The 53,294-nt window shown below is 40.5% G+C and overlaps 1 protein-coding gene across 2 annotated transcripts; it reads left to right on the top strand.

Moving 5' to 3' along the window:
• The first annotated feature begins 20,704 nt into the window (after positions 1 to 20,704).
• On the top strand, positions 20,705 to 47,414 carry ALDH3A1 (aldehyde dehydrogenase 3 family member A1). Of its 2 annotated transcripts, XM_074189243.1 has the most exons (12): positions 20,705 to 20,919; positions 22,169 to 22,302; positions 28,027 to 28,193; positions 30,375 to 30,603; positions 31,628 to 31,713; positions 35,363 to 35,571; positions 36,651 to 36,768; positions 39,319 to 39,460; positions 43,158 to 43,324; positions 45,740 to 45,839; positions 46,537 to 46,667; positions 46,978 to 47,414. In XM_074189243.1, the coding sequence occupies exons 3-12, from the start codon at positions 28,032 to 28,034 to the stop codon at positions 46,990 to 46,992; spliced, it is 1,359 nt and encodes a 452-aa protein (XP_074045344.1). In that variant the 5' UTR covers positions 20,705 to 20,919; positions 22,169 to 22,302; positions 28,027 to 28,031; the 3' UTR covers positions 46,993 to 47,414. The 2 variants fall into 2 exon arrangements, with proteins under 2 accessions (XP_074045344.1, XP_074045343.1); XM_074189242.1 differs by lacking the exon at positions 22,169 to 22,302 and having other exon boundaries at positions 20,706 to 20,919.
• The last annotated feature ends 5,880 nt before the right edge of the window (positions 47,415 to 53,294 follow it).

Raw genomic sequence — 53,294 nt, forward strand, 5'->3', positions numbered from 1 at the left:
GTCCCTCCTGGCCCTACATTTTTGATTTTTAATTCTAATCCCTGTTTGATTTCCACAATATCCTGGTTTCCTTCCTGAGAGGGAAATCTGGGAAGCCTGTTGGGAGCAGGAGCAGAGAAATTGGCCAGAGAGACTCTGGACAGGCTGCAGATGTGGCAGCCTCCTGACTGGAGGGCAGTCAGGATCAGAGGTTCCAGATGTTTCCTGTACTTCTGAGTCTGTTAATCCCTGCCAGATGTACTGGGGGGGTTGAATGGGAGCCCAGATCTAAACATGATTTCTACAAGAAGAATAGGCAACATAGATTGGAACAAAACTTTTTTTTTTCTGAGCACAGTTAACATAGTCTAAGCGCGTCTTGTTTTTCAGCTATCTCATCATTCTGTTGGTTTGTTTTGAGCTTGCAATCCACTAAAATTCCAGAAATTTTCTTGGTTGTTGTTGGTTTTAGGTGACGAATATATTTTCACCCAAATGATCCATTAAAATGCATTTAATTGATTACTTTTTTTTAATAGCACTAACATTTCTATTTTTAAAAAGCAACAGCAATAACAAAAACCAAACACACCATTAACAAAAACAGTGAAGAAAAATGCCTCCTACAGTCACATCTAATAATTGACATATAACATTATTTCCAAGTGGTACCCCATTTCTCTGTATAAAGGCATATCTCATTATCAATTTTTTTTGATGGTTCTTGTCTAATCACATCCTCCCCTCCCTATACATATGTAGTTTATCTCTTTGTCCCTGATGCAGGACTTTGCATTTGGCCCTTTTATTTTTATCTACTCAGAAAAGTAAACAGTGTGAGATTGGGTAGAGAGACAGAAAGGTCTGAGATGTTGGGAGCCAGGGTCTCTAAGCTGTTTGACACAGTCGCAGCAAGAAGACTCAAGGCAGTCACACTGCCTGATGGAACAACATTTCCTTCTTCAATATGTATATATATATATATATATATATATATATGGATTTCGTGCATACCAATATTTATAGGTTTATTATTGATTACAATATTTACTCATCCTAATACTGGAATGACTATAAAGGAAGGATTTCAGAAAAATTCCTTGAATAAAACAGATTGTCAACTCTGTCCAAATTTAACAGGACTGCCTCTCCCTGAGGCATAGAAAAGGCTTCAACATTATGAAATCTCTGGAAAACCCAACACTGGGAATTCCAAGGAGATGCCAGAATATATACAGGGAAAACAGATACAAGATGGGTCAGATAGAATTCCAGGGAAATTAATAGTTTTTCTCCCCTTACCATACATAGGAATATATGAAAAAGATGGTGAGAAAATAGTTAGTACAGGTGACTGATATGAGCCTTAGTTTCATGGGAAAGAATAAAAAAAGTCACAGAAACTGTGGCTTCTACAAGGCCAGAAAGAAAAATTGGTTATTGTAAGAGTTAACGGATGGGGTGGACAAGCATAAAGACCCTCACTACAGATTGTTAAGGAAGTGTATCGAAAAACATTACCTACACAAAATATATAAAAAACTTTCCATTAAAAGAATTGCTTAATTAATTACTTTAAATGAATGAACAATTATACAATGTAGTAATAAATATGGTAACAGGTTATGGTCATCATGGTCTGAGTAGGGATAAGAAATCAATTAACTATATGATTATTACTTAAACTTGTAATCACATGATTAAAACTTGTAACCATATGAACTATATGATTGTTGATGACAATTGTACACTCTTGTAACCAAGGAAATGATCTCAGCTTGCTTGCTCGAAACATACATGATTCTGAAACTATAAAAATAAATTCAAGCAGCTGACAGTCTGTCAACCTGCTCCTGCCTTTACCCCTTTGTTGACTCAACTCATTTCGCCAACTTTATCCCTCCTGTCAGGTTCCAAGAACCCCTCGGAGTCTGGACCCCTGCACTGAGATGTCTATGATGTTTGTCCTTCATTCTTGAAGAAGACCATGGCATCAGGGAGGCAATGCCATGACAAGTTCATGAATTGGATTTGAGTGAGGGGAGGCTGTGCAAATCATCAGCCTTGCTTTCTCCTCCAGAGTCCTATGGATCCAGAGGCCAGATGTGAGTCAGCATGACTGGCAATGGCCCTGGAGATAATCAGAGTTAAATGACTTACCCAAGGTCACCACAGCTAGTAAGTGAGATGTCTATGTGGAAATGGTGAAGAGTCTAACTTGGCTGTGCTATAGTCACATAGGCTTGTCTGAGATGAATTTATCCACTTAAATAAAATTTGGAGATTTCCCAAGGTATGAAGAGAAAAGTTTTATTTAAAACAAGGAGAGTGAGGTACCAGGGCAAGGAATCCAAAATCTATTTATCCTAAAGCAATCCCCTCCCCCACACTGACCCATCCTCATTAGTGAGGAATGTGGTCTTCACAATCTAGAGGAGTAAATTAATCTAAAGAAAAAGCATATAATGAACTGATGCAGAGGTGAGCGAGATGAGCAGAACCAGAAGAACACTGTACACCCTAACAACAAGCTGGGGGTGATGATCAACCTTGATGGATTTGCTCATTCCATCAGTGCAACAACTAGGCACAATTTGGGGCTATATGTGATGGAGAATACCATCTGTATCCAGAGAAAGAATTATGGACTTTTAACAAAGACCAAAGACTATTACTTTCAAATTAGGAAAAAAAACCCGTTATCTTATATAATTTTACTATCTCATACTTTATTTTTCTTCCTTATGGATATGATTTTTCTGTCATCACATTCAACTGAGATCAATGTATAACATGGAACCAATGTAAAGACTAACAATGCCTTCTGTGAGGGTTGGGGAGAGGGAAGCAAGAATGGGGGAAAAATTGTAAAACTTGAAATAAATAAAATCTTTAAAAAAAAAAGGATTTAATTCAAACAGAGACAGGTTCTCCCCCTCCAGGACAAGGAATGTAGAAACATCTGGACTTCAAAAGGGTCCAACCTCAGGCCATACTGAAAAGCTGCCCCTTTGGCTGCACATCCCTGTCACCTGATATCTTGGCTTCCCTGGCTACAAGAACATGACATTTACCCAGTAGCATTTCCTTTTTCTGACCATCCTGGTATCTGATATAAAAAGAAAATTGATTAAAATTCCCATGATCTAAATTAGTTGTTTTACCTAATTAGATCTCCAAATGAATCTACTTCACAACCTAGATGGGGGGGGGGGTTTACAAAAATTCAGCTCCCTTCCCTACACATATATCACATATATCTACTCTGAGTGTCCCTGTCTTTCAGAATACATTAAATGGGGTTACTTTCTAAACATTCAAAAAACAGTCAGGTTCTCCCAGTATCTGAGTATTCCTTGAGAGAGCTTAGCTGTAAAGGTAGGGCCATTGTCTGACCTGATTCCTAGCAGGAGGTCAAATCCAGGAGGGGCTCAGTCAGAATTTTTTTTTAAACTACTTCCAAGGCTGTTTTGTTTGCTTCTACCCATCCTAAAAATGTGTCAACAAAAACCAAGAGATATTCAAAACCTGTTGCTGGTGGCTTTGTGTGGGTGTTTATACTGTTTCTCTTTCTATTGTTTCTGAGATAAAAATTTTTCTGCCAATTCTCCACCATCCTCCTGCTGCCTTCTTCTCCCCTTTTGATTCAGTGAAGGAATTTTCTGAGGAGAAACAGAGGGGACCTGGTGACTTTTGGGGGGGCTGGGGTTTGGGAATTTAGGGACTGAGATCTCTAAATTTAACAAAACAATAAGTGTAACACATTAAGAACTATATTTCACAAAATAATCTTTCCATTATTACATTTATACCTGGACCTACAGATCTCGAGCAAGGTCCAACATATCATTTGAAATTTCAGGGAACCCAGAGGGTCATGACCTTTGATAATTTCCTTCATTAAAGCAATCAATCATTAATTCCAGCTTTGACATCATTACAGTAAAATAGTTTATATTTCCAAAAGTAGATCACATGTTTGACAACATTCTTCATCATCTTATTCCTTGATAAGTCATCTAATTAGGGTTACATAATTTTAATTGAAGGAAGAAATGTGCAATTTTACTTCTTTAAAATTTAAACATTAAATTCTTAACCTGCATGAAACATATGGTTTTCATGCTGACATCTCATTCTCTTAAAGCAACATAAAACAACAGGTTCTCTTAAAGTTAATCTTATATTATCTTTTATACACAAATTTCTTCTGAAGTTTTGCTTCATAAGCTTAGTTTATCTCTTCTTCCAAATATACTTCTATTCTCAAAGAAAATAAGATCCTCTATCAATGTTAGTTATGCACAATAATTTCAAAAGCCCAATGTACTCTTATTACCCATGACAGTGTTACAGCTATATGTATAATTTCCTCTTTTTAACAGATAATAAATAAGCCACATTGATCTCACAGATCAATATTCTTTTTCGTGAACATGAGGTGAAAAACAAAGCTTTTCACAAATTCTCTGGGACAAAAATGACCTTGAGAGATATAACCCATTGACAAGGTATTCTCTAGGGGTTTTGGGTTTTTTTTTTTTCCATAACAAATCTTTACAAATGTGATAGATGAAACTTCAATTCATTCACAGTTTGTTATTACAAAACAATTTTAAAGTCTAGCTTAAACTGTTCTTATACAAAGTTTACTGATTATACACAGCATATTTCAATTGCATGTATGTTTTTCTTTATTCCCTAAAATTTTACAATACAAAGAATTCTTTTTTTTTTTGCAAGGCAATAGGGTTAAGTGGCTTGCCCAAGGCCACACAGCTAGGTAATTATTAAGTGTCTGAGGCTGGATTTGAATTCAGGTACTCCTGACTCCAGGGTTGGTGCTCTATCCATTGCACCACCTAGCCACCCCCATATACAAAGAATTCTTAAGACCAATTGTTGCTAAAAAAAAAATCCCTTTCTATAACTACAAGATTTTCTTTATACTTCTCTTAAATTCCAAAAGTCATATTCAAATTAGCTTTAAATCATTTTCTTTTCAAAGCCTAAAACGTTTGCAAAGTCTTATCTTTATCACTGCAATTTTAACTTCTCAATGTTCTGATTTATAAGAGCTTTCTATCCTCACTGACCAACATTTCTTAATATTAGAACACTGTGTTCTGGGAATTGGAGATTCCCCACAATTTGAGATATCAAAGTAATATGTACTAATTCTTTACCTGTACTGTTTATCATTACTCACTCACTCCAGATTTTTCCCAAATACATGAAATATTACCTTCCCTTGTTTAGTCATTCTCAAGTTTGATTAAGAACCCATAACTCACAAGTCTGTCCTGACTCCCATGACTCTGGAGGGGCCATAAAACATCAGAATTAAAACCCCAACATTTTTTTGCAAACCCCTTAATTCAATTTACATGTAACTTTAGATTAGCACATTATAGAATCAATAATAACATAATAAAATTAGCATTTACCTAGCAATTGCTTTCATATCAAAATTTTCACTTTATGGGGTTTATTTTTTCCAATCATTTCACTGCCAAACGTTGCAAAAAGTGACAGTTTAATGCAATTTTTTAAAATCACCCCAATCTCATATAAACACATATCTCCCTATAGATTTATAGCTCCATACTTTCTTTTTTTTTCTTACAATGATTTGTAAACCATTTTCCAAAGTTCCCCAAATCCACCTTTTGTATACAAAGTCAAACCTGCTCAAACCTTCTGTTGACATGCTTTTACCAATTTCTATACTTAACAAATGGTTCAGAAAACCCCAATTGTCTCTATGTCTGGATTTTCTTTCCAGTTCTTTCCAAACCTCTGACCCAGACTATACAGCTAACAATTTCCCTCAATATACTATTCTACCATTCCTTTTCATTAGCTCTTCTTGACTTTAATTCATACTATTCTGAACTAGTCACACAGCTTATACAGCTATATAAACCACAGATATGATTCCACTTTTCACAATGCAATTTCCATTCCAAAGTTTTAATATTTAACATTTCTTGATTATAACTACTAAAACCCTAGAGAAGGAAAACAGTCATTCAAAAATCCCTTATCCTAATTAGAATATTCTCTGCCCCCTTCTTCAAATAGAGTAAACTGAATAACTTATAGAGAGATAGTCCTAGATCCTTTCTGGGCGGGGTTGATCTTCTATTCTTAAATCCTTACGTGTCCCATACTTTTCTGTAATAACTAACATTATCAGAATCTGTATTGATGAACTCCTGAAGCTCTAATGATGCCATATCATTCTGGAAAAAGATTAACTATTTAGTTTCCCCTATACGGGTATATCTTGGTAATCACATTATATACTTTAGGATTAACCTGACTCTCTTGTCTTTCTGAAATTTGTTTTCCCCACAACTTTTTCGAATTAAAAAAGCATTTCTTTCTATGATTTCTTTATTTAACATATTTGGTAATATTCACTCTCTCTTTCCTGTTTCTTTAACTTCAAAATAAGGTCCCTTTTAACACTTATCTTACTAATTCTTCCTGAAGTAACTCTCTTTCAGTTCTTTTTCTAAAAGGGGAAAGGGGGGAACACATTCTGACAGCACAGAATCACAAAGAACAGGGAAGAGAAGGGAACATAAACAAGGAATGGGGGCCCCCTTCTCATAATGGTAGAATAACAGGGTGAGTAGTTTGTCCTCAGTCATTTTAACACCATAATCCATTCCTTTTTAAAATAAAAATAAAAAATCCCTCTTGGAAGTGCTCAAGAGACAACACAGAGTGGGGGAGGGAGGGAATCACATCACCCATCGTAACACAGGCAGAAAGCAGGCTTAAGGGGAGAGCCAGTAAGGCCATTAGATGAATACTGCCTAAAAATAAAGAGCAGCAATTTAAATGAGGCAACCCAAGGAAATTTATAGGGGAACTGTTCCCCCCACCCCCATTTAACAAATCAGTAGAGGAACCAAACACAGGTAAATAGACAATCTAATCACATAAAGACAGACAAGGCACAAACAGGAATCACACAAATGCAATAGAATTTTCCAAACTGACAATTTCAACATATATCAACAAACACAGGCCAATGGCAAATTCCTGACGTCTCAAGAATGCCTTGAGGTGAGATTTCAGCGTCATGTCTGACCATCTCTCTCTCCTAAAGGCAGAACAAATATGCTCCTTCTTCTATATCTTTATTTCCCCACACAAGACAACAATACTTAATCATTCTCTTCTTACTTTTCCCTCTATATTTTAGTCTTATTTACCTTATTTACAGCGGGAGAAGACTAGGACTGAGCTCTTCCCATTTTAAATATTGACAGAGACCTCTCAGGATCAAGTGCCTTTAGATCCAAGTGTCTTACACCCAATACGGTGGGGTCACCTCCATCCCTCAGCCACCCAAATAGTCCTGACCCTCTAGGAATCTAGCAGATTCCAAGGTCTTACCTTCTTTCTGGTCCTTGTACACAGAAGTTGCAGAATACTCTTCCCACTGATGGGTCAGTTTTTGCCACGGATCTGCTTTTCTCTTCCTATGGAGTCTTTCCTCTTTGGGTCACTTGCATAGAGGGGAAATCAAGACTCCCAGAAAATGGCAAACTGCCGAATTTGGGCAGGGGTGCCTTTTTTGCCAAGTCCTGAGAGGGCAATGGCCCCCAATGGGCATGTAATCCTGTATGAGCCCCCAACAGTCTGAGATGAATTTACCCACTTAAATAAAATTTGGAGATTTCTCAAGGGATGAAGAGAAAAGTTTTATTCAATTCTCGAGAATCAGACCCCACTCTGCCTTAAAACAAGGACAGAGAGTAAGGTACCAGAGTAAGGAATCCAAAAATCTATTTATCCTAAAGCGATCCTCCCCCCAACTGACCCATCCTCATTAAGAAATCTCAGACTTTGTCTCAATCAGGATGGACTTGTGGAAAGTACTCCAGTGGGATAAGGATAAAAAGACTGGATGGAACCTGTGTGAAATTCAAATTCTGATTTGGTATTTTATATTCAATTCTGTAAATCTATTTTATATTTGATATAAAATTTTGAGTGTTTTGTCTTTGAGTTAAGAAGCTCAGTTTTTTTAGATGCCCAAAAGTTTAATTTCCTAATCGATCATTTTTGATGAAAGATAACTGAGCTAAGATTAAAGGTTCAATACTCTCAAGAAATATTTTGATTCTAAGGGAATTACTGTCTCAACACCAGCTGCAAATGGCTTTGTGCCAAAAAAACTTGTCCCTCATTATCTCAGCTCCTGAGAAACTCTACAACATTTATGTGTTGTCCTTGAGAACTGAAAAACTGACCTTGTCCCATCTTAGCCTTGCCAATTAAAAAGGTAGTCTTATCTCATTCCCAGAATCCTGTGTGTCTGCTACCCTTGATTTACTGCCAGACATGTCAGGATTCATCTGAGTTCCAAAAATCCACATAGCATTCCTCAAAGACAAAGAACGGTGGTCCTGATTCCACCTGTGTGGGATCCCATGCTTCCTGATCCCTTGCCCCTATTAGGCTGCTGTTCCATAAATCAATGATATGATTTCCTCACCTACTCTGTTCTGTTTTTTTGTTCTATGTTTATAAAAATAAATTACATCAAATTCTTTGAATTTTGACTAATGAGGCAATCATAGTCTATTTATCAGTCTATTTATCTTTAGAATGAAGGGCAGACATCATCTGAGCTGGATTAGAACTTGGATCCTTTTGATTCCTTGACTAGTGCTGCATCTACTATTTTACCTAGCTGCCTCAGGAATCTCAGAATTTTGATGTTAGAAGGGACCTAGGATAACCATACTTGTACTAGGATTTATCTCTCCAATATCTCCCACAAGCAGTCATCCATCCTCTTTTTGAAGTCTTCCAGTGAGAGAGAAATGTATTACCCTTAGAGACACTCCCCCTTGTGTCTTCTGAGGCCAAGGACATTTCTAACTTCTCTTCAATATCTTCAGATCATTATTCTAGAGTAAGTCAAGATCTTCCTAGTTTCTATTCTGTCAACTAAAATTTTAGCCATTCTCCCAAACTTCACAATCCTTTATAAATTTGAAAAGCATACTATTTACAAATCCATTCATCACTGATAAAAATATAAAACAGAAGATGGGCAAGGATTGCCACTACACATTTATCCAGGACTTCCCTCCAATCTTCTAATAATCATTAGTGACTTTGGCATGGTAGAAAAAATGGAAACAATCAGTGCTAGAGAGGCTGTGGGAAAACAGACTCACTAACACACTGTTAGATTGGTACAGCCATCTGAAGAAAAAATTGGAATCATACATGAAAAGTCACTAATTAGTTCATACCCCTTGAGCTGGAGATTTTTCAGCTAGACAAAAAACTCATAGAAGTCAAAGCTGAAGAGCACATGTTCAAAAGTCAGAGACTAGGGGCAGCTAGGTGGCACAGTGGATAGAACACTGGCCCTGAAGTCAGGAGGACCTGAGTTCAAATCCGGACTCAGACACTTAATAATTACCTAGCTGTGTGGCCTTGGACAAGTCACTTAACCCCATTGCCTGAAAAAAACTAAAAAAAAAAACAGTCAGAGACTGAGTTCAGATACTACTTTCCTCTCTCTCTCTCACACACACATACACACACACACATACACACACACACACACACACACACACACACACACACACACACATTTATAATTCTGGAGCCAATGGATCTGTTTCAACACCTACTTCTGATATTTAATTACCTGTGTGATCTTGGAAAGTTACATAAGGAAGGAAGGAAATATCAATTAAATACGCCCCCCCCCAGAAAGTAGCTGCTTAACCTTTCTAGGCCTTAGTTTCCTCATTTGTAAAATAAGGATGTTGAACTTGATGACCTTTGAAATCATTTCTGGGTCTAGATGCATAACTCTATCTTCCCTTTAAAGACTAAAGATAACTTTGTATAATTCTTCCACATCAAGCACTTATTAAGCCCCTCTTACTTGCCTGGCACTGTGGTAGGCACTACAGTCCTTACTCCCAAGGGAGCTTACATTCTCCTGGGAGATGAATAAACTAGGTATAAGCATGATAACTGGAGGAGAAAGAAGGCAGTTACTTCTCAAATCTCTGAAATCTAGTTACTGACTTTCTTGCTCAACTGAAATGGCTATCTCCAAAGTTCCCAGTGATCTTAAATTTTCTACAGCCTTACCTTTCCCTTCCTTTCAGCAGCAATGAACACTATTCACCATTTCCAACACAATAGGATTCCATCACATTTATATCCCATAACTTATCTAACCATTCTCCAGTTGTTGGGCACGTCTCCATTTCCAGTTCTCTGATACCATGGAAAGAAGTGCTATAAATAGTTTTGAACCTTTCCCTCTTTTGTTTGCATTGTTGTTTAGGTCTAATTGTGGTATCACTAGGTCAAAGGGACCAATCTTTCCCAGTTTGTTTGAGGCAACACCTATTTGATAACCAAGGGTTAAGTATGAATTGAGACAAAAGGTAGCCCAGTCTACCATCACAATCATATTAATCTGGGAGGGAAGACCCTCAGAGTTTCTGGCCAGAACAGAAGACAATTGTAGGAGGAGGAGAGGGAGGAGAAGAAGAAAATGGCAGCATTCCCCTCCAATTAGTAGACTGGTCCCCAGGAGGCAGCTATTACTATATTCAGATAATAAGACAAAGATAGTACCAAAAATATCTTCTAAAAACCTGATTCACTCTTTCCCACAAGTACACAAAGCATCCAAAGGAGTAGTAAATTTAAATTTAGAGGGTAATAGTACTGAAAGAAATGTGTTAGAAATATTTGTGATGGGGTAGGTAGCTGGAACAATGAAAAGAGCACTGACTCAATGGAGTCAGAAAATCCAGCCTCAGACTTTTAATAGTTATGTGATCCTGGGCAAGTCACTGATAGAAAGAAGAGGAAGGGAGGAAGGAAGGAAGGAAGGAAGGAAGGAAGGAAAAAGGGAGGGAGGAAGGGAGGGAGGGAGGGAGACAGAGAGAGGGAGGGAGGGAGAGAGGAAAGAAAGTTTGTTTTTTTGAAAGACTTTAGAGGTTTTCTAGTGACATAACATATATTTTGTTTCCTCTGAATCATAGACCAGGAGTTGGTGAGCATTGGAATTGTAAAGAGGCAACTTTTACTTGAAAAAGGGATCTCTATGAAACAAATATATATTTTCTACAAGTTCTGGTGTAAGGTGAAGGGTTTTTGATTACTACACAACAAGAGAGACCAATTTTCACAAACTTGATTGAGGACAAGAAAGAATTGCTTTCCAGCCTTAAAAAAACATGGAGGAGGAGCAGGAAAAGAGATGTATTAACAATGAATATTGATGTACAAGCTTCATTTGCTAATCTAGTTCTGGAATTTAGGACTTATTACAAACTAGTGACAAGAATTACATATATAAATATATAAAATTATTTCTGTTTGGTTTGTATATGATTGTTTTCAATAAATCTTCTACGTTTGAATTCTTAAAAAAAAAGAAAAGAAAATGTGATAATGGTTTAATTCACAACACCTGCTCTGGAAGCCCTTCTCGATGAGTAGAGACCTCAAACAGAACCCTTTGTTATTGTTGCTCCTTGTCCTTCATTCTTGAAGAGAACCAATGGCACCATGAGGGTGATATTTCATTTAAGTGAGACAAAGCTGCATAAAGTTTTCAGTTTTACTCTCTTTTCCATAGTCATCATAGTCCAATGGCAAGACAAAAGTCTGAATCATTCAAATCAATTAAGTTTTTGAGCAAAGTTCTAAATTATTTTCCAGAATGATTAGACCAACTTCACCAATAGCACATTAATGGGTCCGTAGTAAAGTCAACTAACAAAAAATATGCACAATTCTCCAAATCCCTAATAGTAAGAGAAATACATTGAAAAACATTGAGATCTCAACTCATACTTATTAACTTCATAAAAATAATAAACATGGGAAAAATCAATGCTGAAGAGGCTATGGGAAAATAGGCATACCAATATTCTGTTGGTAGATCAGTACAGTCACTCTGAAATGCTGTTTGGAATCATACAAAAAAAAACCACTGGAGGGGAGGTGGAGTCCAGATGGTGGAGTGAAGGCAGGAAATTCCAGAAGTTCTCCCCCATAACACCCCAAATACCTTTAAATATTGACTCTAATCAAATTCTAGAGTGGCAGAACTCAAAGATTGAGTGAAACAATTTTCCTGTCCAAGACAACTTGGAAGATCCAAGGGAAAGGTCTGTTAAACCAGGGTTAGAAAGGGCAGCTTCACAGCCCAAGTCAGCTGGTTGCTGGAACAAACCAGCTTCAGCCATCCAGGAATTGCCCAAGGGGTACCTGGGTGCCTGAGTCCCTGGGGGCACTTGGGTCTATGGCAAGGTTGGTTTCCAGACCTCTCAGCCCAGGGATTACCAAGGACAATTGGGAAGTGCACCAGAAAAACTATGCCGCACCAGGGTGAGCACGGAGATCAGAATGGCTCAGACTTCAGCCCAGACCCAACCCATGGACCAGGAGCAGATCTGTGGAGCCACCCAGCAACTGCTTCCAGAGCTTTCAGTTCACAGGTAAGGGGGTAAGGGAGACTACAGAGGTCTCTCTGCTATCTATCACTGAGGCAGGGTTCTGTGGCTTTGACCGTGCTCAGATTGAAGCTGCAATTTGGACCCCCAGTCTCAGGAAAAGGAGTTTTACTGCCACAGTGGAGCAGGGACCCTCCTCACAGCTCCAGGGTAGAGGGGAGTACTTATGGTGATTTGCAATCCAGAGCATAGTCCAGAACAGTCATAAGACCTTGAAGGAATTGAGGTCCCTAGAGGGTATCCCTAAAGACAAAGCTTGGGACAGTGCATCCTCCACCCTGAAAGCAGAACCACACATTAAAAAAGAATTAAAATCAAGTCATAGACAAAGTCAAAACTTCTGTATTCAAAACCTCCAAGAAAAATATGAATTTGTCTCAGGTTATGGAAGAGCTCAAAAAATGATGTGGAAAATCAGGTAAGGGAGGTAGAAGAAAAATTCAAAAGAGATATGAGAGCAATGCAGGAAAATCATGAAAACCAGGTCAGCAACTTGATGAAGGAATTATATTAAAAAAATAAACAAAGAAAATAACTTCATAAAAACCAGTTTAGGTCAAATGGAAAAAAATAACAGTCCAAAAGGTCAATGAGAAGAAGAATACTTTAAAAAACAGAATTGGTGACATGGAAAAGGAGATACCAAAGCTCTCTGAAGAAAATAATTCCTTCAAATGTAGAATGGACCTAAGGGAAGCTGATGATTTTGTGAATAATCAAGAAACAACAAAACAAAACCACAGAATGAAAAATTAGATGAAAATGTGAAAGATTTCATTGGAAAAACAACTGACCTGGAAAACAGATCCAGAAGAGATAATTTAAAAACTATCAGGTTACCTGAAAGGAAAAGACTTCATTTTTCAAGAAATAATACAGCAAAATTGCCCGAATATCCTAGAAGCAAAGGTTGATATAGAAATTGAGGGAATTTACTGATCACCTGAAAGAGATCCCAAAATAAAACCTCCCAGGAATATTATAACCAATTTCCAGAACTCCCAAGTCAAGGAAAAAATATTAGCAGTCAAAAAGAAAAAATTCAACCATCATGGAGCTTCAGACAAAATTACTCAAGATTTAGCAGCATCTACATTTAAGGGCTCGTGGGACTTGGAATATGATATTCTGTAAAGTAAAAAAAAGCTTGAATTACAAGTGAAAAATCAACTACTCAGCAAAATTGAACATCCTTTTTCAGGGGAAAAGACGAACATTCAATGAAATAGGGGACTTTCAAACTTTCCTGTTGAAATGACAAGAGCTGAACAAAAAGTTTGATCTTCAAGTACAGGATTTAGATGAAGCACAGAGAGGGTGGACAAATTATGGGGAATTTAATAATGTTTAACTGCTTATATTCCTGTATGGGAAGATGATACGTATAACTCATATGAAGAAGGAGCATATATAGGCAAGGCACTGGAGGGAGCTGAATATGAAGGTATAATATATTATAAAAATGGAGTTAATGGGCAAGGAAGGAATGTACAGAGAGAAAGGGAAAGGAGAAGGTGGAATGGGCTAAGTTATTTCATATAAAAGAGGTGACAAAAATTTTTGCAATGGAGTGCAAGGGGAAGGAAGGTGAGGAGGATTGCATGAGCCTTCACTCTCATCAGAAATAGCTCAGAGAATACCACCTATATCCAGAGAAAGAATTGTTGAGTTTAAACAAAGACCAAAGTCTATTACCATCATTTTTTAAAAAAAATGTGTCTTATGTACTACATAATTTTGCTATCTCTAATATTTTATTTTCTTCTCAAGGGTGTGATTTCTCTCTCAACACATTCCATTTCGATCAATGTATAGCATGGAAACAATGTAAAGATTATCAGACTGCCTTGTGTGGGGGGGATGGGGAGGGAAGGGAGGGGGGGGGAAAACTGTAAAATTCAATACCTTACAAAAATACTAAGGAGAAACTACTATTGTGTATAATTGGAAAACTAATAATATGTGTATGTATATATATATATATATATACACACACACACATATTTTATATATATATATACACACACACACATATATAAATGGTTCAGGGAGGAAATAACATACATACAAACTTAAATGCATATAAAAATTTATCTTACCCTATAAAAAAATGGAAGAGAAAAAGGATGGGAGAAAAGGGACAGGGGGAGAAGAGGGGAGTGTAGGTAATAGAAATGAGGGAAGAGGGTAGTCAGATACAACACACTTTTGAAGAGGGGCAGGATGAGAGGAGAGAGAGAATACAATAAATGAAAGAGAAGAGGTATAAGATGGAGGGAAATACAGCTAACAGTAGCAACTGTGGGAAAAAAATACTGAAGTAATGTCTCTGATGGACTTATGATAAAGAATGCTATCATCCAGACAGAGCTGATGTTATCTGAATACAGACTGAAACAAACTTTTTTCCTCTCACTTTATTTTTCCTGAAGTTTCTTTATCTTTGTAGGGGGGGGGGGGTTGTTAACTTTTACAACAAAACTATTGTATTAATGTAAAAAAATAAATAAAAGTTAAGATTTATCACAAAAAAGAAAAAAAGAAAAATCACTACATCTTGATCCAGAGATTTCATATCCATGCTTATGCCTCTTGGAAGTAAAAAGATAAATAAAAGAAAAGAAGTCCTAAGCTCACCAAAATATTTGAAGCAGGACTTTTTGTGGAAACCCCAAAGAAACAAAACTGTCCTCAGAATTTAGATTAATTCAGTCATCAAATTTGATCCACAGGACTGATGGAGCAATATTTTCCTCTTCTCAATAGTGAAGTGATAGACTATGGGTGTAGAATGCTACATGTGCTGGTACACTAGATGGATGCGTCATTTTCCTTTGTTTAACTATTTCTTTTTATTAAGGAGGATTCTTTGGGAAAAGTCAGTCAAGCAACAAACATTTATTAATCCCCTACTATGTCCTAGGCTCTGTGTTAAGTCCTGGGGACCCAGTCCCAGCCCATGAAGAGGCAACATGCTAGCATTTCTGGACAAACAAGTTCTATAAAGACTGGATGACTTAGACATAATGTACGGAAGGATTAGGAAGTGACAGTGGTATTTTGAAAGGGCATCAGTAAAACATTTTTGGGAATAGCATTGCCTTATAAGAAAGGTCAAATATGAGGAAATTGGAGAAACTTGGGAAGACTTCTATGAACTGATACAGAAAGGAGGAAATGCAATCAGAAGAACATTCAGACCTGAATATAACAATGGATTGGAAAATATGATGAGAAGGATGCCAAATTGAGATTCCTTGTATTGATTGCTCACAGTCCTTCAAAATAAATAATGGTATATACTATCTTCCTCTGGTGCCATCAACCACAATTTCTGTGTTGACCAGTTTTGCTTAATTGTTTTTCTTTGTTGCAAGGGATGATTTGGTGGTATTGTTGGGATAGGTGGAAGCAGTGGGGTAGTGGCAGAGAACATAAACTGAGGAATAACTGCAGCCTGAAAAATCAAAAGACATCAATAAACCTTTTTTTTTGAGTTGAAGATTCTTTTAATTTTAATTTTTATTGGATTTTACAATTTTTCCCCCTAATTAGCTTCCCTCCCCCCAACCCCCCCCAGAAGTCAGTCTGGTAGCCCTTACATTGTTTCCATGCTATACATTGATCAACATTGAATGTGTTGAGAGAAAAATCATATTCTAAATGAAAAATAAAATATGAGAGCAAAATTACATAATAAGATAATTTTTTTTAGATTTTTGAAAGGCAATGGGGTTAAGTGACTTGCCGAAGGTCACACAGCTAGGTAATTAAACAGCTAGGTAATTTGGTTTTTGTTTAAACTTCACAATTCTTTCTTTGGATACACAGATAGTATTCTCCTTCACAGACAGCCCCAAATTGTCCCTGATTGTTGCACTGATAAAATGAGCAAGTCCATTAAGACTGATCATCCACCCCATGTTGCTGTTATGGTGTACAATGTTCTTCTGTAAACCTTTTTTTTTTAAAGTGTTCCTGGGACATTGGGACATTTGGTTCATGTTTTATAAACACTTCTCTGTCTCTAATTCCTCGTTGGGGAGGCAGAGATCCATGTTAGAGGTCAGGATAGGTACAAAGAAAAGTTTTGGTCAGTGAGGAAAACCCACTGGGACTAAAGATGCTAGAAAAATTTGGAATAGGGAAGACAAAGAAGAAATATTAAGTGCCTATATGTGCCGGAAGCTGCTAATTGCTTCACAAAGAGAAGAAACAGAGAAGGTTGTTTGTCTTTGAGAAGTGATTGAAGGAGTGATTCAGCACAAACAAAGCAACTTCAAAGATGGAAACTAAACTCTTTCCAAAATTCTTTCTTTTCTAATCATTTCCAGTTTCCTGGTTGACTAAGAGAAAAAAAATTTCTGGAAATTCTGGATTGGTCTTGACTTCATTCAGCATTTGAAAGTTAGTATGATTTAGGGAAAAAGCATGGAGTTGGGGAGGAGGTGGGTTCTGAATGCAAGAACTGCCTCAGATACCAAACATATGACCATGGACAAGTCACTTAACCTCACAGAGCCTCAGTTTCCACATTTGTAAAATGGGCAAAATAAAGTACCTATCTTATGGGTAATGTATATATACATATATATATATGTATATATATATATATATATATATATATATATGCACTGGGCTAATGTATATATACACATTTAGATGTATAATATAGATTAGATAGATGTATAAACATTTTGCAAACCTTAAAGAACTATTTTTGATAATATTGTGGGCCATTATTTGATTAGATTGTATATTATATAACAATATGGGCTATTATTATAATAACAAATATTTGTTTATCATATGCTTAGAGCATAATACAGTGGGAAGAATAGAGGATCTGGAGTCAGGAGATGAGTTCAAAGCCTCTTAAAGAAGGTGAAAGGGGAGAGTATGAAAGTTGACTTGAAAATTAACATAAAAAAACAAAAGACAAACTAAGATGTTGGCAACTGATCTTCTGGCAAATAGAGGGAGAAGAAATGGAAGTTGTGTCAGATTTGATATTCTTGGGCTCCAAGATCACTGCAGATCACACTGCAGCCATGGGATTAAAAGATGCTTGCTTCTTGGAAGGAAAGAAAGCTATGGCAAGTCTGGAGACCTCACTTTGCCAGCAAAAGTACACGTAGTCAAAGCTATAGATTTTCCAGTAACAATGTAGGGCTGGGAGAGTTGGAGTATACGGAACACTGAGTGCCACATAGTCAACAGTTTTGAATTGTGGGTCTGTAGAGGACTTGTGAGAGTCCTTGGACAGCTAGGAGGTCAAATTAGTCAATAGCTAAAGAAATGAATTGAGGCTCTTCACTGAAAGGTCCAAAACTGAAGCTGAAACTTCAAAACTTTGGCCATCTAATGAGAAGATGGGACTCAAGATGCTTCTGCTGGGAAAGGCTGAAGACAAAGGAAAAACAACATGACAGAGGATGAGGCAGATAGAGATAGATGGAAACAACGAACGTGAATTTGGACAGAAGGATGGAAGGACTTAAAGGGCTATGGTACATAAAGCCATGCAGAGTTAAACACAACCAAACACAATAACACCAAATTACTGTTTTTATTACTAATTATTGAGCCTGTCTTATGCTTTATGCTGAACCATATGAATTCAAAGCTGTCAAAAACAGAGACTCTGCTCTTGTGAATCTTACAATCAAGTACAGGAGATACTATATGGACAGAAATAACTATAACACAGAACTAAAGATGGTAAGAGAACTCTGAAGGGGTCTGAGGATACCAAGAGTAAGCCCTTATCCTTCTATTGTCTTTTCTTTTTAAGGTTTTTGTAAGGCAAATGGGGTTAAGTGGCTTGCCCAAGGCCACACAGCTAGGTCATTATTAAGTGTCTGAGACCGGATTTGAACCCAGGTACTCCTGACTCCAGGGCTGGTGCTTTATCCACTGCGCCACCTAGCCGGCCCTCTATTGTCTTTTGAATGAAGAATATTCTTTTTCTGGGGTCTCTTTGCTCCACCAGCAAAAGTAATGATGGAACTACCTAGTGGATTAGTCCTTTAAAAAGAGAAAGGCAACCATCAGGGAAAGCATAAAGGTCAAAGGATAATTTTGTGAGATTCCTTTGTATCCATGCAGCCCCTATAAGGACACCTGGGTCTGGTGGAGACAGAGAAGAGAGGTGGATCCTCAGTGAGATGAAAGGCATTTGAGGCTTAATCACTAAGCCAAGAACTAGAAATACAGACAAAGGGAACCACATGTGCCAAGGTACAGTTCAAACCTGACCTTTTTTTTGTTTGGTTGTTTGTTTTTGTTTTCTGCTTTTTGTGGTGTTGTGACTTGCTGAAGGTCACACAACTAGTAAATATCAAATGTCCGAGATCAGTTTTGAATTCAGGTCCTCCTGACTCCAAGGCTGGTGCTCTATCTATTGTGCCATCTTGCTGCCCTCAAACCTAGGCTTCCATGGATCCTGAGTTCATTGTGCCTTTTCCTCAAACCAAATAGAATTTATTCTATATCTGATATCTTGTGAACCTGAATGCTTGCAGGGGAAATGAGATTTCATTTTGAGAGGGTCAAATTCTCCTTTCTAGGGGAAGTTTTTGGGTTTCAGCAAAAATCACATAAAATTAATTTGAGATACTTCGGGGGTCCAGCCTCTGCGGGGTCCTTGGAAACTGACGGGAGGGATAGAATCGGTGAAATGAGTTGAGTCAACAAAGGGGTAAAGGCAGGAGCAGGTTGACTGACTGTCAGCTGCTTGGATTTATTTTTATAGTTTCAGAATCATATATGTTTCAAGCAAGCAAGCAAGCTAAGATCATTTCCTTGGTTACAAAAGTGTACAATTTTCATCATCAATCATATAGTTCATATGGTTACAAGTTTTAATCATGTGATTACAAGTTTAAGTAATAATCATATAGTTAATTGATTTCTTATCCTTACTCAGACCATGATGGCCTTAACCTGTCTATTACCTTATTTATTACTACATTGTATAATTTTTAATTCATTTAAAGTTATTAATTAACCAATTCTTTTAATGGAAAGTTTTTTATATTTTTTGTGTAGGTAATGTTTTTCGATACACTTCCTTAACAGTCTGTAGCGAGGGTCTTTATGCTTGTCCACCCATCCGTTAACTCTTACAATAACCAATTTTTCTTTTCAGGCCTTGTTGGTAGAAACCACAGTTTCTGTGACTTTTTTATTCTTTCCCATGAAACTGAGGCTGCTGGAGTTCACATATCGGTCTCCTGTACTATTTTCTCACCATCTTTTTCATATATTCCTGTGTATGGTAAGGGGGGCAAAACTATTAATTTCCCTGGAATTCTATCTGACTCATCTTGTATCTGTATTCCCTGTATATATTCTGACAGCTCCTTGGAATTCCCAGTGTTGGGTTTTTCAGAGATTTGATAATGTTGAAGCCTTTTGTATGCCTCAGGGAGAGGCAGTCCTGTTAAATTTGGACAGAGTTGACAATCTGTTTTATTCAAAGAATTTCTCTGGAATCCTTCCTTTATAGTCATTCCATTAGTAGGGTGAGTAAATATTGCAATCAATAATAGATCTATAAATATCGGTATGCATGAAATCCCTATATCTATTTTTTCTTAGGTTTTTTTTTTTAATCCCTATATATATTGAAGAAGGAAATGTTGTTCCATCAGGCAGTGTGGCTGCCTTGAGTCTTCTTGCTGTGACGGTGTCAAACAGCTTAGAGACCCTGGCTCCCAACAAGATACTCCCCCAAGGTGAACCTGCGCTATTGTGTCCTGGATTGGAGATCCAATCAACACATAAATTCTGAAGAAGGAAAGGGCATCATGGAAAGACTGATCTTCATCCTAACTTTGAAAGGTTCTCCAAACACAAATGCAGCCTTATGGGTTAGCCACATGAACTATGATGCTTTGAGCAGAAGCATCGTGATTTGAATTTCAAGTCATCATGATTTGCATCTTCTAGTCTTTATGTAACAAATTTGGGAAAAAAAGCACAAAGTCATTGCTCTGGCAAGTTCTACCTTGAAAAACTAGAAATCCTCCCACCAGGCTGCATCAATCAGCAGTTGGTCCCACACCATGGGCAAACAAGAGATCCCTTTTCAAACCAGCATCTTAGCCCTGCCCATCCTTTAAAGACACATGACCCCATTTCAGAATAAAGCAGAAGAGACAACCCAAGAACTAATCCTTCAAAGTCAAGACTTGTTAGAAAGTGTAGGACTCCAGATTAAACTTCTCCCTCTCATTTAAATATCAATTTTGCTCTGTCACGCAAACTTCCTGGTCTCAGAGCCAAGTGGTGATATGGAAAGAGGGAAGAAAAGACTTTAAATAGGAAGGTGTGAGAGAGTGGCTATCTTCAGTTGCTAACTAAAGTTGCAAGGAGTCCTAACCCCTGAAAGAAGCTGTAGAAGGTAATTTTTTTGATTCACTCTGGTTGAATATTTCTAGTTTTTCTTGCTCTGTATACGTCTAGAAAATAGTTTCTATAATATACTAATAATTCACATTATTGAATTTATCCAGAATGATTGAATTCATGAATATGCATTGGAACCAAGGTTTGACTCTTGGATGTGCAGAAGTCCTTTCTCTTCATCATCTCCCAGATGATTGTCCAGTGTGCTAAGTGAGATCTCTCAGACTTGGAGTTCCCTGGAGGCTTGTTTTCCAAAATGAATTCTTCTCTGTTGATAATCTTTAACTGTTATTTCCCTAATAAATTTAACTACTGGATAGTTGGAGATTATTTGAACTCCATTAACCAAATCCACAAAGACCTTTGGGGGAAATAAGCTAATTGAGAGATATAAAGAGGTTGGACATTTTGCAGCAAAATTAAGAGTTTAACACTTATTGCTCAGGTCTCCCTTAGCACTTCCATTCTATGATTTTGAATGATGACATGCTGAAAGATTGCTGTAGGTTCCTAATATTTTTGTGAGAAACATAATTTCGTTAGAACTTTCTGAATATGAAGGATGAAGAGCAACAAGAACTGTCCAAAAGTGAAATGGGATACCTCTAGGAGGTAGAGGGGAGATGACCTCTTGTCTGGTAGGTCATAGAGGGGAGTCTTGTTTCAGGATTAGATTGAACTGAATGGACCCCAAAATCTTTCCCTCTCTGAGCTTTGTGATTTGGGGGACGATTTCATGTTTTACATTTTAAGAGGGGGAAAGTGTCACTAGAATTGAAATATTGGACTTCCTATTTGACTCAAATGAAATGTCTGTGTCCTCTGCTTTTCTCATCTGCAAAATGAGAGAGTTAGACTAGATGGTCTCTTACACTTCTGAATTTGAATATAACCTCAGCCTGTTACTTGTCTATAAAAAGAGGGAATTAGACTAGGTGGCTTGGAGGTCTCTTTCAGCTAGAAGTCTAGTAGCCTAAGATTTGTTCTGGGAGCTTCCGGACCCCGCTTTTTCTCTAATGTCCCTTATTGGTATGTGCTAGAAAGTAGAACCACAAGGTGATGGACTAGCAATTCCTCAACTTAGATGTAACCCTGCTGATTGAGAAAGGCAGACTGCAGGGCTGCTGGGGTGTTCCAGAAAAAAGAGAGATCAAATACCACTGTACACATTTTGTATATTCTTAATATAAAATGAAAGTTCCTTGAAGGTAGGGGATGGTTTTTTCCTTTGTATCTATCACTAGTGCCTGGGAATGACTCTCCTTGATCCCACTTTGGAGTTTTCTTGGCTAAGATACTGGAGCAGTTTGCTATTTTCTTCTCCAGCTCATGTTTCTGGAAACTGAGGAGAAGTGACTTATCCAGGGACATATAGCTAGTAAGTATCTGAGGTCAAATTTGAATTCATGTCTTCCTGATTCCCTGCCTCACATTCTATCCACAGTGCCACCTAGTACACAGTAGGTACTTTACAAAAAAAATGCATGATGAGTGATAGGGCTGGGAAGGGTGGCTGCTTTCTCCTCCAGCAACTTGAGTGGGGGAAGGGTATATTCTCCCCTAGCACCCTGTGCTGGTTCTATGCCCTTTGGCAAGATTTCTGTGGGAAGGTAGCAAACCCCGTCAGGGTGTCACCGTTTTGGTGGTTATCAAGACTCTCGGGCAAAGTCATGGGAAAGATGTGATGATAGGACTCTAATGAAAGGAAGTCAGGATTCCTGTATTTTCTTCCCAATTCTACCACTGACTAGTGGTGTGACGCTGGGTGGACCTTTTCTTATTTCTGTGCCTCATCATCCTCTTAAGTGAAATGAGAGGGTTCAATCATTTGGCTTTTAAGGTTCATGTTTCCTCTGTTGTTCTCACTGGTGGAAGTGGAAAGCATGGATGAGGGAACTGGTTTGGATGCTGGTATGTTTCCTTCTTGGGCAGAGGACCATGATGAGGGGAAAAGTTTCCTTCTGTTGGTTTACTGTTATTGTGGTTTGGGTTGTTCTCGTGTTCTTTGGTAAGATGCAGTCTAGACAGGAACATGTTTTAGTCCCAAAAAAATCCCTGAAGTCCTGGGTTCTAATTCCATGTCAGAGTGTGATCTTCCCCATCTGGGTTTTCCTCCTCTATAAAGTGAGGGATGAAGTTGGATTAAATGATCTTCTAGTATTTTTTCAGTTTTAATTCCATAATGCTATCATCCTACCTGCCACTTGAACTCAGTTTCTCCCAAGTGTATATGGGAACATTGCTCTCTGACTTACCTAAGTTCTAGAGTTTGATACATATCAAATGAGATCAAAGATAGAAAGATGCTTTGAAAAGCATAAAGCACCAAGAAACTGTAAAGGTTTGTTAGCACTCTGCTGTAGCAGGGACCCTTCAAGCTACCCACCTACCCTGGGCCACCCTGATACTTCCTGAATTGAAGGAACCGCAGGTGCTCCATCTCCCAGTGTCTTTTCTCATAGACCAAACATATTTGATGCACATATGAAACAACAATAGGAGATATTTAATTAAAGCAGTAATAAGATAATCAAGACAGGGGCAGCTAGCTGGCACAGTGGGGGGTGGCTAGGTGGCTCAGTGGATAAAGCACTGGCCCTGGAGTCAAGAGTACCTGGGTTCAAATCCGGTCTCAGACACTTAATAATTGCCTAGCTATGTGGCCTTGGGCAAGCCACTTAACCCCATTTGCCTTGCAAAAACCTAAAAAAAAAAAAAAAGATAACCAAGGACAAAGAATTGATCTGCCACACATTTGCCCTGCCCTGCCCAGCCTATCCCATGTTTCCTATTTCATATATACCAAGTCATCCATGCCAGAGTATTGACATGGGAACTGGTAGTCTTGTAAATAGTATTGTGGCTTCCATCAGCCTGGGAACTTGGACCTACTGTTTTCTTTTGGAACAGGATCCGGGTACCGCTGAAGAGAGGCCATTGGAGACCAGAAAATCACCTCAGCTCATAGCATAGCTATTATTTTTCTTCTTATCTTCTTGACTAACCTCCTCTTCCTATTCAGTATCTCATTTTTTTTTTTCACAAAAGACTGTGAAACTCAGGGTAATTTACAGCTTTCTAGGGAAAACTATTTGGTTCATTAAAAATGTATTTCAACCTGAACCATAAAGGTAAGAACATGGAAACCAGTCCCTTAAACATGAGGCAATAGGGTTGAATGACTTGCCCAAGGTCACACAGCCAGGCAATTATTAAGTGTCTGAGGCCGGATTTGAACTCAAGTATTCCTGACCCCAGGGTCGGTGCTCTATCCACTGCACCACCTAGCTGCCCAATCCATTTGTTAGGTTTGTGGGAGACCTATTTGAGTCAAAGAGGATGACCTGAAATCAGACATGGACAGAAGGAATTTCCCCAGGAACTCTATCCCCTTGTCTAGGAGATCTCTCCATTAAATTTGCCTGGGTTCCACATTGGGATAGTGGTAGCAAGGTATAGGAGGCATAGGACAAAGGTAGAATAGGACAGAGGTAGAAAAAGGCCCATAGGTCTGTCTGGTGGTGGAAGAATGAGGAATGGAAGGCTTGGGTGTCTGAGTGCCATCTAGCATGAGATGCAGGAGCTTGGTGGGGAGCTGGAATGGGTTCCCCAAACTCTTCTGCTCAAGCAAATCATCACTGTTTCTAGAACTTCTACAGTTATCACAATGAGAGTCTTTAAAGGTCAAAGGGAGATACTTCGACTCTGAGAGGGGGAGTCCCAAAGGGATCAGATTCCTGGAATTCGGGGGAAAGTTAAGATATGTTCAAATATGCAAGATATTAATTTTGGGGAAAGTTAGGTTAATCAACTGAGGGTATACTGGGGGAAGCCCCACCCCCCCATTAGTGAGTTATTCCAGACAAGAAGTGGTTCACAGCAAAGCATTTCTGGAAAGGAGACATAAACAAGGGTTTCAGAGTTGGAAGACTTTATTTAAAAACAAACAAGCAAATCAAAACCACAGTAACACATATTGCTTGAAAGAATTACAGAAACTCAAACAAAGTAATTGGGAAAGGAGAGAGGGAGAGAGAGAGAAACAGACAGAGACACAGAGAGAGGCAGAGACAAAGAGAGACAGAGAGATAGAGAGAAACAGCGACAGAGACTCACAAAGGGAAAAGAGAGGTAGAGAGTGAGAGAGAGGCAGAGAGACAGAGAGACAAACACACAGAGAAGCAGAAAGATAGAATCAGAAAGAGTGAAACTGAGACACAGATAGGCCCGGAGTCAGAAATACAGACCAAAAGAGACAGACAGACAGACAGGGTATTCCTTGCCTTTGACAGCAGCTTGATGTTGGTATTCCAAATTGTTTATTAGGTATTACCATGTTTCTAAGAGAAGAGCCTTGAAGGAATTGCAGAATTGAAAGACACAGATCTCAGAGTTTGAAAACACTCAGATTTTTCTAGAGCCACAAAATCTCAGAACTAGAAAGGACATTAGAGACCATCTAGTTCAAGGGTTCTTAAATTGGAGTCCATGGACCACCAAATGGTTTGAGGATAGATTTAAGGGAATCTAAAAACTTTAAGGGAGAATAAAAATAATATCTCTTTTCAACTAATCTCTAACTGAAATGGCAAATGAAAGAAGCCAGGGAACCTGAGGGAGAAAGACAAGGAAGGAGAGCATTCCAGGCATGGGAGACCATCAGGGAAATTGAGTGGAATCAGGAGATGGGCTATCACGGGTAAGGAACACAAGGAGATCAAATTGCAGAATATTTGGAGGGCTGTAAGATGTAAGAAGACTGGAAAGGCATGAAGTCTCTGAGAGTGGAACAGTAGATTTCTGGAGGTAGTCAAAAGTCACTGGATTTTATAGAATAAGGGATTGATTTGGTTAGACCGGTGCTCCAAGATCTCTGATGGCTCAGTGAAGAGTGGACTGAAGTAGGGAGAGACCAGAGACAGGGTCACTGACCAATGAGCAGTCATTTGTGACTGTACCAGAGTGGTAGCAGCATCAGAGGAAAGAAGAGGGGATATATGAGAGTTATTAGAAAGACACAATTGACCGATGTGTCAACTGATTGGATGGGGAGAGATGGGTGAGAGAAAGTGAGGAGTCCAGGAGGACTGAAAGTTTGGGAAACCGAGTCACTGAGTCACTGAGAAGATGGTGGGAAGTTAGGAAGAGGGAAGAAGGGTATAATGAGCTCAACTGAAGAGGTTAATGAGACATCCAAGTCAAGACATCCAGACTACATTTCTGATTTAAGTCAACAAAGAATTATTTTTATTCAAGGTATACATAGAAATTGTTATGCAGCCTTTGCTGATTTTCTTATTTGTTCAGACTAATCTTTAGCATTCAGATAACCTTTATCTCTATAAGTACAAACTGGTTTTGGAAAACAAACACAGCTGAATTTAGTCACAAATAGTCTATTGTTTGGAACCCAACCAGTTTGTTTGTTTTTCTCAAAGAGGGGGTGTAGCCCTGAGATGGACAGAACTTGGGAGAACTTGGCTTGAGAGGCCCTAAGTTCAAAACCTGCCTCTGCTGCTCATTATCTGATTACCTTTGGGAAAGTCACCTTCTCTTCTAGACCTCATTTTCCTTCCTTGGAAAGGAAGGGGCTTGGTCTGGAAGCCTTGGGAATCACTGCCTCCCTGCTCTTGAGCCCTTAGATAAAGTCCCATTTCTCTGGTGGTTCAGGATAGAAAAACGTACTGTCCTTCTGAGAGCTTTATAGTAGAAGTCAAGCAAGTGTGAGTTTGTCCCCATTTTAGAAATGACAAAACTGGGTCTCAGAGAAAGGAAGTGACTTGTCCAAGGTGAGATAGCTAGCAGCTATCTGATAGTTGGTCAACCAGCAGAGTAGGTAGCCATCTCCAGGATACAGACTGAAGCGTCCAAAGACCCCATCTCCAAAGTTCTCCCCCATTCATCTGTCACATTGCTTGAATTCCGCCATTTTGTACTCTTTTCAGTTCAGTACTGTCACCTCCCGGATGAGTTTCTCTTCAAATGCAGATAGTATGGATGGATATATACATGTTGAGGGAAGGAAGAGTTCCATTATGACTTGGTGGCTGATGGTTTCAGAGAGGCAATGTCCTGGTGGAAAGTGCCTCAGACTGAGAGCAGAGAGACTGACTGGCTCTGTCTCAAACTTACGGTGTTCTGGAACAAATTGCTTCACCTCTCTGAGTTTCAGTCTTTTATTCTAAAAATTAAGGGAATTGGTATGGCTCTTTCTAATGTGGCATCATGGAATGTTCCCTGGATTTGTAGTTACAAGATCTAGGCTCAGATCCTGACTTGTCTTCTTGTTCTGAGAGGCAACACTGGACTTGGGGTCAGGAAATCCTGAGTTCAGATCCTGCCTTTGTGTGACTATAGGCAAGTTTCTTTTCTTTTTTATAAAAAATTGTATTTATTTAAGTCAATGGCCCAAGGTCACACAACTAGGTAATTATTGTCTGAGGCTAGATTTGAACTCAGGTCCTCCTGATTCCAAGGCTGGTGCTTTATCCACTGTGCCACTTGACTATAGACAAGTTTCAAGGAGTTTCTGTTTAAACTCAGGTTCCATACATCCAAGCTCTTAGGGGAAGATTAGGATTTCTCATAGGCTACTGTGATGTCCTAATGAAGCCTGTTTTTTCAGGCTAATGTTAACTAAATCTCCATCTCATATATTTTGTTCCAATCCAACTCTCCCACAAGCTGTTTCCTACACATGCTAACCTATCTCCTACCTCCACGCATTTGCCCAGGCTGTTCCCTACTCTTAGAATGCCCTCCTTCTCACCTCCAAGTCTTTGGCTAGCTCAAGTCACAACTCAGTGACCACCTCCTGTATCAGGCTTTATTGATCCCCCCTAGTCGGTAGTGCCCCTCACTCCCCACCCTGAAATTATTTTGTTTTTATCCATCTGTGTCCATGTTGTAAACCCTTATTAGAATGTCAGCAGTCAGAAACTGGTTTTGGTTTTGTTTTTACATTTTTGATATTTCACACAGGACCTGGTGCATAACATTCCCCTGAGAAGTGTTTGTTGTCTTGAACTGAATAGAAAAGGTGATACTTTTCATTTTCAGTTCTAAAAAGTCGTTTCAGTTTCCTATGGTTCTATTTTCTCAGACACCATGAGTAAGATCAGTGAGACCGTGAAGCGGGCCAGGGATGCCTTCAACTCTGGCAAAACCCGACCCTTGAAGTTTCGGATCCAGCAACTGGAAAACCTCCAAAGGATGATGAAGGAGAGAGATGAGGAAATTGCTGCAGCCCTGTTTGCTGATCTCCACAAGGTACCACTTCAGTTCATGAACCCACCCTTGGTCAGGATCCCATCCTAGAGTCTATGGGACATACTGGAGAAATATGGGCAAACTATATCTTTCTTTGAAGAGCTTAGGGTTTTTAAATGGGTAAAATAGATTTAAACTCCCAGAATGATTTCTTCCAGCCCGAAATTCTATGACCCTATAAATAAATGACCGGACAGATGGAACATAGGGCAAATTCAGGGCAAATTCAAAATGGAGGGAAGTAATTTGGAATGACTTCAAGATGGGGAGCAGGATAGGACTCTAAAGAATGGGGCAGAAGGACAAGAGTGGGAAGGGGGGGTCCACACAGGTAGGAACTAAAGCAAAGAAGTAGAAACAGTTTGTATCAGGGTAATGAGCTTGACCAGAGTGGAGGCTTTTGAGAAAGAGATATGATTGCCCATTGTGGAAGGAAGGGCTTTGAAATCCAGGCAGGGAGTCACATTAACCAGAGCAAGAAGGACACTTAGAATGGGCTCCATCAATGGTGGAATGGATATGGTGGCATATGTATGAGTGATGGGATTTCAGAAAAGCCTGGAAAAATTTGCATGAACTGATGCTGAGTGAGATGAGCAGAACCAGAAGAACATTGTATGTCCTAAGAACAACATGGGGAGGGCGGCTAGGTGGCATAGTGGATAAAGCACCGGCCCTGGAGTCAGGAGTACCTGGGTTCAAATCAGACCTCAGACACTTAATAATTACCTAGCTGTGTGGCCTTGGGCAAGCCACTTAACTCCATTGCCTTGCAAAAATCTAAAAAAAAAAAAAAGAACAATATGGGGTTATCAACCATGATGGACTTATTCATTTCAGTAGTACAATAATCAAAGGACATTTTAGAAGACTTGTGATGGAAATTACCATCCATATCCAGAGAAGGAATTATGGAATTTAAATGGAGTTCAAAGCTTATTATCTTCAATTTTTTAAAGTTGTCATCTTTTTCTCTCTAATGTTTTATATCTTCCATTTGGATCTGATGGTACAGTGGATAGAGCATTGGCCTTGGAGTCAGGAGGACAGGAGTTTGAATCCAGCCTCTTCCTAGCTGTGTGACTTTGGGCAAGTCACTTAACCCTGACTGCCTTACATCCAGGGCCATCTCCAATTGTCCTCATTCATAGCTGGCTACTGGACCCAGATGGCTCTGGAGGAGAAAGTGAGGCTGGTGACTTAGCACACCCACCCTCACTCAAATCCAGTTTATGTGTATGTCATGGCATCACCTCCCTGATGTCATGGTCTTCTTGGAGAATGAAGGACAAAAACATTATTAAGTTTAATATGTTTATAAATATAGAACTTATATCAGATTGCTTTCTGTCAGGGGAAGGGGAGAGGGAAGGGAATGAGGGAGAAAAATGATAAAACTCAAAATCTTGTAAAAAATATTATTGGTAAAACCTACTGTTGGGACAGCTAGGTGGCGTAGCTGATACCTAGGTTCAAGTCCTATCTCAGACCCTTAATAATTACTTAGCTATGTGACCTTGGGCAAGTCACTTAACCCCATTGTCCTGCAAAACCTCAAAATAAGTAAATAAAATTACTTTTTAAAAAACTAGTGTTGCATGTAGTTTGAAAAACAAATAAAATATTTAAATTTTTTAAAAAATGATGGACTCAGGTTCATGGATGGTTTTCCAGCCTCCATCCAACAAACCAAGCCAAAAAGTAGAGCTATAAGAGATTTCAGAGATTCCCCTGTCTGACCCTCTCAGTTCAGAAGATGAAAGGAAGTGACTTGTCCAAATGACCATAATCATGTTTTTTTATTATACAGTAGCAGTTCACTATCTTGACTCCTTTCTTCACAAATTGCTGTATACAATAGATGTCCATTATTAAAACGGCATTCAAGGGGCTTCTCAGACAACAGGCTATCTTCTCAGTGGTTATTGGCTTGGTTCTCTGCCACTAATTTGGGGAAATGTATTCGGAGACTTTTTGGCAAAATATAAAAAGAGACTGACCTTAATGCAAGGACCTGGGTTTGAATTCTGTCACTGGTAATTGCTCCTTATGTGATGATGGGTAACTCTTTTCGCCTTTCTTGATCTCCTGTATACAGTAGTGTAAAATAAGAAGGTTATGGCGGATCGGGTTTGAGTTCCAGAGCCTGTGATCTTACGCCACATTCCATTGTCTTTACAGAGCAAGTGGGTGGCACTCTATGAAGAAGTCATTTATGCTTTGCATGAGGTTGAGTATGCACTTGCCAACCTTGCCCAGTGGGTCCAGGATGAGCCTGTGGAAAATAATAAGACAAGTAATGATCAAGCCTACATCCACTCAGAACCTCTGGGGGTCGCTCTGATCATCGGGGCTTGGAATTACCCCTTTAATGTGACCATCCAGCCATTGGTGGGCGCCATTGCTGCAGGTGGGGAAAACTTTCTTCTGAATGAAATAGTCTTCTAGATTTATAGCTGGAAGGGACCTCAGAGTCCAACTAATCAAAACTTCCCGTTTTATAGATAAGGAAACTGAGATCAGAGAAGTTGGGTATTTGAACCCAAGTCCTCTGCCTACAAATCCTGTGTTTTGTGCTGGGAGGAAGGTGGGCTCATCATGAATCATGGTAGTGCTCCCCAGAAACAGTCTCAGGATAGCCCAATGGACCCCATTACTAAGAGGAGTGGTCAGTTCAGTCAAACTACCATAATCAAACTGGGTGAGACTCAATTCTTCAGGTAGACTCATCTGTAGTCTCTCCCAGTATTACTACATGTATTAAGAGACTATCAGCATGATTTTTGGCTGAATCATTAGTGACTTGACCAGCAGTTTCATAAGATCAGAAATTGCATAAAGTTAGAAGGGACCTCCAAGGTCATCTAGCCTGCTCACCCCTTTATTTTGCAGATAAGAATACTGAGTCCCGGTCACTTAGACATTAAGCAGCTGAGTCAGAATTTGAATCTAGGATCTGACTCCAAATCCATAGTAGGCACTATATAAATACTAGCTATAATTATTATTACTACTAATAATTATCCTGTTATCTCTTAAAAATGAGATATAGGGGAAAGACTGGAGGCTCATGTGATCAGGATAGGAGGTTTGGTCAGGGTTGGAACACAAGATCTGGATCCCAGCAATAGATAGATGTGGTGCAAGCATGTGGGTATCTATACAAATGTGTATGCATCTACCTATGTGGCTGGGTGTGGACTCTCTGGTCTCTGAGTCTGGGGCCTCAGGTCAGGAGAAGAACAGGGGTTGGGGAGTGGAATGAAAGGAATGGGAAATGTGAGAAGGAAGCCTGTGCCTCTCCACCTAGATATGTCCTATGCTGCTTACAACTCGAGGTGATAGTTAAGAGAATACTAGGGCTCTTGCATTCATGGGGTATAGGTATCTGAGGTAACACTCTGGGTGAAGGTGTCATTTCTTGTGTCCCATAGGCAATGCTGTGGTCCTCAAGCCTTCTGAGGTGAGTGAGCAAACAGCCAACCTGTTTGCCAAGATGCTCCCTCAGTACCTGGACAAGGTAAGTTTTGGCTCCAAACCTTCTCTGCAGGGGAAATAATGGAAGTCACATGAGTAGAATTGGAGGTGGGGGACCAGTCCTGAGAGACCCCTAGATGTCTCCTAGCTTGTAAATGTTTTTAGGGGAGGGATTCCTATCTTAACTAAACTTGATGCCTTCCAAGTCAGTTGGATACAAGTGCAGGACTTAATTAGTTTTGTTGAATTAGCCAATCTCTTGCATGTTATTTATTATCTCTAAGACCTCAGACCAATAGCATAACTTGCTGGGCTTCAGTCTACTCCTCTGTAAAGTGAGGGGTTAGTCTAGAACAGAGGTAGGGAACATCTAGTCCAGGGACCTGTGAATTATTTGGTCTGGTGCTGCCACAGCAACAGCAGGTGGACTTGAAATTTAATAAATCCAGGAGATTTTTAGGGGTGAATTAATTAAAAATTTGAAAAAAAAAGAAAGTTTGACCAAATATGGCAGGATGATTTTTAAGCTGATAATTTTAGATGGCTTGCGAATGATATCATAAATATCCAAATGACCCTTGGCAGGAAAAAAAGTTCCCCATCCCTGGTCTACAATGATGTTTAACATCTCTTTACACATAAATCAATATTCTAAGTATTTTAGAGAGAATGAAACTGAGGTCTAGAGAGAGTGTGATTTCTCTGAGATCATACAGTGGAGCCAGGCCTAGACCCCATCTACCCCTGATTCCCATTTCAGTGTTGTTTTTTCCACACCAAACATATCTGTCCATACTTCCTCTTCCTATTAGCAAAGGAGAAGGATGGGGGGGGGGGGGGTACATGGAGTACATTTTCCTTCATTCTGCCATATTCCCCAGTAACAACAATGGGGATTCTAGTTCTCAGAATCCATTCTGCCCCAATAAATACTTTTATACAATGACCCACAATCATTCAATTTCATTCCTTTAGTTTCAAGAAAGTACTAGGTGTTTCAACAAAGTGTTCTAGGTGCTACAAGAAAGATGAATTTTAAAGACAGAACTCCTACCTTACAGATGAATGGGAAGAGAAGACATGAGCCCACATAGCTATAATATCAACTAATAAACAAGCATTTTATTCGTCTTATATTATATCCCAGGCACAATGCTAAGTAAACTGGCAGCTGGTGTTGTGGTGGTAGGAACTAAATCTGTTGTCAGGAAGACTGAGGTGAAATCTGGTCTCAGAAAATTACTAGATAATTACTAGATATATGATATTGAGGCTAGTCATTTAACCTTTGTCTGCCTCAGTTTCCTTAACTGTAAAATAGAGAAAATAATAGTGCCCAGGTTTGTTGCAACAATCAAATGAGAAGACATTTGTACAGTACTTATAGCCTCCTGGGCATTTAATAGGTGCTTTTCTCTTTCTTTTTGTTTTTTTGGGGGGTTTTTTTGCAAGTCAATGGGGTTAAGTGGCTTGCCCAAGGCCACACAGCTAGGTCATTATTAAGTGTCTGAGGCCGGATTTGAACTCAAGTACTCCTGACTCCAGGACCCGTGCTCTATCCACTGCACCACCTAGCCGCCCCCCTTTCTTTTTTGAGGCACACCTGGATAAAAATGAAAGTCAGACCTCAAGGTGGCTACAATCTATGAACAGAGACAATTATAAACAAAACATGCATAAAGTAGAAATGAGGTAATTTCAGAGAGGACACACTAAAAGCTGTGTGAAGACTCCCTGGAGGAGAGGACATTCAAGTTGGATGTTTAGGAATTTTTTTATTTTGAATAACATAAAATTTATATTTCCAAGTATGTGTATAAATTTTGAGCATTCTTTTTTTTTTAATTTTGAGTTCCAAATTCTCACCCTCCTTCTCTTCACCCTTCCTGAGGCAGTAAGCAATTTGATATGTTATACATGTGCAGAACATATTTCCATATTAGCTATGTTGCAAGAGAACATAGACAAAAAAAAACAACCCCTTCCCCCCACCCCAGACACACATACAAATAAAAAAATCAAAAATAATATGCTTCAAAACTTCAATCCGCATTCAGATTCCATCAATTCTTTCTCTGGGGGTAGATAGCATTTTCATCATAATCCTTTGGAATTATCTTGACTCATTGTATTGCTAAATCATTCAATACTCTTCATCATTACAACGTTTTTTATTTTGTAAGACGTTTCCTGATTCTGCTCACTTCCCTTTGCAGCAGTTCACTTAGGTCTTTCTAGATTTTCCCGAAACCAAACCTTTTTTTTATGGTACTATAGTATTCCACTTAATATTTATATACCACAACTTGTTCAGCGATTCCCCAATTGATGGACATCCCTTCAATTTCCAATTCTTTGTCACCACAAAAAGAACTATTGTAAATACCCTTGTATTTCTTTTCCCTTTAAAAAAAAAATCTTTTGGAGTACAGACCTAGTGGTGGCATTGCTAGGTCAAAGCATATGCACTTGAAGGGTTAAACCTTTGGGTTTAATCCCAAATTGTTTTCTAGAATGGTTGAATCAGTTCACATCTCCACCAACAGTGCATTAGTATCTCATTTTCTCTACATTCCCTCTAACATTTGTCATTTTCTTTTCCTGACATATTAGCAAATCTGAAAGACCTGAGGCAGTACCTCAGAGTCATTTCTTTATTCAAGAGTGACCTAGAGAATTTTTTTCATATAACTATGAATAACTTTGATTTCGTCTTCTGAACACCGCCCGTTCATATTCTTTGACCATTTATCAACTGGAAATTGATTTGTAATCTTATAAATTTGACTCAGTGCTCTATAAATTTGAGAAATGAGGCCTTTATCAGAGAAACTTACTGTAAAAACTTTTCCCCAGCTTTCTGCTTTCCTTCTAATCATAATTTTTTAATTTTAATTTAATATAATCAAAATCACCTATTGTATATCTCATAATACTTTCTATCTCTAGCTCACAAATTTTTCCCTGATGATAGATAAGAATTTAAGGATGAATTGGGGAGAAAGGGGAATTCCTGGGATAGGGAACAGTGTGAGAAACGATACAGAGATAAGAAGGACAAAGCCATTTGTGGTTTTGAAACAAATTAGCAAGGAAAAAAGCTAGAAAGTCAGGTGGCACCAGATGGGAGAAGGCACCTGTTTCATTAACTACCTGTGGAAGGGTATCTGGGAATCAGTAATAAACATTTATTACATACCTATTGTGTGCTATATACTATATTAATCACTGGAGATACAAATATAAAAAAGATAGTCCCTTCCCTCAAGGATCTTACAATCTATTGAGGGAAGATAACATATGAAAGGAAACTAAAAAGGCAGGACAGGTAGGTTGATGGAGGATGGAGAGAAGAAGGGAGCCAGCACTGCTGAGTGGGAAATGAAAAGATGATTGGTCTGGTACCCTCCTTAAATGGAGGTTTGGGGAGGAATTCGTCACATAGGACAGGTGATGAGGGTGAGTACTAAGACTCATAAGATAATGAGGTCCCTGGGGAATATGATGGAGCTGTGGGAAATAAAGCAGTGGTCTTATTACAATCAAAGAATCACAGGAGCCCATATTTGGAACTGGAAAGGACTTTCAAAGCCATTTTGGTCCTCTGATGCCAATTCTGATTCCCGCTATAGTACCTGTCTCTCAAACTGGAGTGTTTTATGAATGATCTCTTCAATGTGCTTCCATGGCAGGACCTGTTTCCAGTTATTAATGGTGGTGTTCCTGAGACCACAGAGTTGTTGAAGGAGAAATTTGACCACATCCTCTATACTGGGAGCACAGGAGTGGGCAAGATTATCATGACGGCTGCGGCCAAGCATCTGACCCCGGTGACCCTGGAACTGGGAGGGAAGAGTCCTTGTTACATTGATAAGGACTGTGACCTTGACATTGCTTGCAGGTGAGACAATATTAGAGAATCACAGTCCACCAGAAAGTGTTGGAATTAGAAAGGGCCCAAGGAGTTCCTTAAGTCATATCATCATTGAATGAATGAATGAATGAAAGAATGAATGAATGAATAGCATACACTATATGTCAAACCCCATGCATTGCATTGGACATACAATAAGAAAATTGAAGAAACAACACAATGGAAGAGGTGGTCAGGGAGGAGTATTTAGATTTGACAAATCCAATGGTGGTGAGTAGAGTGTTAGATTGAGGTAACTGGTAAAGGAGAAAACTTATTGGGTTTGGAACCAAGAAGGTCTGGCATTGCTACTTATCTGTATGACCTTGGGCAAATCACTTCACCCCCTCTGAACCTCATTTCCTCCTTTTGCATGGACAGAGCTGGACCAGACAGCCTCTAAGGTCTTTTGTGGTCCCAAGTCCTAGGAGCCCTGGGGCATGGCACCACATGTGATATTTTGTTTTTGATTCAGGTGCACAGCCAGAGCCAGATGAATCTAACTGTTCCATTAGATGGACAAGAGAGAGCTTTGGCCAGATCCCGTAGATTCTGCATCTGTTAACATATCATTAAACCAACTATTAAGTTCTACCATTTCTGTTAGAGGGAAAATGGTGAAATCATGTGTAATGAACAGCTATCCTGAATGCCGCCTGTTCTAGCCAGTTGTCTTGATGTGGGGGAGATACAGATAAAACAATCCATGTAAATGACCACTTCATTCCTCTCCCTTGATCCCCTTGCCTTGGGTTCCAATCCTGCCCTCACCTGGAAGATGCTAACTGGGGTTTCTGTTCCAGCGGCCATCCTCATGAATTGGGAGAGGGAGGGGTGCCATGCCCTGCACCCTCCAGCTGCCGATAGGGCAAAGTGCCCTACCTCTGGGAATGGAAAACCAGCCAGGATATGGCATGCTATTTTTCAATAACCAGGGCTGGATCAGGTCCTCTAGAAGCCAGAACTGCAATTTCCTCCCATGTTCCCAACAAATGAAAAACACATAATCCTATTCATTTTTTATGGCAGGAATGTTCTTCATTTTCTTGAAATGTGTTTTTTTCCAGACGTATCACCTGGGGGAAGTTCATGAACAGCGGCCAGACTTGTATAGCTCCAGACTACATTCTCTGTGAGCCTGCTCTGCAAGGTCCAATTGTGGAGAAAGTTAAAAAATACCTGAAGGTGAGTGGGGGGGCCATGAAATCACTTGTGCCCGCCTCACAGCCCTTCATGGGGGTGGTGGTAGAGAAGGTGCGTGGTTATGGGTGTGGGCTCTCAGAAGGGACCTCTGGAACACTCCATAGCCTCCTCCTACTAAGTGAAGTGCTCAGTGTTGGGGAGAGGGAGAAAGGTTAACAAGAAATCTCTTATGACCAAGGAGTTCACGTTCTAATAAAGGAGAGTATGGTAAGAGAGAATTACGTATAAGAAACTAACAGAAACTTTTTTTTTAAGTAATCACCCAGGGTCACACAGCTAGACAGTGTTTGAGGTGGAATATGAACTAAGATCCTCCTGACTCCAGGGCCACTACTCCATCCACTGTGCCACCTAGCTAGTCCAAAACAGTTTTTTTTTAGTTTTTTGCAAGGCAATGGGGTTAAGTAGCTTGCCCAAGGCCCCATGGCTAGGTCATTATTAAACATCTGAGGTCGGATTTGAACTCAGGTCCTCCTGACTTCAGGGCTGGTGCTCTATCCAGTGTGCCACCTAGCTACCCTGGTCCAACACATTTTTAAACAATCTTTTTTAAAATTTTGAGTTCTAAATTCTATTTCTCCCTTTAGGCCCTTCCGTATTTATTGAGACGACATGTGAAATTATGCAAAACAAAATGGACCCATTTATTAGGCGCCAATTACAGTTGTTTTCTCATTTGATTTTCACGATAACACTGGGAGGCAGTTACTGTTACTATCTCTGCTGAGGAAACTGAGGTAGACAGACTTGCCCAAGGTTATACAACAATCTGAGGCTACATTTGAACTCAGGTTTTTTTTGATTTCAAGCTCAGGACTCTTTCCACCTAACTGCCTCCAAATAGGAGGTAACTTTAGAGGGCAGCCAGGTGGAGGTCCTACAGAAATATAGGATACGGCTTTTACATTTGAAAGAGATCTTGTTTCTTAATTAGCTGCAAAATTAGTATAAATGATCAGTGGGGTGTGGCATTGTTTGTGCTCAAATGATATAGATCCTAACAGAAGGACAAAGTCGAGAATGAGGGAGGTGATATCTCATTCTACTTTGAACCTTTACTCAGACCACAAAGGGAATGTTGATTTTAGTGCTGAGTCTCTGATAACGTGGAGCAACTGAGAAAGGATGTGGGCAAGCTGAAATGAGTCCAGAGGGCAGAGAGCAGGATAGACTCAAATCCAGATATAGAGAGGACAGCAAAGGGTCAGGATAGCTGTCTTCAAAGCTCATATTTATAGGATACTTTAATTTTCTTTTTAAATTTAGTTTACTTGAGTCTTATGACAATCCATGGAGATAGGCATTATTATTATCATTATTATTTTCATTTTATAGGTGGGAAAACTGAGACTCAGAGAGTATAGGGACTCGAGTAAGTCGTGGGATAGATAGATAGATGATAGCTAAGTGGATGATAGAAAGATAAATAGAAAGAAGGATGGGCAGGTAAATGGATGATCAGATATATAGATGGATGGAGTCAGAAGAATCGATGGAGGTGATAGATGGAGAAGAGACTGATAGATGATAAGTTGGATGAATAGAAGGATAGATTGATAGGATAGAAAGACTGATAGGTGACAGATAGAAGGAAATAGAAAATAGTCGGATTAAATAGACATATTGATGGTTAGAGATAGATAGAAGGGGGGGTAGCTAGGTGGCACAGTGGACAGCCCTGGAGTTGGGAGGACCTGAGTTCAAATAGGACTTCCTTCACTTAATAATTGTATAGCTATGTGACCTTGGGCAAGTCACTTAACCCCATTGCCTTAAATAAATAAAGAAAGAATTTTAAGAGATAGAAGGATAACTGGATGATAGATGGTTAGAAAAACAATAGAAGAGTAGATAGGCAAGCAGATAGATACCTGCAGCCAGAGAGGTAAAGTAATAAATTTATACAATTTAAGTGGCACAATTTAATGAAGGCTGGAAAATAAGAAATCAGCCTTGGTTACTGAATTATGAACAGGAAGCAATGGAAAGAATGGATTTTCTGGGGAAAGACCCTAGTTTTGGGGTCAAAGGAGATGGGTTCTTTTTTTATCTGTGTGATCCTGGTCCATAATTCTAGGCCTTAGTTTCCTTATCTGTAAAATGAGGGAATTGGACTGGGTGATAGATAAGATTCCTTTCAGCTCTAAATCCCCAAAACAGTTCTTCTTAGAAGCTCCAGACATTCCCTGAAATTTGGTCCAAGGCCTCATAATTATTCAGTGAATGAATGGATGAAGGAGGTAAAAAGCATTTCCTGATGTGACAATATGCTAAACACTGTAGACAGAATTAGAAAAAGTCAATCAGTTGCTGCTTTTAAGGAGTTCACATTCAAGGAACCAGAATGGACCCTGAACCTGAGATTTCATTTGGTAGAAGGAAATTCCGGATGATTGAGCACCATCAGTGCAGGTCAGGGGACATGCTACAATTTAGAGTTTTATGGAATTGTTTTGTATCTGAAATATTAAAAATGATTTTATATACATTCAATCATAAACAATTTTCACACCATGCCTTTCTTTTCCAAAGGAATTCTATGGAGATGATGCCAAAAATTCTCCTGACTATGGAAGAATCATCAGTAGCCGTCACTTCAAAAGGGTGATGGGCTTAATTGAGGGGCAGAAGGTTGCCTATGGCGGGAATGGAGATGAGGCCTCTTGTTATATAGGTGGGTTGTCGCTATCCATCCCTTTCTTTTCTGATAATCCTGGTCACTGGATAATTTGGTCACTGGACCCACATGATTCCAGAGGTGAAAGTGAGACTGGTGGCTTAGCACAACGCCCTTCACTCAAATCCAATTCACATGTTTATTGTGACATCACCTCCCTCATGTCATGGTCTTCCTTGAGAAGGAAGGACAAACATCAGCAGCTTCCCTTTACCATGAAGAAGCTGAGTTTGGGTTTTCCCACCAGTAGGATTTAGGCACAGGGCTCAATGGATGTGGATTAAACGATTGTGTTGAATGGCACCGAGATGGGGGCAGTTCTGTCCCCCCTTCCAGTGTTGTTCTTGGGGTTATCGCCCACTGCCCACCTCAGACTTGACCTATAACTGTTGCTTTGAACAGGATGGGAGGGAGGGAACTGAAGGGTGGAGTAAGCATTTGGTTGAGCCCTCGGGATATCTACAGGGTTTTGTTTTTGTTGTTTTATGTTCCTTTTGTCTTGGAACCTCCATTTTCTCAAGGCGAAGGCAGGTTTTCAAGGAATGCCAAGACAAGTTGATGCAAAGGATGACTTTGGCACCAACATTCTTTGCCACTTCAGATGACCTGGAATTATCACCTGGGGTGTGGTGATAATTGCCTGGGAGCAGATCCAAACATAACAAAGATTTGGGCAGGGTAATGAAGGACACCCAGTCTCTCTGCCTCCCTCTGTCTCTGTCTCTCTCTTTTTCTTTGTCTCTGTCTCTGTCTCTGTCTCTGTCTGTCTGTCTGTCTGTCTGTCTGTCTGTCTCTCTCTCTCTCTCTCTCTCTCTCTGCTTGACCAACTCAGTCACTGTTCCCATGTTCCAAGTCAACACTTTAATTCACCAGTCAGTCAATCATTTATTAATTTATCTCGAGCATCATGGTTCAATGGATGGAGAGTTGCCCTTGGAACCAGGAAGACTGAATACTGGCTGGGTGGCCTGGGGCAATTCATCTACCTTCTTATGTTCTTAGGGATTTTCCCTTGGAAGAGGACAGCAAGAAGGCAATGCCATGTCATGAAAGTGAATTGAATTTAAGGAAGGGAAGGCTGGGCAAAGTGACCAACTTCATTTTATCCTCCAGAGCCTTCTGGGTCCAGTGACCAAATATGGATCAGAATGACTGGAGATGACCCTGATGTAGTGGGAGAGAGACTATAATTACTGAGGAGGTAGAAATCTGCACTGGTGGAGGTAGTTCCCTCCCCTGAAAGGCAGGTTTTCCATTCTTTACTTCTATGCTCATGCGGCAAGCACAAACATAAAATCAAGTTTTGCCTTCAAGAATCTTAAATTTCTTGGAGAGATATGTCTCCTTCTTAGTTCTTCCTTATGAGGGTATTCTCTATTTTTTGGAGGTAATGTGACTTGCCCAGTGAGTTTCTGAGGTTGTATTTGAACTCAGGTCCTCCTGACTTCAGGGCTGGTGCTTTTTCCACTAGCCACCTAGCTGCCCTGAAGGCATTCTTGATAGTGAATATTTTCCTTTTTGGTTCTCTTCTGGGGCACTGGTTGGTCCCCAGTGGGGTTGGGGGGGTAGATAAGAGGAAAAGGAAGGGAGGCTGGGTTACATAAACATGTCTTCAGGTCTATTTAGCTTCTTCCAGATGCAGTTTCTTCCTGCCCCAATCCCCTGCCATGGCAGTAATGAGCCAGAACACACAGAAACTAGACCAGATTTTAACACAGCCTCCCTCACTCAAACCCAATTCACTTTGTTGTCATGGCATCATCTCCCTGATGTCATGGTCTTCTTTGAGAACAAAGGACAAACATCTAAACCAATGTCCCAGAGAGGACTGTGAACAATCCCAGATGCCAGATCTTGAGACCGATCACAGTGAGGACAGGCTAGGGGAGACTCCCCCATGGCTCAGCTCCCATCCCTCTTGGATTGTAATGGGAATGTGTGATTCTGAGTTTCCAACATACTACTCTGCCTCTTCTTTACAGAGGAGGAAACTGAGACCTAGAAAGAGGAAATATATTGCCTAAGGACATAAAGGTAGCAAATTTCAGCCGGGTGAACCCACTTCTTCTGACTCAAAATACATCTTTCTACTTTTGCACCCTAATACTTCAACCATTTTTTCCCCATCCCAGGTGCATCTTTTTGATTTGACCTTTGTCCTCCCAACCAGTGCTTTGTCAGGACTATCATTGGGAGGGAGGTTTAAAGGGGGAGGGGAGATTGCAGTTTTTTTCTCCAGAGTTTACTTTTCTTCATGCAGGCAGAAGGGTGTGGGGCCAGACTGACTCAGAGGATACTCAACTCTGACCATGGGAAATCCATAGACCTATCTCTTTTATTTCAAACCCCACTCCCTTTTTTTTTGTTTGTTCTCATGTTGTTCTCATTGGCTTTGAGGTCTCTAGGGCATCCCCTGTGGGCTGTCCCCCACAACTTGCTTGATGCAGTTGATGGTAGGGAGATGGAAAAAGATGAAGGGCCCCCAACTTCCAGTTAGAGACCTGCCTTGTTATCATAGTCATCTCAGAAGTCACCAGCAAACAAATGTTTGGCAATGCTGGGAGGTTATTTGGGACAGCATCTGGGATTATTCACAGCTTTCTCTCTTTAGATGTTTGTCATTTGTTCTCAAAGAAGACCATGACATCAGGGAGGTGATGCCATGACAGGCATGTGAATTGGATTTGCATGTGTGTGTGTGTGTGGGGGGGGTATTGCTGTGCTAAGATACCAGCCTCTTTCTCCTTGGGTGACATTTGGATCCAATGATCAGATATGAATTAGGACAACAGGAGATGGTGCTGGATGTGAGGCAGAGTTAAGTTACTTGCCCAAGGTCACACAGCTAGTAAGTGCCAAATTTCGAGGGCAGAGTTGAACTCAGGTCCTCCTGACTTTGAGGCTGGTACTCTGTCCAATCAGTTTAGAAAGCCGCCTGAAACAGCCTGACATCCCATGCTCTTACCCCCTGCTCCTTGCAAGTATTCTTCGACCTCCTTCCATTCCTTCCTCCTGATAGCCTTCTTTCCAGTTTGGGGCATTCCCTTGCCTGTCTCCTCTGCCTGGAATGTTCTTTCTCTTCTCCACCACTTCCTGGATTCCTTCAAGTCTCATCTAAAATCCTACTTTCTGCAAGAACATTTTCTAGTCTTTCTGCATCTTCGAACCTTCCCTCTGAGAGCTCTCCCCCTCTCCCATTTTCATCTAGATCTCATTTGTACAAAATTAAATTAGAATAAAATACAGAAAAAAATGTATTTAATGCCCACTATGTACAAAGGAAGTCCTTGCCCTTAAGGAGCTTACAATCTAATGAAACTTAGTTATTTGCATGTGTCTCCATCACTGGAATGTGGGCTTCTGAGGGAATGACCTGGGGTTTTCCCCCCTTTCCTTGGACACCCAGCCTTAAGCTTAGTGTCAGCCTCCTGATAGATAACTAATAAATGTTAGTTGATTGAGTAAGTTAAATTACTTGCTTAGGGTCACCAAGTCAGCCTGTGGTAAAGATCGGAGTCTTTCTGATTCCAAGGTCAATTCTCTACCCACTCAGCACCCCTCTCCAATGGATTATTAGTAATTGGTTGAAAAGGTTCTTGCAAGGTTGTATATGAGTGGGTTATGCATGAATGAAGAATGAGGCAACCCCGAGATTTCTTATTTGGGCGCCTGTTTTGTGTTTTGGTCTTTCTAGCACCAACCATTCTCACTGATGTTGACCCAAGATCTAAGGTGATGCAGGAAGAAATCTTTGGGCCTATTCTCCCCATCCTGTGTGTGAAGAGCTTGGATGAAGCCATCCAGTTCATCAATGAGCGTCCAAAGCCCTTGGCTCTCTATGCCTTTTCTAACAATGACCAGGTAATAAATACTAGGCCCCCCCCCCCCATTGCTCCCCTTGCTGTTCATCTCCTCCCATAATACACTCATACAGGCCGTCAAGACTCCCTTTCCTCAAACTGAATCAAATTCTCTATCTAGAGAGTCTGGGACCTAAGCACTATCCAGAGCACCCAATGCCATTTCAGCTTTTTGGGGCATTGAAGTCAGAGTAAAGGGAACCTTGGGTTCCTACAAGCCTGGGGCTGCTAGGTGATGGAGTCAGGAAGACTCATCTTCTCACTTTGCAATATGGTCTAATTAGTTATGTGACCCTGGGCAAATCACTTCACTCTGTTTGCCTCAGTTTCCTCATTTATAAAATGAGCTGGAGAGGAAAATGGCAAACCAGTTCAATATCTTTGTCAAGAAAATTCTAAATGGGGTCTCAGAGTCAGACATGACTGAACAACCACAAAAATGACATCATGGATATGAAAATACCTTAGAAAGTTTAAAATTCTTTAAAGTATTATTCTCCTCAAGCTCCTGTCCATTCTTCCTGGGTTATGCCTATTATTCCTTTCAGGATAATGAGGGAACTGGTGGTTGGGACCAGGCCGTACTGGGTATCTTAAAACATTTAATGCTCTTTTTGAAGACCCTATGTTATGATCTGGGTTTAATTTTTCCCTTGTCCTCCAGGTCCTCTCCGCTCTCACCCCAATCCTAAGAAAAAACCAAAAGCACCCTTGTATTTACCTGGATTCTTTCCATTAAAATAATAGTAAAAATAATGATGATGATGATGGTGAGGATGGTGAGGATGATGATAATGACATTAAATGCAAAGCATTGAGCATGGGGGCAGGGAGTATCATTTAGTCTGTCCTCTTGTGGGCCTGTCTCCACCACCCAAAGTCATTGTTGGTGCCCAACAATGTGAGCTTCCTGCCCCCACCCTAAGCCTCTGGGTGAGGGAAAAGCACCAAGCTTTTCCCAGGAGTCGGCCCCACCTAAATCCTTGGAAATGGGTTCCATGCTCAGCTCCACAAAGGTGAATCACAGAGCAAGGGAGGAGCCTGCCCTAAATGCTGCCACAAAAGATGGAAAATCCAAATATTCTATTGTTCTCTATCTTCTCTTTCCACTCCCTGCTTCTGATCCCCACCCAAGCTCTAATCCTGGCCTCTAAGAGCAATACTTCCCAAAATACAAAGAACTTTTATCTATATCACTCTGAGGTAGAAGGGGAGTTAGAAGGGGAGGTGGAAAATCTCATTTTACTGATGAGAAAATTTGGCCAGTCACCCAGAGCCACACCCAGAATCTGTCATAGGATTCTGGTTTCAGAGCTGGAAGAAATCTTAGAAATTATCCAGCGGGGGTCTAATCCCTCTCGTTTTTTACAAAGGAGGAAACTGAGACCCAGAGAGAGGGTAAGAAACTTATTTATTAAAAGGTCGCTGGGTAGTTAATGTCTAAAGCATAGGGTCTGGAGTCAGGAAGACCTGAATTCAAATGACCTCAGCTGTGTGACCTTGGACAAGTCATTTAACCTCTGCCTTCATTGATAATAATAGTACCAACCTCAGAGGGTTGTTGTGAAGATTAAAGGAGATAGCATGACCTGGCACGGACATGTTGCGACATAAATGCTTATTCTCTTAGGGTATTACAGATAGTGGAGCTGCAATTAAATTAATTAAACCCAGGAGTTTTTCTACTGGTCAATGGAAGATTTGGACTCAGATATAATGTATTCCTCATTATTTTACACACGCTCTTAGCCCGAGCTCTAACTTGTAATTCTTAGCCCCAGTCCCCACTGGAATCCAAACCCCCTGGGTGAGTTAGCAACTTTCCTCACTTAGAATCACACCATCCTCAGTATAGTTCAGAGGCCCTTCTAAACCACTCCTTCATTTTACAGTTGGGGAAACTGAGGCTCAGAGATCTGCCCAAGGTAGATCCAAATAGATTTGAACTGGGTCTTCTGATTCCAAATTCAATACACTTTCCACTATGGCATGCTGTTTGTGTGCCTGTCTTCACTTTGGAGGGACAGCCTCTGCCATCTGGACCAGAGGGTGTGGCTCTGGACAAAGGATAGACTGGCCTGGCTAACTCCTCTCTCCTTTCTGATAGGAAGCTGTCTCAGGAATTCTGGGTTCCTCAGTCACCAGGAATCCCAAGGCAGCAAGTATTGTCTGGGCACTCATAAAATATGGAAGGTCAAAGTTGCAAGGGGTCTCAGAGGGAAAAGTCTAGAAAGGAAAGGAGACTTGTCCAAAAGCACAGAGCAGGATTTAAACCCAGGTCCTCAGACTCCAAATCTAGTGGTCTTCCCATTAGACTATTGCCTCTCTCTCTTCTGACCCCACAGCTAGGACCCCTTTCCTGGCAAAATAAGCTCTCTAGTCCATTTTACATATAAATCTTGGTGCTGTCTTCTAGGTCACTAAGAAGATGATTGCAGAGACATCCAGCGGAGGTGTGACCATCAATGATGTGATAGCACATGTTGGTGTCCATACTCTACCCTTTGGGGGTGTAGGTGAGTTCCAGTCCTCTTTGATCCCTACTGGTTCCATGCCCTTCTTCCTGACCCCAATGAGCCCTGGGGAAAAACTTAGTTTAAAAAGGCCAAGGTCTCCCACGGCAGCCAGAGCCATCTCCAGTCATCTTGATCCATTTCTGGCTACAGGATTCAGATGGCTCCAGAGGAGAAAGTGAGACTAGTGACTTTACACAGCACCCCTCACTTAAAACCAATTCACGGGCATGTCATGGCCCTATCATCTTTCCGATGTCATTGGCCCTCTTTGAGCATGAAGGACAAACATCAACGACCTTGACCCTGGGGAATAGATCACATCTGGCCAGACTATAGGAGCCTGTCAAAGTTGGTGAAGAAGCCACATTCTCATTTAAGATGATGGCATCTATCTACCTGCCATACTATGGTGAAGATCAAATCAAAGTGAGGTCACATGTGTAAAAGTCATTACAGATCTTAAAGGGTGGTTATTGCTGTTATCTCACTAGAGTTTAGACTGTGCTATAGAAAGAAGAGAAGAGGAGAAAGGTGGAAAGGGAAGATGATGGAGAAGAGAAGGAGAAGGAAAGAAAAGATGTGTGTGCTGGGGAAATAATGGGCAAAGGGAAAGAACAAGCATCGTCATGACCTGTGAGCTAAAGTCCAAGGCTACCCACTCTCACAAACACACATGTATGTTCTGACTTCCTTGTAGGTGACAGCGGCATGGGCTCCTATCATGGTAAGAAGAGCTTTGAGATCTTTTCCCACCGTCGGTCCTGCTTGGTCCGGCCTCTGAAGAAGGAAGAGACCGACAAAAGCCGATTCCCACCTTTTCCCGCTAAGGTGAGACAGAACCCTCAAATGTCAAGGCTGGGAGGAACCTTTAGTTGTAGGACCAAGGATTTAGGAGGGGAAGGTTTATTTAGAGTCTATCTAACCTGAACCCTTCATTTTCAGAGGAGGAATCTAGAAGGAAGAGGAGGTCAGAAACTGGGGTGGAGCTTGGAGAGGAGTGGGCTTTAGACTGGATGGTCTCTTTGTTTCTTCCAACTCTGATTTGATGAGTCTATGACTTGCCCTAAGAAAAATGGGAGGCTATGGAAAGTCTCTGATGCCCTCTCTAAAACCTTCTCCCCTTCTCCCTTCTTCACAGGCCTCACTCAAATGAAGAGGTAGCCATGGTCCTTTGCCCACTGGACCAAACTGATGTCTGGAAACCCATCATTTCACTCCTAGCTCTGGAGCTCCTCCTCTCTCTTCTACTTGCTTCAAGTAATCCTAACCCTCTCTCAATTAGCAGCTTGTGTGTAACCTCCTCTGAGAAGTTTTCCCAGACCACCCCAGCCTACAGCTGAAACACCTTGCTCCTTGAGATATCAGAAACTATCTAATGTCTTTACCAACCCTTGACCTTGTAGAGATTCCTTTGGGTTGTTGGTTCCTATGATGTTGTGTCTTAATCTAATTAGACTGGAAGCCCCTTGCAGGCAGAAACTGTCTTGCTTTTTTTTTTTTAAATATCCTTCCCTTGGTGCCTAGCATAATGCTGATATGGAACATGTTTCAATAAAGACCTATTGAATAAACAAATGAATGAATTTTTTCCTTTGTCAGTAAAGACAATAGTCTTCCTTCTCCACAAGAACGTGCCCATCATCTTAGACTACAGAAACATTGGGGAAGTAGGATGCTACATAGGAAAGAACATGGGCTCAGTAGTCAGAGGACCTGGGTTCACGTTTGACTCTTTTTATCAATGTGACCTTGGACAAGTCAGTTTCTTCATCTATAAAATGCAAACATTCAGTTAGGTGCTCTGAAGTTCCCTTCAACTCCCCATCTGTGACCCCAGGATGTCTTTGCCATCAAAGCAGCCTTGTTGGTGCCTCTCTGGATGCCAAGGAAGCCTACATAATTATTAGTAATAAGACGCATTCACTGCCCATGGTCAGACATTTGCTCTTTGTGTATTATTAACGTTAACTTTGATCATGAACCATGTCCTTGGTCATCTGACCAGAAATTGGAAACAGATTAGAAGCCATTAGTTTGGATTCATTGTGTGGCAGTATCAGCTTTGAACCCTGTTCATCACTAATCAGATTCTGCTGAGGCACACTCTGTGGGGAAGAGGTGGGGGAAGCTGGGCACCAAGATGCTGCCTAACCCCATGTATGGTCTTTCTCACACCTGGTCCCAATAACCAGACTGGAAGCTCCTTGTAGGCAGGAATTGCTTCCCCTGGTGTATGCTAGCTCATACTCCCAGAGGGAGCCTCAGAAGGACTCTTCCCCCAAACACATCTCTCACCACCCAGTATATCAGGATCATAGAGCTGGAAAAGTGCTTTGGGGTCATCAAATCTAATCCCCTCTTTTTTACAGTAAGGAAGGAAGCTGAGACCCAGATTGATAAAGGAACTATTCCACATAGCAGTTGAAGTGAAATTCGAACCCAGATCTTTTGGACTCCAAGTCTAATACTCATATTTTTTAATCTCAATACAACATTCAGTTAGAATTGTTGCCCCCCAGGGGGAAGCTAGATGGTGCTGTGGATAGAGCTCCAACCCTGAAGTCAGGAGGATCTGAGTTCAAATTTGACCTCAGACACTTAATAATTACTTAACTGTGTGACTTTGAGCAAGTCACTTAACTCCATTGCCTTGCAAAAAGCAAAAAAAAATTGCTGCCCCCATTGCTAGGTAGTGTGGTACAGTGACTTGAGTCTTCAAATCTCACCTCTGATATTCTATTTATGTGACCTTGGACAAATCATTAACTTCCCTGGGACTCAATTTCCTCATTTGTAAAATGAGGGGTGGGATCAAATGACCTCTGAGCTCCCTTCCAGATTTAGATCTGATCATCTTTCAGTTCTCCTAAATCAGTCTCTAAAGCTCCAAACTGACCAACCTCAGTTTCAAATATCTTTCCAGAAATTCTTCAAAAGCCTTATGAAAGGGGAAGCTAAGAGGCACAATGGATAGAGCACCAGTCCTGGGGTCAGGAGAATCTGAGTTCAAATCCGACCTCAGATATTAATGATTACCTAGCTGTGTGACCTTGGGCAAGTCACTTAAGCCCTTTGCCTTGCAAAACCAAACCAAAACAAAACAAAAAATCCAAAAGTCTTATGATGTCCACTTTTTAAAAAGTTTTTATTGATGTCTCTGTTTGTTCTATCACCATAGTTTCCCCTCTCCTCCTTCTCCATGAGAGCCATTTCACATAACAAGAAGTATTTTTTAAAGCCAGAAAAAAAGAGGAAAAAAATTCAGCATAACTGATTAAGCCATTGGAAAAAAAAATCTAAAAATACATAAAATGTGCAACTCTTGTGGGCCTCCCACCTTTGCAGAAGGATGGGATGGGATGGGAGCATCTTCTAATCTTTTTTCTTGAAGTTCAGACAAGCTTGTTCATATTTGTGTGAAGGGGGGAGTGGTTTCCAGTAACTCCACTTGAAAGTAATGTCACAGTCTTGATCTCCCCCTTCTTCCCAGATACTTGGCATCCAAGCATTTAGGAGACATCTTGGTCTATGATTGAAGAGAGAGGCAGCATGAGAGGAGAGAGGATGAGAAAGAGGAATGATGGATGTGAGCCTATGCTGTGGAATTGTAACCCTCTCTTGAGATCTGGGCTAGCCAGGAATCTTTCCCATTCTGGAAATCTTTCCCAGAATACTGGAGCAGCTGGTTGGAGATCTCACCCATCCACACAGTACACAACAGCACTGGTGACCCCTTTGAGAAACAGCCCCAAAAGAAAATCTTTGTGGGAAATCCTACGTCCTGCTTTATCTGTTTTCCACAGACTAAGCCTTTCTCTGAGCTCTTGGAAGTCCCATCCTTTGAAAACCTTAAGAGAAAAAGGGAGAGGAGGGGAAGGGAAAGAGGAAGGACAGGAGGAGAGGAGGAAAGCCTTGACCTTAAGAGGTGATTTTGTCTAATATATTTGAGACCACCTGTGTTTGCTTCATTTTGTATATAAATATGATTTTTTAATCTTGTTTCTCCCTTTAAAATGTGAGCTCACTGAGAGTAGGAATTGTGTTTGTTGTCATTATTTGCTTATTTTTTTGTATCTCCAATATTTAGCCTAATGCTTTTTTTTTAGGTTTTTGTAAGGTAGTTGGGTTAAGTGACTTGCCCAAGGCCACACAGCTAGGTAATTATTGAATGTCTGAGGTCGGATTTGAACTCAGGTCCTCCTGACTCCAGACCCAGTGCTCTAGCAACTGTCCACTCTTAGCCTAATGCTTAGAGCCTGAATGACTGATATTGCCATTTTCTTTCTAAGTAAAAGTTTTTATTTTCACCATAAGATATTTTGTTTTAAGCTGACCCTAAAATGAAGTTTCCAGTGGATGAGCTAAACCAAAGGGACAGCAAACAGGGCAGCCATTTCTCTGAGACTTGAAGTTTTGCAAATCGCTTTATCGACATTGCCTTCCACGAACCTCACCGTCAACCTGTGAGGCAGGAGCGGTTATTAGCCTCATTTCACTAATGAAGAGATCAAATTGGAGAAAGATGAAATGACTTGCCCAGAATGATACGAGGAAATGTGAGCTGGGATTTAAACTCCAAACTTTGTGCTCTAACCACTGGACAACTTGATCATGAGTGGGCTCTTGGAATAGCAGGAAAACAGCCTGGTTTGGGGCAAGGGGAAACAGAAGACCTGGCAAGGATCCCCCCACCCCCAGTCTCTAGAACTCTGGAGATAACCAAGTCACTGCTGTCCCTGGCTCTCTGTCTAGCTTCTCACTTCTGTCTTCATGGTGTCTGCTTACTCCATCCCCACGGCTGCCCAAAGGAGATACTATGATCAAGGCCAAGATTATGTAACACAAGAGTTGTTTACTTCCATTGATTTTGGGGTGAATTTTGAACTGCCCCCAGGGACTTGGCTTGTGAGAACTTCATTACTGAAGCAAACAGAAATTGTTTGGGCAGCCAAAGGGGCCTTGCCCCAACCCGCCCTCTCTTCCTTTCCCTCCTGCAGAGGGGCCAGAGAAGAAGGGAGCATTGAATTATCCAAGGAACCTCCTCTAATCTGTTTAATGACTTGGAAAGGTCATGGGTGCATAGAAGGGAGCTTAGAAAATTTTTAGTCAAACCCCTCTTTGTTCAGAGGGAGAGAGACAGAGACTTCCAGAAGGGAAGTGGCTTGTTCAAGGTCACACAACTAGCAAGGAGGTGGAGCTGGGATTTGAACAGAGGTCTTTTGATTCTATTACGATGCTCTTCATTATGCCCCACCACCTACTAGTTCAGGAGACCCGGGTTCAAGGACCAGTGCTAATACTGACTCACAAGGTGATCCTGGGTTAATCTTTTCTCTCTCTACAGTGTGATTTAGATCATCCACTATTTCTAGGGCCTTAAATGTCAACCAAAAGCATGCTAATGGGCCTAACCAGAAAGAACAGGGCTCTAGGTCACACTAGCCTAATTGGATGATTTTGAGCAAGTCACTTTTACATCTTTAGGTCTCAGTTTTTCTTCTGTAGGTCTTTAAAAGCAATGGCTTCAACCCCTGCAGGACCAGTGGCCAGGTTGCATCTCCCAGAATGCATCTCCCAGGATGCTGGCTGTGGACACTGGACTGGTAGCATGGCTATTCCCAAGGCTCTTGGGTTCAGGGTGTAGGATGTCTCCATCAGGGACTGGGGGTAGATGGTGATCATGTTAGTGGTGGTCGTCTGACTTGCCTGACCCGTGCTGCCTCTTGTGCCTCCACTAGAGTGCCCTGCTGCCTTAGCCAGGGCCTGCCCGGTGTGTGGCAGCTGGTGGGATGCCTGGAAACATGATATAATCAGAAGAACAGAACATTTAGAAATAGCATCTTGGCATCTGAGAGATGGATGGATTGGGAAGGGAAGGAGCTGTAGCAAGCACAATTAGAATATAAATACAATAGTCCAGGTAGGAGATGGGGAGGACCTGGGTTAGGGTCTGGCTGTGTGTGTGAAGGGAGGGAAGGAAGGAAGATTAGATGAGAGACTGTTAGAGTAGAAATGACAAGATGTGACAACTAATTGCCTATATAGCGTGTGTGAGAATGATAAATCAGAAGACTGAGGCTGCAAGCCTGGATAACTTAGAGGATGATGGTACCAAGGGAGGTTTGGAGTGGGAAAATGAAGACTTCTAGCTTGGTCATGTTGAGTTGAATTATCAAAACTGAGTTAGCAAATTCAGGATGCGCAAAAGGCAAGTGGTGATGCAGGACTGGAATCTGGAGGGAGAAGTTAAGGCTGCATCTGTAGATCTGAGAATGGGGATAATCATTGTACGTACAGGGGCCGCTAGATCAAGCTAATATACAGAGGGAAGAAAAGGGGACTCAGAACAGAACCTGGGCACACTCAGGGCTAATCGCCAGAGCATAGATAAAGATCCTCGAAGGAATTGTCTGTCTCCAAGTCGGATTATATGAACCAAGAGGGTGCTCTGTATTGAAAAACAGAACATCAGAGATGTAGGGGGGAGAGAGAGAGAGAGAGAGAGAGAGAGAGAGAGAGAGAGAGAGAGAGAGACAAAATGAGAAAAGGACAGACAACAGAGGGAAGGATAGCTAGCTAGCTAATAAATAAATAAATATATGGAAAGATAAATAGAAAGAAAGATAGGTAGACAGACATACAAAAGGACAGATACTAGAAGGGAAGATAATTACCTAACTAGATGTCGATAAGTATTGAGGAAAATAGATGGAAGGATAGATAAACAGAACCATACACAATAATATTTTTCTGTAAACCCTATAATTCCTTTGGCAATCTGTAAATTAATTTCTAACCTATCATCATAGAATCATAGAATGTTAGAACTAGAAATAACTCAGAGGCCATCTAACATCTAACATCTGATTTTACAGAGGATGAAACTGAGGTCCAGAGAGGGATGAAATTTTCCCAAATTCAAACTATGCTATACTTAGAGTTTGTAAGCTTGAGGGTCATGGCTTGAATCTGAGACATTATCTCATAATTACACAGCATTTCAAGTTTACAAAACATTTCACATGCATGACCCCACTGGAGTCTTATGGCAAGGTGAACCCATGGCATTTTATAGATGGGGAATCCAAAAATTTATATAGCTTGTTTATGGCCACATAACTAGTAAAGGTGAAAGGCAGGATTTGAACTCAGATCTTACCTGACTTAAAAGTTTAGAAATAGGGGCAGCTAGGTAACAGTGCAGTGGATAGAGAACCGGCCTTGGAGTCACCACCCAGCTTCCCCACACTCAATATATTCTTAATGCAAATAGGTTGATTTAATGTAAGAATAACAGGACCTAGGGGCAGCTAGGTGGCACAGTGGATAAAGCACCAGCCCTGGAGTCAGGAGTACCTGGGTTCAAATCTGGTCTCAGACACTTAATAATTACCTAGCTGTGTGGCCTTGGGCAAGCCACTTGACCCCGTTTGCCTTGCAAAAACCTAAAAAAAA

The sequence above is a fragment of the Macrotis lagotis genome, chromosome 5 (genome assembly GCF_037893015.1).
Source record: "Macrotis lagotis isolate mMagLag1 chromosome 5, bilby.v1.9.chrom.fasta, whole genome shotgun sequence".
NCBI lineage: Eukaryota > Metazoa > Chordata > Mammalia > Peramelemorphia > Peramelidae > Macrotis > Macrotis lagotis.

What these genes read in the sequence shown, in the direction of transcription:
- ALDH3A1 (XM_074189243.1), top strand. Translation starts at nt 28,032, where the DNA reads ATGAGTAAGATCAGTGAGACCGTGAAGCGGGCCAGGGATGCCTTCAAC. An exon ending in TCCCTCAGTACCTGGACAAG is followed by an intron (nt 31,714 to 35,362) that starts GTAAGTTTTGGC and finishes CTTCCATGGCAG; the next exon opens with GACCTGTTTCCAGTTATTAA. An exon ending in TCTACCCTTTGGGGGTGTAG is followed by an intron (nt 45,840 to 46,536) that starts GTGAGTTCCAGT and finishes ACTTCCTTGTAG; the next exon opens with GTGACAGCGGCATGGGCTCC.